The sequence below is a fragment of the Humulus lupulus genome, chromosome 1 (assembly GCF_963169125.1).
Source record: "Humulus lupulus chromosome 1, drHumLupu1.1, whole genome shotgun sequence".
In the NCBI taxonomy this organism is placed as follows: Eukaryota; Viridiplantae; Streptophyta; class Magnoliopsida; order Rosales; family Cannabaceae; genus Humulus; species Humulus lupulus.
Window position 1 is genome coordinate 6292731 of NC_084793.1, and position 62608 is coordinate 6355338.

At 34.5% G+C, this 62608-nt stretch overlaps 4 protein-coding genes and 1 pseudogene across 4 annotated transcripts; 2 read left to right on the plus strand and 3 right to left on the minus strand.

The window, feature by feature from the left end:
- The first annotated feature begins 3199 nt into the window (after positions 1-3199).
- Positions 3200-9152, plus strand: LOC133784033 (phenylacetaldehyde synthase-like; annotated as a pseudogene).
- Positions 9153-15320: 6168 nt separating this feature from the next.
- Positions 15321-16721, minus strand: LOC133830172 (uncharacterized). Its single transcript, XM_062260424.1, has 2 exons — positions 15912-16721; positions 15321-15764 (listed from the first exon to the last, which is right to left on the minus strand). The coding sequence occupies exons 1-2, from the start codon at positions 16719-16721 to the stop codon at positions 15321-15323; spliced, it is 1254 nt and encodes a 417-aa protein (XP_062116408.1).
- A 24610-nt stretch (positions 16722-41331) lies between these two features.
- Positions 41332-42665, minus strand: LOC133832358 (uncharacterized). The gene is made up of 3 exons (XM_062262888.1): positions 42294-42665; positions 41861-42092; positions 41332-41783 (listed from the first exon to the last, which is right to left on the minus strand). The coding sequence occupies exons 1-3, from the start codon at positions 42663-42665 to the stop codon at positions 41332-41334; spliced, it is 1056 nt and encodes a 351-aa protein (XP_062118872.1).
- Positions 42666-42926: 261 nt separating this feature from the next.
- LOC133832961 (uncharacterized) lies at positions 42927-43749 on the minus strand. Its single transcript, XM_062263417.1, has 2 exons — positions 43603-43749; positions 42927-43511 (listed from the first exon to the last, which is right to left on the minus strand). Exons 1-2 carry the CDS (start codon positions 43747-43749, stop codon positions 42927-42929), a joined length of 732 nt encoding a protein of 243 aa, XP_062119401.1.
- A 6383-nt stretch (positions 43750-50132) lies between these two features.
- On the plus strand, positions 50133-51716 carry LOC133834084 (tyrosine decarboxylase-like). The gene has a single exon (XM_062263941.1). The coding sequence runs from the start codon at positions 50154-50156 to the stop codon at positions 51714-51716; it is 1563 nt and encodes a 520-aa protein (XP_062119925.1). The 5' UTR covers positions 50133-50153.
- The last annotated feature ends 10892 nt before the right edge of the window (positions 51717-62608 follow it).

Below are 62608 nucleotides of genomic sequence, written 5' to 3' on the forward strand. Positions count from 1 at the left end.
GAAATTAGCCATTGCTCAAATCCAAATTTTCTTGTAGATTTAGAATGTGTATAAATGATAAATGGACTATATTTATGTCAAAAGTAAATTCAAATAAGAAGAAGATAATATATTTGGAAAAAAGATAATTATAATAAAAATTTATTATTAATTAACTCAATTACATATATTTATTATTTTAAAATTTTAATTAATGAAATATTATAATTCTATTTGTTTCCAAAAATAAAAATGGTAATTGATATATTTAATAGCATGTAATTACATACAAAATAATTTATTCCTTAGCATCGTATATAAATATCATATTTATTAAACAAATTTTTCGTTATTATTAAAAAAATCAATATATTTTTAATAATAGATTTTTTCTATAATAAAATACACATAAATGTTCATTTGAAATAAACTATCACTTAATTTTTTTTAACAAAAACAATATAAATTATATAAAAAAACTGTCACATATTTATATTTATAAAACCTATTCCGACAGTCAAAAATAAATATTATTGGGATCCAAATCCTCTGTCCTGATCTCAGTCCGATGAGTTGAAACATGAAAACTTATTTATGAAATAGTTACATGGCTCCAAGAATAAAACAATAGCTAAATATAGAATATACTAAAAATCACCCCAAAAATAAAATAATAATTAAACATATACTATTTTGATTTATGTGTTTTTTTAATAGATAAATAATAGTGTATTTTGTTAAATAATAATTGGCATTTCACCCCTAACCACAACTCATCCGCTGATTCTTCAACTCAATTTTAGTGAAAATATTTTCAACTAAAAAATTAATTTTTTTGTCGTTGGCGATACAATAAATTCAGAGAAGTGAATAAGGTAGTCGAGAAGCTGAGAAATAAATATGTACTATTTTGATATATTTTATAAAAAATATAAGATCTAAGTTATCATTTAACAAAATATAAAGACTCACTGCGTATTCAAGAAAAACACAATAGTCAAATTGGTATTTTCCTCTAAAGAAAGCATACCCAAATTTTGCATTATAAAAGTGCAAAAAGAAAAAAAAAATCAAAACCATTTATGAAATAATTAAGGAAATCCATACCCTTAAATAAATTAAAACAAACTATCCTATAAATAATATAAAAAGTGAAAAAGAAAAAAATTACAATAAAAAGCTGAAGCAGATTTTTATAAAAATATGCTTAACCATATTCTTAACTTTTCTAAACTTAGAAAAAAGCCATACTTTTTTATTTCACATATTCTTGTAAAACCATATATAAAACTTTCAAAAATTGAAAAAAAAAAAGAAGCCAAAAGATAATAACAAATGCAAATTTCCATAAAAAAGATTAAATGGCAAAAAAGCTATATGTAGTGTAATTTAAAAAAAACATGTAATTTTTGTAATAATTTTCATTTAGCCCCCTTAAATTTTGTCTTTTTATTTTATTTTTCATTTGCTCCTTCCCCCAATCATCGGGTATGGATTCATCCCTAAGTAATCATTAAAGACGGGATTGGTCGACACCCTGAGCAACAACCTTTGCAAGCCTGCCGATCATTCCCACAGTTCTACGTGGATCGTGAGACTACTCCGACCAGAATATACAACATTTTTCTTATGTTAAAATATCACAAGAGATTCTCGAGATGTGTATTATTTTCTGAGATGTGTATTATTTTCCAAAATTAATCAAGTATTTAAGTGCTAGTAATATAAAAATATAAAAACTTGGTACTTAGTAGCAATTTTCTTTTCGGGTTACCGAAATTAAATCAGGTATTCAAGTGAACAAAATTGTTTACCCATAACAAACAAACAAAAATGTAACTCCCACATATTTTTTAAAAAAAGATTAAAACAATCTACAACCCAAAATATACCAACTCTAAAAATAACAAAACTTTTACATAACTAAAAAAACATAAAAATCTAACCTTTTTAAAAAAAAAAAAAGAACATAAAAATCTAACCTTGAGCTTTGGAAAATCAATATAGTCAACCTTTTCTTCTAAATCAGAGGGCACCATTGAAGTCACTTTAATTTTAGTAGGTCATTTTTTATCGAAGAGTAATGATATGTGCACTCAAAATATGCACTTAAATATTACACACAGTGACGTGTCAGTTTAGCCTCGTCAATCACATGAATTAAAATTGAGACCAATTATTTTAAAAAGAAGTGTCACGTCACTGTGTGCATATTTTGAGTGTATATATTATTACTCTTTATCGAATGTACGCACACAAGTCTTCTTCATCATCACGAAGTGTTCATCTTTACAAATGGGGATAACTCTTTGCTCTTCTATTTTCTCGATTGATTTGCAATCGAGAAAATGGAGAGATACAAATTTCATATGGAATAATGAGAGTCAATATAAGTGAATTTACTTCATAATATATATTTAATATATCATAATTGAAGGAAGAATACATGCAGATCTGTATAACCTTGTATAGATTTTAATTGATTTAAAACTTAAAAAAGAAATTTAAATTTTAAATTAATAATGTTTAAAAAAACTATAAAAAGTATATTTAATATATATATAGGTATATTTTAAATTAGGGTTATAATATTTATCATTTATCGTAAATAAATAACATGGTATAAAAACTGCATATAAAAAATAGAAATTTCTTTGGTAGGGGCTTCAAAAAGAGTCCGGTGGGTCTTTTTTGTGTTTACAACTCGTGAACAGTTTTCAGCGCGATTTTTTTTATGACCGTGTCTATTGTAGTTATTTAGAGCATCCTATAAATTTTCAGAAAATTCCGAATAATTCACAGTGTCGAAAACTAGTTTAAAAACAGGTTGTTGCATGTATGACTAATTTTTTATGCGTGTGAAAAATACCACGTTTGAACTTAGTTTTCAGTACTATAAATTATTCCAAATTTTCTGAAAATTTAGATCGAAAATAACACATATTATAATCCTCCTAAAAAAATATTACGTAATAAGTTATGTAAATTTTGTTTTCTTTAAATGTCCAATGAAGCATCATATCATTCTGTGGTGTGTGGTCAAAACTACTCAAGAGGTGTCCACTCTTCCCTTTATTATATCTGTTCTCCTCTCCTCACTAGTCACTTAATTACGACACCAAAGAACATGTAAGTTGTGATCATAACTATTTGTGAAATCTCTTTATAGATTTTTTTTTTGATATTTTCTTTCTTATATTCATGTTTGGACGAGTAGGGAAAATGGATTGAAGCCAATGGACTCTGAGCAACTCAGAGAGTGTGGACATAAGATGGTAGATTTCATTGCTGACTACTACAAATCCATTGAGGATTTCCCAGTTCTTAGCCAAGTTCAGGTTTTTATTCTATCTCAATCTCTTGCTGTATTATTGAATAGCAAACTGTTCTTATTACTATCTTTATGGCAGCCTCGGTATTTACATGAACTGTTACCGGATTCTGCTCCTACTCACCCTGATTCTTTGCAACAAGTTTTTGATGGTGAAGATCTCCATCTGGGTTCTCAAATTTCAGCATCTTTTTTTTTTTTATCTAAAACATGGCAGAAGCATATGGTCAAGAACAATTTTATTCTGACATTGCAGACATACTGTAATGCCTCAAATTTCCTAATAAGGTTTAGGACCTTGATTAGGAGGCCGGGAGGGCCATAATTGCTTTATTATGCTATCTAATGATAATATGCATGTTTAGGTGTATTAAATATGCATGTGAACCCATTTGTGATTAATTGGGTGATTTTCTTATTTTGGCCATTTCGGGCATTTTTGGCATATATGTGAAATGGGCGTGGTGCTTTATTATTATCTGGTTATGCCAGGGTTACCTAGCACAAGACGATCCTAGGAGGTAAGCTAGTGGGAAAGTCACAACGGGATTTAAGCTTGACTTGGAGTAAGTCAATGGGTATTTAGAGCATTACCGGGTTATTGGGTAATGGGAATTAATATTTGGTGATAAATTGGGAGTTAGTAAGACCAGGGGGAAATTCTGGAAGTTTTGACTATATTGTCCCCGGGGGTATTTTCGGGACCCCGAGCATTAGGTTTTATTGGAAACTACTTAAGCTTGAAGTAACCTTTTAAAAAAATAAAAAGAACGTTCTGTACGTTATCTCTCTCCCTAAAGTTCCCTTTTCGTTCCCGATCGCATTTTCGAAGATAACTTGAGTTCTAGGACTCGGAATCAAGCGAGGATCGAGGCATAGCAATCCTAAGGAAGATTAGAAGCTTATTAGCCGGAGGATTTAGTTGGAAACAACTCAATCAGAGGTAATTCAAGTTTAAGTTTTAAGTTTTTAAAAGTTTTTAAGCTTGAATTGGACTTTGTGAATCGTTGGGTTTTTAGTTTGTTTGAACCTCGGGTTTTGGTGGTTTTGGACTATTGGGGAGTTTGGGAACTTTGATTTAATGATTTGGGAATGTTGAGACATGTTTTTGGGAGGTTTTAAAAGGTTAAAACGAAGGAAAAATGGCTGCCCCGAAGTTGGGCCGCGGCCCTTGTTCGAAGAAGCAGGTGTCAGGAATTGGCCTTGCTGGGCGCCGCGGCCCTAGCCTCAGAGAACCCTGGGGGCCGCGGCCCAAGGTGCTAGGGCCGCAGCCCTTGCCCTGTTTTCACCCCGTTTGCTCGTTTTGACCTCGGAAACATGGTTTTAGGCCTCGGGATCATTCCTACTACCTGGATTAGTGAGGATTGATGCATGGTTATGATTGATGCATGTTGAATGTTTAAATGTAAACATTGATAGCATAATGAATGCTTGGAAATCTTGCCCATTTGCATATGATTATTGTTTAGGCATGCTGGATGATTAAGTGTCATGCATGTGATGCACGAGAAACATGTGATTAGGGCATGCCATGAATGATGAATATGAGATTGGTCAGAGCTTGAGTTTCTGCGTTTGTGCGTGATTATAAATATGCTAGCAACTGTTTAGTAAGCATGCTGAATGCCCTACGCTTGGATAATTAGCATATGATACACACTGGTAGCATTGCTTACTCATGCATGGCTCTGACTAATTAGTCAGAATTGGCAAAGGTGCTAGTATCAACTGTGAAGCCATGACTCACTAGTCAGGTTTGGCAGTGGTACTAGGCACTGGTCACGTTGCACTGACTCGTTAGTCAGATTTGGCAAAGGTGTTAGTATCAACTGTGAAGCCGTGACTCACTAGTCAGGTTCGGCAGTGGTACTGGGCACTGGTCACGTTGCACTGACTCGTTAGTCAGAATTGGCAAAGGTGCTAGCATCAGCTATGAAGCTGTGACTTATTAGTCAAGTTCGGCAATGGTACTGGGCACTGGTCACGTTGCACTGACTCGTTAGTCAGAGTTCGCAAAGGTGTTAGTATCAGCTGTGAAGCTGTGACTTATTAGTCAAGTTCGGCAGTGGTACTAGGCACTAGTCACATAGCGCTGACTTATTAGTCAGAACGGTCTTAGCGTGGATCACGCAAGCCAACAGAGATTAGATCTAATCGACCATCAGCATTGAATGACTCAAAGAGCATTAATGCCAGACCGACCTCGAGGGTCGATGAATGAAATAAGCACTTGGAGGCTAGTGGCTTACCTAGCAGCCACTCTCCCTCTTGAATCATGTGATGTTCACTCATTGGTTTGAAAGTTTTACGCTCGGTGTGATTATAATGATAATCATTTGATAATGTTTATGTAAAGTGTTATGTTTTCTTGCTGGGCTTCGGCTCACGGGTGCTTTGTGGTGCAGGTAAAGGCAAAAGGAAGCTGGACCATCCTTGAGTTGGAGAGCTTAGGTGATGACGTGTACGTATGCAGCTGCTCGACCAATACTTGGGCGAGGTTTGAAAGTGGAACTAGGGTTGAACCCTATTTTGCCGCTTAGAACGGCCTGTTGTAAACACTTTCTTGTAATAGACTCTAAAGTTATATTTTTGGGATCCCAATGTATACATTAAACGTTCTAGTGAAACGTTACATCTTAACCGAGATTTTTAATCCCTAAACCGCTAATCACATTTAGTTACACGTTTATGGCCAAACGACTCGATTAGCGAGTTTAGCACTGTTTGCAATGTGCACTGTAGCGGTCCCTGGAGATGGGGCGTTACACATATAGACTAAAATATTACCTGGGGTAACTCATTGGCAGAGCCCTAATTTTTTTGCATACTACCCTTCCAATAGCAGCATTGCTGGATTTATTGGGGAGATACTCAGTGGTGGTCTCAACATTGTGGGTTTTAGTTGGATTACTTCTCCTGCAGCCACAGAACTCGAATCAATTGTTCTTGACTGGCTTGCAAAAATGTTGAAACTTCCTCAGGAGTTTCTTTCAGCAGGTAAGACTGAAAGAATTAGTATGTTTGGATTGACCAATATTTGGAGCTTGTTTATGGTTTATCTTCTAAGGAAGTGTGATTAATACTTGAAATTTTGATTGGAAATTTTTTTATACAGGACAAGGTGGTGGAGTCATTCAGGGCACAGCAAGTGAAGCTGTTCTAGTTGTACTATTGGCTGCTCGCGATAAGTTTTTGGGGAAATTTGGTAAAAATGCTCTTGGGAAACTTGTTGTTTATGTTTCTGATCAGACTCATTCATCTTTGCAAAAGGCCTGCCAGGTATCTTCATATTGCACTTTCTATCTGATTCTCACATGTTTTAAGAATTCCAATGTTCTAGTTAAGCATATTGCTACATGTTTTTCGCATGTGGAAATTCATCGAGCAGGGCAGAATGATCATGTTTATTCGGAATTTCTTAAAAATCTGTGTCTATTTTCCTTGAACATGTTTGGTGGGGGTGTTTGTTTAATCTATGTAGCACTCTTTCAAGGTTGAACTTTTTAAGTCTTAGAAGTTTTGAGAGGTGTTACTGTTGATAGTGCCTGTTTAAATCAAATATGCTTATGGTTTAAATACAGATTGGGGGTATTCATCCAGAGAATTGCAGGATGCTAAGAACAGACTCTTCAACTAATTACGCCATATCTCCCAATGTGCTAAGCGAAGCGATTTCAAGCGATGTTGCCAATGGTTTAATTCCCTTTTTCTTATGTGCAACGGTAGCAAATGAGAACTCTTTTATACTAGCTGTACTGTATTCATCTGTAATTTTTCTCTGCTTAAGTTACTAGGTAGCCTCTATATGAGAACTTTCTCAATTTTAAACTTATTATTGCTCATATCAATCTTCCAAGAAAAAATATATTACTTCTATCTTAAACCTTCTGATCCAAGTGGGTGAAATGTTTCAAATAGACTTTATTGCACTACTAGTTTACTTCATAACACACACCAATCCAGTTTAACTCTTGTTGATGAAAGAAGCTTTTTCATTTGTCCCTACAGGTTGGTACCACTTCATCCACTGCAGTTGATCCTTTGACAGATTTGGGAAGAATAACTAAGGTAAATGAAGCCTTGTAAAATACCAAATATTTATGTCTACAAAATCTTATAGTGGCATGTGACCTTTTTCAAGGTTATGGAATTTGGCTCCATCTGGATGCTGCATACGCTAGAAGTGCTTGCATATGTCCAGAATACCGCCACTACATCGACGGTGTTGAAGAAGCAGACTCGTTTAACATGAATGCACACAAATGGCTTCTAACAAACTTTGATTGTTCAGCACTCTGGATTAAGGTATGCAAAAAGATAATCATGAATGCCACATAATTATGGCCACTAATGAACTTGGAAAATTTTCACTTCTCCATGTTTTTTAAACCTCTCTTTTTACTAATAGCTTTAGTTAGTTTGATTTGATCAAACATTGATTCAAACTGACTTGGTTTAATCTCTTCATAACAGGATAGAAATGCATTGATTCAGGCCTTGTCTACAAATCCTGAATTTCTGAAAAACAAGGTAGCCCTTTTGTAAAGCACATTATGACAATAGTGCTGAGAGATTCAATATGAGAATGATGAACCAACTTTCTCTTTTCATAATGAAACTGACATTTAGGCTTCTCAAGCAAACTTGGTTGTGGATTACAAGGATTGGCAAATACCGCTTGGACGTCAGTTTAGGTGTGGCTTTCAAAGTTCTGAATCACTCATATAGATTTAGTAGTGTATTTTTCCAAACTTGGTGTTCTAATGAACAATTATATATTTCTAATAGGTCACTTAAACTATGGATGGTGCTATGCCTTTATGGTTTAGAGAACTTACAGTGCTACATAAGAAACCACATCAACTTGGCTAAACACTTTGAAGACCTTGTTGGTCAAGACCCAAGATTTGAGGTAATTCATCAAGTAATAGCTATTATCTTCATGTCAGAGATGTGCATGGAGTCAACTAGTACTAGAAATTTACACATATAACCTACATACATGTTCTATTTTTCTCATAGTCACTTCTACAATAGTTTCTTTTTATCATTTCTGAGACACTAGACACCTTGTCTAAACACCATTTTGCAAAAAAAAATGATCAAATAAAGGCTATTCTGCATTTTTATGTGTTATGTTGGCATGGCAGATGGTCACTCCTAGAATATTTTCTTTGGTTTGTTTTCGTCTTCTGCCGAGCTCCAAGGATGAAGATTTGGCCAACAAAGTGAACCAGGAGCTGTTGAATGTTGTGAACTCATCTGGGAAAGCTTTCATTTCTCACACAGTAATGAGCTCACTTAGTCACTATAGTACTGATCAGTTCATATATTCTGATAGTGAAATTAGTAATGATATCATTATATATGTATGTGTAAATGCAGGTGTTATCAGGCAAATATGTGCTACGCTTTGCAATAGGAGCTCCATTGACTGAAGAGAGACATGTCAATTCAGCTTGGAATGTTGTGCAAGAGAAAGCTTCTAAACTATTAACAGCTTAAAAACTTTGTAAGATGAGTCTTTCAAGTCCAACTTTTATAAATGAAATGTCTTTTGATCTTATTAGAGATTGGGGCAATTTTTGGATTTAACTTTTGGGGTGGGTGCTTGTTGTTGGGTTTTGCTTTATTGTTTTTGTAACCACGGTATTCCTCCGCCATAAGTAAGAGCTCTCAATCTTATTGGGTGGGGGTCAGCCTAACTTTGACCTCTATCTCTTTTTCAAAAAAATAAATGTCTTTTAATTTTTTTTTATGTATATTTTTTAAGAGTAATGATAAGTACACTCAAAATATGCATCCAAACATTATACTTGGTGATGTGGTACTATTTTTTAAACAGCAGGTCCCAATTTTAGTAAATGCGATTGGTTAGGCTAAACTGTCATGTCACTGAGTGTAATGTTTATGTAAATAATTTGGGTGCTTATATCATTGCTCATTTTTTTAAATAGCATTTTTCAACACTCGCAATACTTTAATGTACAAATATTGAATGACAGAGTATTAGTGAAGCTAAATTATGTTCAAAGGCAATTATCCATTCATTTCTATAAATTTATTTTTAAGTTAAATATATTTGAAATAATATTATTTTTTACTCAAATTATAAGTTTATAAATGTGACTCCTAAAATTTCAATTTGGATACATTTAGATATTTACTCTAATTTAGGCTAAAGTTTAAATATGTATATTGTCTTTCTTTATTTTATGTGGATTTTACGAATTTTTTATTTGTATATTTATTTATTTTTGGGTCCCACCTCAAAAATCTATATTTAAAATTGGTAACAACTTTTATTGGACGGTCTAAAAACAAAAGATGTTTTGCAAAAAAAAAGTACTAACCTATCAACAAGTAAAAACACTCAGCACGTTTTTACAAATTAATATTTTAAAATGCATGTTTATACTAATTATTCTAAAAATAAAAATTATTTGCACCGATTTCATGAAAAAATAAAAGGTACCTAAACATTTTTAATGATACAACTAAACATGTTCTCTTTTGTTGAATAGACATGTTTTTTTTTTTGAAAAAGGAATTCAATTTATAGATTAATTATCCTCATCAGCCAGATGAGAAATACAACGTTCAGCAATATCATAAGACAAATGATCATAATCATCCTATAAACGAAGTTTTGACAAAGAATGAACCACTTTATTCGCCTCGGGAGGAACAAAGTGACATGTTTTGATTTGGTATTTTATTTTATTAAATCTTATATACTTAAGTATTTGTTTAATCTAATATTTTTAAATGATTTTTATGCCTCCCTCAACTAAATTTAAAGCCTCTTCAACGAATGATGTTTAACGTCCAAAATGTGACAACCACTAAGCGGTGGTTGTAGTATAATCGGGCGGTCGATCCACAAGGAGGTAACCTAAAATCAAAAGATTAATAGAAAATAACACAAAAAGTTAGTAACAAGAAATAAATAAAATTGTAAATGGAAAGAGGTTTGAGATTTTGGTATTGTATTTTTTGATGAAATGATAAACTGAGATAGGTGAGATAAATGTAAGATGTAACCAAGAGTTTGAGAAATGGAAAGGTTTCAAGAATCATCCATATGCTTGCTTAGTTACTTGGTTACTTGATTTACAAAAATACACAAGTAAATAGTTCACATCCCAACATTTACTTGGACAATCTAACATTAGAGTCCATATTCTTTTCTAACAAAAGTCCATTACTTTAAAAGCACAAAGTTAATCCTATGAAAAATCTAAAAATGACAAAATACCCAAGGGCAATAATGCAATAGAAGATTAGACATAAAATTATGTATCAATATTACTTTTACTAATTAGAAGGATATAGAAAGAACATGACTAATCTTATATACTATTAGCATAAGTAAATAAAGATAACAAAATAAAGATAGAGATGAAAGAACATAAATAACTCAAATATATTACATTAAGAACATAGTAAATCAAAGTAGCAAAATAACATCACTTGCATATGAAATCATCCCTAACCTTCCTAGGAAGATTAGGCCATTATGCTCATGATTCTCACAAAATTCTAAGAAGAAAATATGAGAAGAAAGTGAGTGGAAATTTTGCTGTAGTTTCTCTACTCTAAAAATTACATACCAAATGTGAAGAAAGTGTCCCTATTTATAAATGGAGAGAATGACTAAAAAGAAATTAAACAACAAAATGGAGTTTACAAAATAAATCTGAAATATTAATTATAAAATATGATTTTGAAAAATCAAATTTTATTATTAATATTAACCTAGCTATTTTGGTGTATGGTCATTTTTTTCCTTTTCTAAAATACCACAAAAACATGAGCTTAAAAGCTCAAAATAGCAATTTCCAAATCCCAATACCCACAAAACATGGTTGGTGACACAAGAGGGTTTTGACCCATTTTCAGCCAATGAGGGAGTGCCACGTAGGCAGGCTGGAATGAAAGCTGAAGGGTGCCTTGGGCTGAACTGGGCCTGCGTGGGAATTGGAAGAGGCTAACTTTGGTGCTTTGGGCTGCTACTGTTGAAGCAAATTTGGAAGACAGGTGTCCTCAAGCTGGGGTCACGTTAGAAGCTTGGGAGAGTTGTTGGGCCATGCATTGATGGAGGAAGCTGCTATGGACCTTCGGCTGAAGGAGAATTGCTGAAGGAAAAGGAGGATGACGTTGGGCTTGGAGGTGAGCAGGTTGGCTGGCTGGAACCATGGGCCTGCGTTGGGCCTGGAATGAAAAAGAGAAGTTAACTACAATAATATCATTTTCAGCTCTCATTTTTCAAGTTTAATTCTTTTCTTTTCTTTTCTATATATTTTTTTCTTTTAATTATGCTCAAATGCATTATAATTCATATAAAATATTTTTAAATTAAATTAAAACTAATATTTTCTATTTAAAGAATATATCATAATAAATTCAAGAAAATATTATTCAAAACTTAATTTAATTTGAACTTAAACTTGATAAAATGACATCTTTTGAGCACTAATCAAATGATCACACATCGATCGGAGTATATTCAAGAGACCTTTGATCATTTCCAATGCAAGATGTAAAAATAGTGCTAAATTTAGCACAAAAAGTTAATAATTGATATATTTGGCACAACTTTTATAATTATGCTCTAATGCATATAGATATAAAAGTGATATAAAATAATATACATTTAATACCAATAATAAATAAGATACCATAAATATAAAATAATAATAAATAATGACAAAAAATTAAATAAAAAAAAGATCATTTAATGTCGATAATATATAGGATAACCAAAAATAATAATTAATGACAAAAATAGTAAATAAAAAAGTGAACATCTGATTTGGATCATGCTATATTTTTATCCAAATTTGGATAAACTTAAATGTGTTAAATTTGGTATAGCTTTTAGCACATCATTAGAGAAGTTTTTCTTTGAAGTGTGTTATATTTTAGCAATGCATTATAGATTTGCATATCCATTGGAGATGCTCTTATGTTTAGGTACATCGGAGACTCTTATCCTTGTGGGTCTTGATGGTAAAGTTTTCCATGCTCTAGATGTTGTGTTCTCCGGTGTCGCCGTCGGTTGAACTTCTTTGTCTATCTAAATTTTTGTTGATGTCTTTACTAGGCTGGCAGTGGTTGTTGTTGTTGGTGGCTTTGGGTTTTGTTTGTTATGTTGGAAAAATAATTATTTTTAACAATATTTTATGAGATAAATAAGCTATAAAAAAATATATGAAATGTAAACTCTTCTTTCTTCTCCTTTAATACTATAAAGAATATGGGAGTTCCACATTGTCTACAAATCACTCATTTATTTCCCTTTAATAATATAAAAAGAGAATTTCACCTCTTTTTCTCACACCATTTGAAGAATTAACTCAATCTTATTTTCCAATTTCTAGCAAATTATGTACTTATATGCAAATTTATTGAATCATATAAAAGTGTTTTATCAAATTTTTGAAAATAGTCCAAATCCTTTCTGGTGCAATACAATCCTCCTTCTGTTATGAATGTTGTGTGGATCCGATCTTCTGATTTCATTGGGATCTGATTGTATCCGGAGTAGGCATCTAGGAAGCTCATTCTTTCAAACCCTGCCGTGGCGTCTGTCATCTGATCGATTTTTGGTAGAGGGTAGCTATCCTTTGGACATGCTTTATATAGGTTGGTGTAGTCTATGCATACTCTCTTTTTCACGTTCTTTTTGGGACCACGACAGGGTTGGCTAGCCAACTGGGATATAGGCACTCTTCGATTGCCCCTATGCTCAGAAGCCGTTGTACCTCCTCCTGGATGACTTGGTTTACTTCGGGAGCGAATCTCCTCTGCTTCTGCTTGACGGGTGGGAAGCTGTTTGATATATTAAGGTTGTGACTCATGATGGAAGGGTCTTGATGGACCCAAAACGGGTATGTTTAAATATTTATACTCGCAAGCGCACGAATCGTATTTATAGAATAGTTTTCGTGTCAGCACGAGGTCGAACCCAAAGGAGTTGTCTAAAATCAAAAAGAAAACTATTTTAAATCAAAAGTAATAAATTCTAACCTAGTTCCAAAGATTGATGAGTTTTAATATTATGAACATAAAATAAAAGATTGAAAAATAAAGCTATTTAAGAGAATGAAAATAAACCAATAATGATTTGACAATAAGTGTTAAAAGAAAAGATTATTAAGATACTAGAATCCACAAAATGTAAGTTTAATAATATTTATTAGTATATTGATTCCCAAGTTTTAGTGATAGTTAAAATAATTTAAACTATCATTTTCCAAAAAGATTTATAATTTTAAACACAAATTTCTTATAAAAAGATAGGATTTTTCTTCAATTTTCAAAATTATAATTTCAAAGCATTTAGTGTAAATCAATCTAATGAAATAACAAATAAATCAATGAACATTATTTATAAGGCAAAACATAATATTTTTGTTCTAAGCATGGATGTGTACAATTTAATGACACATCTTACACAAAGAATATTATGTTTATGCACTAATGAAGAACAAAGTGCAAATATGTTCTAACAATCTAAAATACAAGATATTTAAGATGAAAGAAATATATGTAGAAGAAAAATCCATAAACTTTGTTGTATTACAAGGGAAATCAACATACAACATAAATATTACCTAGTTACAAGTTGCTTCATCATGATCTTAATAATCTTATGAAAAATATTAGAAGCACATAACTAGAGTAGAAATTACAAAATAAATGACATACATACTTGCAAAATGCTCTTGAAAAACCCAAATGGAAGAGAGAATGGTAGAGAGAAAGATGGTAACCAAAACATTAAGCACCCTAAAATGGTCTTTAAAACACTTATTTATAGCCAAAATGAGATTATTAAAATAATCAATTTAAATTAAGTAAATTGATTAAATTAATAATAATATGGTAAATAGGGGTAAATTATAGGAGTGATGATGATTTTGGGTGAAAAATGTGTAGAAAAGTGGGTAAAAAGGTGGCATTTTTGTCATAGGGGACAAAATGAAAAATGGTGGGCTCAAGAGGTGGCTGAAGGTGTTGGTGGCAGGTGAATTCGGCTGGCTTTGGGGCTGGGCCGAATGGGCTGAAGTGGTGCAAGGCAGCTTGGTGAAGGAAATGGGCCTTGAAGGAAATGGGCCTCATGCATGCATGGGGAGGAAGGCCCACGTTTGGGCTTGGAAGAGCTTGTCACGTGGAGATGCTGAAGAAGTTGGAATGATGCTAAGTGATGGGCATATATGTGATTGGCATATGTGAATTGGCATATGTGAGGGAAATGCTTCAGCCACGTTGGGGAGAAGGAAGCTCATGTGAGATGCTTGGTGAAGCTTGGCATTGGGCCTTGTGCTTATGGGCCCAAATTGCTTGGGAAAATACCAATTTCCTTTGCTATTCTTCACAAAAATGCCATCTTTTTTCATCATTTTCATTGTTTTTCAAGAGCCTAAATTCCCTACAAAATAAATATAAAATAAATCATAATACAATATTTTCAATTATAAAATAAATCAATTTAATTTTTTGAAAATATTAATTATAACTTAATTATATTTAACACTTAAGCTCAATAATATAACATTTTTTTACCACAAATTAAACTACAATAATTTAAATAATTAAACTACAATATATTACAACAAAATAACTATAAAAAAATATAAAAAATCAAAATAAACCTAATAAATTCAAAATTACTTAAAAACTTAATAAATCAATTAAAAACTCAATAATTAAGTAACAATTAGCACATAAAAAGTGGTAAAATAACTCTATTTTGTAGAGTTATCAGGTCTATTCTGGGTATATCGTATGAAGACCAGGCGAAAGTCCCAATTCTAGTTTTGAGAAATTGGACTAGGGACTGTTTTTCGTTTTCAGAAAGTTTGGTACTTACCAGCACTATTTTAGATGGGTCAGCGTCGTCTAGACAAATTTTTTCTAGGTCGTCAAGAGTGACTTGGGGTTTTTCTTGTTCTTCTTCTAGATCGATTCCTTTGAGGCATGCTGGTAGGTTGTGCTGTGATTGCTATTTGTCAGGATTGTCATCATGGGAGGAAGTGCCAGAATTGTTTATTTCTTTCAAGGTAAGGAAGCACTTCTTGGCCTGCTTCTGACATCCTTTGATGTCGATGGTGTAGTGCCCGTTGGACGAGAGGCATCGCATCACCTGATGCAAAGTTGAGACTACCCCTTGCATCCTGTGGATCCAATTTCTCCCCATGATGGCGTTGTAGCTTGTGATAGAATCTATAATCAGGAAGTCTACTGGTAGGGTACGCTCCGCGGCCACCACGGTTAATCGCACGATGCCCTTCGGGTATACTCTCTGGCTGTTAAATCCCAAGACGGGCGTAGTGGAGGTCTGGATCTGATTTTCCTCTAGCCCCATCTTCTGGAAGGCTTCCCAGAAGAGGATGTCAACCCCACTGCCCCCGTCGACTAGAACTCTGCCCAACTGGCAATGGTCGACCTGTAGCGATATGACGAGAGGATCGTCATGGGGTAGGTGCACTCCTTGTAAGTCGTCATCGTTGAAGGTGATTGCAGAGGCTGGGTAACCTCTATTCTCTGAAGTGACAAGATTGACCGTGTGGCCTAATCATCTATATCGCTTCACCCGTTCCTCCATCCTTTTACGGATTTTGGTGGCGTGCTCTTGGTTTTCAGTGAGCTCCACGATCCCATGTATCATGGGGACTTGCTTAAGAGGTTCTTGTGGGCTTGCAGAGGCTGTGCGCAAGGGGTCTGCTGCTGCTTGTGGTGTTGGGGCAGAAGCAGGAATATGCTGCGAGGTGCTAGGTCTACCTGCCTCCTTAATGTATTGGGTTAGCCTCCCATTTCTTATGAGGGCCTGGATCTGATTGTTCAGGTTGTGACACTCAGCGATGGTATGACCGTGATCTTTGTGGAAGAGGCAATATCTATTTTTATCCCTCCTGTTTGGTGGAGTGGTAATCTTATACGGCTCTTGCCAGATTGGTCTGTCTTTATTCTCTTCGTAAATGACTTCCTGTGGGACGGTGTATTCGAAGGAAAGGTACCGTGGTGAGTCTCGATTCTGTCTTGGCCTCTTTCCTTCTTTTGGGTGGTCTGTATGTTGCCTCTTCCTCTTGTCATCCCTAGCAGGTGGTGGAGGGTTATTTGCTGGTGGAGCGGAGATAAATGCAGACTTCTTCTGTGCACGCTCTCGAAATTCTAGGACTTTGAAGACGCCCTCAGCTCGGATCTGAATCTCTGCCATGTCATAAGGTGGTGTCATGGTGAGATTTTCGTGCAAGAGAGATCCCACCTGCAAGCTTTTGACGAAGAGATTGGCCGCGGTGACCGGGTCGACACCGTGGATTTGATGCACGAGGTCAATGAAACGCTGCAGACATGCCTTCGAATGTTCATTTTCCCCTTTCTCGTTCCGATAGAGGTCTGCCATTGTTCTTGGTGCCTCACGGTTCGCACTATATTGTTGGAGAAAAGTTCGTCGGAGGTCACTAAAACTATTGACAGATCAGGGTTTTAATTGTCTGAACCATAGCAGAGCTGGCCCAGAGAAAGTCGTGGAAAAGACTTTGCATTGAATGGCTTTGTTGTTGGCTTCTAGTGCCATCTTCTGCTGAAATTGAAACAGGTGGTTTAACGGATCTCCCTTTTCCATTAAATGCGGGCAAAGAAGGGATGACGAAGTCTTGGGATTTAGGCTCGTTCTGAATCCACTCCGAGAAGGGAGACTTCTTAGTGGTCCTTGATACCAGATCCATATGCTCCGTCGCGTGAGCTGACCTCTCGTCTGAGAACTTCTGCATCACCTCTCTCATCATCTCTTCTTTCCAATTGTCTAAGAATCGGATCAAGGGAGCGCGGTCCTCAGCGGGTGAGTCATGCGTAGCTCGTTGTGCGATTTGCTGGGGCCTGGCTGAGTTGACCGGGTGGGCTCTGCTCCGGTCCGTACATGTGTGTCACAGAGAGGGGCTCGTCATTCTTCAGTCCCAAGACAGAGATGGGTTGGGGAGGGTGGTGGGAGACCCTGGGATCCTTCGTTACTGAGGTGCGTGGTTTACTGAGGGGAATTGATGCGGTCGATTGGAACTTCGGGTCTGCCAGAGTCAAGACTGTTGTTGCCTTGGGTGCTGCGTGTGGCATCGGCGGATTTGCGCAGTTCAGCGATCTCTGCCTCGAGTCTAGCCTGAGCTTCGGTCAACGTCTTAATTGCTTCGCGGGACCTCTGCTGGCTAGCTTCCGGTAGGCGACACATCTTGTCGATCTGGTCGCTTACGTCTGCTGGGTGACTGGCCCCGACACTCCGTTGCCCTTTGGTGGCATGGTTCCAAGGTTTGAGAAGATCTTGGCTGCAGAAAAGAAAGTTCTTGGTTTCTTGATTCAACAGTGTGGCCAAAGCCAAACACGTTCAGACGTTTCCCACAGACGGCGCCAATTGTTGGAGCAACAATTTTGTCTTTCTATATTTAGAGGTTTAGATCAATGGTAAATGATGCTCCGACTCTGCTCCGGTGATGAAGATCGCCTTTGACTCGTCGGGGGTACCAGCAAGAAAGACACTCCGATGCTTAAGTCAGTTCAAAGTTCGATCCCCTTGTTTAAATAAGAATCTCATATTTATAGAGCAAAAAATGTAAAGTGGTTAGTCGGTTCAACCGAACCCTTGATTGGTGGAGGAAATATAACCGAATTTCCCTTCAAAAAGTGTTGATTCTAAATTATGAATTCTGAAGTCAGAGGCGTAGACTGCTTCTGTCACGTAGCTTCTGACTTCGAAGCTTCTGTCGATCAAAACGATTCGTTTTGAATACTCAGCAAATTCGTTTTGAATACTCGACAAATGAGGAAATAATTATGGGCCAAATATCTTGGGCCCAACACATAGTAACATGACTTATGAGAAAGAGCAAAACTAGAGAAAATAATGATATTGAAAATCCAAAAGCAAAGAAAAAGTAGACATAAGAATTGTTTGTCAGTGGTGGGCTAGGTAGATGAGGTGGAGGAGATTGTTTTAAAAGGAAATTGGCAACGTTGCCCAGCAGTGTCAACGTTGCTTTCATTTTTTTTTTTTATTAGTTAAGTTTATTAAAAAAATTATGATGGGACAACTTAAGTCACCTTTAGTGTTGCTTCCATTTTAGATGCTCTAAAGAAAGGGGAAAAAGTCAGGTGTCCCCAATTCTTGTCTCATTCCCGTCCCCACAAATTACATTTTTCCACCTAATTTATAATGGCGATTGATAATCCATGGTCAACTCAAATGTAAATCTCTTCTCACCCCTCAATTATAACTAGATTTGCTAAATATTATAACTAGATCTGATAATCCATTCTTCAATCCTCTTTTTTTTTTTTCCTTCAGATTTGAAACTTTACAACTCAAACCATTGTTTCTCTCTCCAGAATGTGAGAGCTTGAGAGTGAGAGAGCACACTTAATGGAGGGGATATTAATAATAAATCGTTTTTTATTTCATTATATATAAAAGTTTTGTTCAAGCAACCTTTATATATTCATATCTAAATATATATATACAGGGCAATTCAGACTTTACCTTAAGCCTTATTGGTGGGACTCTCAATGTTTCTCGTCTGTGAACAGTTTTCAGCACAATTTTTTTTATGACTGTGTATATTGTAGTTATTTAGAGCATCCTGTAAATTTTTAGAAAATTCCGAATAGTTTACAATACTGAAAACTAGGTTCAAACATGTTGATTTTCACGCTCATAAAAAAATTAGTCACGCGTGCAACAACATATTTGAACTTAATTCTCGGTACTGTAAACTATTCAGAATTTTATGAAAATTTGCAGGATACTCTAAATAGTTACAATATATACGGTCATAAAAAAAAATCGCACCGAAAACTATTCACGGGTCAAAAATACTGAAAGTCCTACCAGTAAGGCATAAAGTGAAACCCCTATAAAAAAAAACTTCTCCTGTATATTTGTTGGTTGGTTTGGTTTCATAAATAGCTTATGATGCTAACAACATTACATATAATGAAATCACAATAGAATAATAGTCCTCTACCAAAGCTTTCAACTATTTACTATGAACTTGTCTAATCCAACTCATCGTCAGTTCCAAGATGAGAGAGAGGAGTAATTATTATTTTTAATAAAAATATATAACGATATAAATATAAGGAAAGACAACTGGTTTTCCAAACGTACACTGACATTTTAAATTAGGTGGCAAAATGTAATTGGTAGGGCAGGAATGAGACAAAAATCAGGCAACACCTCCTTTTTTTTCGTAAAAAAAGTATACAAAAAGAAAGCTAAGAACATACATTTCAAACACTGGAATAATTTATGAATTATTGTAGTGAAAATTGTTGTAGAGAAAACAAGATCAATGGAGAACATTAAAAAAAAAAACAGATCAAAATGAGAATATAGAGAGTCATTGATGTTATTACAATACTTATTATTTTGGTTAAACTTTATTAACTTTAGATAGAAAACAGCTTATCAGAAATAAATGTAGTTAAAGAAGAAGAAGAAAACAGTCTAGATTAAATTTATAGAAAAATGAAAAAACAAAAGATTTTTTTTCTTTTTCAAATCATGGGGAAAAAATAAAATCTTAATCCAAATATGCAAAAGTAAAATTATGAAAACCATTCATACTAATGAAGCAACTTAAGACCATAACATGAGTTGGCCAGAAAATAAATGGGAGAGATCGATGAAAAATGGGTTGATTTTTTTTTTTAATTTATAAAATTGTATAAATTAACAATGTTATATTTGAAATTATTTTTAATGTGTTAGGAAATTTCTTTGCTAGGGCCTTCAAAAAGAGCCCTACTGGTAGGGCTCTTTTGTGTTCTCAATTTTTGAACAGTTTTTGGAGCGATTTTTTTTTATGACCGTGTATATTGTAGTTATTTAGAGCATCCTGTAAATTTTCAGAAAATTCCGAATAATTTACAGTGCCGAAAACTAAGTTCAAACATGCTATTTTCCATGCGCATAAAAAATTAGTCACGCGTGCAACAACTTGTTTTTATACTAGTTTTCGGCACTGTAAATTATTCGGAATTTTCTGAAAATTTGCAGGATGCTCTAAATAACTACAATATACATAATCATAAAAAAAATCACGCCGAAAACTATTCACGGGTTGAGAACACAAAAAAGCCCTACCGTATAGCTCTTTTTGGAGTCCCTATCGTATAATTATCCAATGTGTTATATGTGTAATTATTTTTTAGTTGGTCATGTCAGTGTACTAAATGTATATATTGTCATTTTTTTTAAAAAAAATTCTAAAGATTCACGTTTTTTTATTTTGGTTGTGTTGTCCTCAGCAGCGCCAGACAAGCTTGCTCGGCCCAAGACCACCTCAGCAGGCCTATTATGTGCATCAAGTAGCATCGCCTAATCCTCTTGGGCAGTCCGGTTCGTATGCTCCGACGGATATCGAGGCGGCAATGCACACCATGTCTCTTAACCAACCCGACCCATCATGGTACATGGATACTGGTGCTACATCTCACATGACTTCCTCTACCGGTAATCTCTTGTCTTATTTTAATTTGAGCAATCATCCTCATAATAATATTATTGTTGGTAATCGTCACACTATTCCAATTCTTGGCTATGGTCGCACGGATTTATCTTCCCCATGTCAATCCCTCTCCCTTAAAAATGTTCTTCATGCTCCTAAACTGATTAAAAATCTCATTTCTATTAGAAAGTTTACTAAGGATAATTCAGTGTCTGTTGAGTTTGATCCATTTGGGTTTTCTGTGAAGGATTATCGGACGGGGATGCCAATAATGAGATGTGATAGACGAGGCGACCTTTATCCAATTTCCTGTTCTCCCAACAATCAAGCTTCCTCTTCTACCTTTGCCGCCATCTCTCCTAAGCTTTGGCATGATCGTTTGGGTCATCCGGGGTCTCCTATCTTAGATGTGCTTAGGAAGAATAAAAGCATTGATTGTAATAAACTTTCTAGTTCTAGTATTTGTGGTTCATGTGTTCTTGGTAAACATATTAAATTGCCATTTGTTTCTTCATCTTCGAGTACTACTATGCCATTTGATATTTTACATAGTGATCTTTGGACCTCTCCCGTTTTGAGTTCTTCGGGACATAGATATTACATTTTATTTCTTGATGATTTTTCGAAGTATTTATGGACTTTTCCTATGGGTCGGAAATCTGATGTGTATGACATTTTCTTGGCCTTTAAAGCCCATATTTCTACTCAATTTGAGTGTAATATCAAAAATGTGCAATGTGATAATGGTAGGGAGTTTGATAATAATTCTTTTTGGGATTTTTGTAAAACTCATGGCATGTCATTCCGCCTTTCTTGTCCTCACACTTCTCCTCAAAATGGGAAAGTCGAACGCAAAATTCGGACTATAAACAATATCTCTCGTACTCTACTTGCTCATGCATCTCTTCCTCCATCATTTTGGCATCATGCTCTCCAAATGGCAACCTATCTTCTTAATGTGCTTCCAAGAAAATTGTTGGGAAACAAGTCTCCGCTTGAGATTCTTTACAAAAGGGTCCCTTCTTATAATCATCTCCGGGTTTTTGGGTGTTTGTGTTACCCTCTCATTCCGTCTACAACTATTAATAAGTTGCAACCAAGGTCTACTCCGTGTGTCTTCCTAGGGTATCCAACCAACCATCGTGGCTACAAGTGTTATGATTTGTCATCTCGTAAAATTATTATTTGTCGCCATGTCTTGTTTGATGAACATAATTTTCCTTTTGCTAATATGCATTCCCCAAAATCCCACACATATGATTTTCTTGCCGAAGGTTTATCCCCTTATGTCATTCACCATCTTCAACACCCTACTCCAACTCCTTCTGCTCAGCCCAACGTGCCAAGTGAGCCCATCTCTCCTAACGGGTCCAACTCATCATCCCCTGACCCAGTTCGTCCATCTCTGGCCCAACCTAGGAGAGACTAGCCCTCTCCCTTAGTGGACCGGTCTGATCAGCAGACCTCTACGTCTGGTGGGCCGTCCTCCCCTATTGGCCCAGTTTCTTCACAAATCCTTCCTGCCCAAACACAACTCAGCCCCTCTCCTACTATTCCTCTCCAACAGCCTAGAGTCGTGACCCGTAGCCAGCATGAGATATATAAACCCAATAAAAAATATTCCATGCATACCGCGGTTGAGAGGTCTCCGTTGCCTCGAAATCCGATCGCGGCTCTTCGTGATCCAAATTGGAAAATGGCCATGGATGATGAATATGATGCTCTTATTAAAAATAAGACGTGGGAGTTGGTGCCTCGTCCTCAGAATGTTAATGTGATTCGGTCTATGTGGATTTTTACTCATAAAGTCAAATCTAATGGTGTTTTTGAGAGGCATAAAGCCCGTCTTGTAGGTGATGGAAAAACACAACAGGTTGGCATCGATTGTGGTGAGACTTTTAGTCCGGTGGTGAAGCCGGCTACGATCCGCACTGTTCTTAGTCTTTCTCTTTCGAAAGCATGGCCAATTCATCAATTGGATGTCAAAAATGCTTTCCTTCATGGTGAGCTTCAGGAAACAGTTTATATGCATCAACCATTGGGTTACAGGGACCGTGACCATCCAGATTACGTTTGTCTCTTACATAAGTCATTGTATGGTCTTAAGCAGGCACCCCGGGCTTGGTATAAGCGTTTTTCTGCTTATGTTTTGTCTTATTGGGTTCGTTAATAGCAAATATGATAATTCTTTATTCATTTTCAGCAAAGGGTCGGATATGGCTTACATTTTATTATATGTTGATGATATTATTCTCACTGCTTCTTCTGATGCTCTGCGGTGTTCTATAATGGATCTTCTTAGCTCTGAATTTGCTATGAAGGATCTTGGCCCTCTGAATTATTTTCTTGGTATTGCGGTGACTCGACATAAGGGTGGTATGTTTCTTTCACAGCGCAAGTATGCCGAAGACATAATAGAGCGTGTCGGGATGTCTTCGTGTAAGCCGTCTACTACCCCAGTTGACACAAAATCAAAGGTTAATGCTACATCTAGTGCTACATTTGATGATCCTACCCTATATCGGAGTCTTGCAGGGACTCTACAATATCTCACTTTTACACGACCAGATATCTCTTATGCCGTACAACAAGTTTGTCTCCATATGCATGATCCGAGGGTTGATCATATGTCAGCTCTCAAACGGATTATTCGATATGTTCAGGGTACGTTGGATTTCGGTCTTCATTTATATTCATCTTCTACTTCTACTCTGATCTCATACACTGATGCAGATTGGGGTGGGTGCCCTGACACGAGACGATCTACTTCTGGATACTGTGTATTTTTGGGTGACAACTTGATATCTTGGTCGTCAAAACGACAACCTACGTTGTCTCGTTCTAGTGCCGCGGCCGAGTATCGTGGTGTGGCAAATGTGGTCTCCGAATCATGTTGGATTCGGAACTTACTCTTAGAGTTACATTGTCCGATTCAAAAGGCTACACTTGTGTATTGCGACAAAGTGAGTGCTATTTATTTATCAGGGAATCCAGTACAACATCAACATACAAAACATATTGAAATGAATATCCATTTTGTCCGTGAGAAGGTTGCACGCGGACAAGTACGGGTTCTTCATGTGCCATCACGATATCAGATAGCAGATATTTTTACCAAAGGTCTTCCGCTAATTTTATTTGAAGATTTTCGGGATAGTCTCAGCGTCCGAAAGCCTCCCGCTTCGATTGCGGGGGTGTGTTAAATATATTGTAAATATATTAGTCAAAATAGATAAATAGTTGTTAAATATATTGTAAATATATTAGTCATAATAGATAAATAGCTTCCTATTTTATAGCCTTCCGTTAAGCATATGTTTGATATATTGCTTCATAGTTTGTAGCCGAGGGTCAAGCCTTTTGTTAGGCATATACATTGTATATATTCTAAGGAAATCAATGATAATGACTGAGGAAAATATTCCATAACCTTTCAATTTTGGTTGTCTTTAATTGTTTTCTATATTGATGAGAATGACCAAAAAATATCATAAACGAAATCGAATACAAGGTTTTGGTTAGATATAGAAAAAATGAAGTAAAATATTTTTATAAATGAGTATATTTATAATTATTTAAATATACATTTATTTTTATTTTTATTTTTTAGAAAACCTAATTTTTTGTTTCGAGTCCAAATATAAAATTAAAAAAAAATCTTTATAAAATTGAAGATCCAAACAAAGAGCAAATGAAAAGAATGCTAACCAAAAAAAAAAAAAATCTAACCAAATTGATCCAAATATTCAATAGCATATATAACCACAAAATAGATTATCTTCGAAACTAAATATTATATCAACATGAGGCAAAAATGCCACCACAATTTCTTAAGTCCAACTCTCATCCAATCGTGAAATGATTGCTACGTTTAACTATTAGTTAGGACTTTACTGAATTGTTTGGTGCACGTGACTAAATAAAATATATATTTTTAATAAATTTATAATTTTATTAATAAAAATAATTATAAATAATATATAGTATAAGATATTTAAATAAAAACAAATATTATAAATTATATAATTTATAATAAAATAATAATTATGAAAATTAAATAATATTTAATACTTTTTTATGATATATAATATATTATTTTTAGGGTTTATACATTTTTAGACTCTGTGTTTTGCCTCATTATTTGTTTGGACCCTGTATTTTGACAAATTATTTTTTGGACCACGTGTTTTGTAAAATGGTTCAAATAGACTCATAAACCTGATTTTAATGAACAAAAAATTGAGTATAACAACACAGTTCTTAGGCAGAATGACTGTATTTTTATTCTGAGTGGTTAGTTTGATAAATTATTTGTGATTTTAGTTCAAAAAACTTTTATCAAAATTGGGTTTAGGGGTCTATTTGAACTATTTTAGAAAACACAGAGTCCAAAAAGTAATTTATCAAAACACAAGATCCAAATAAGTAATAAGACAAATCACAGAGTCTAAAAATGTATAAACAATTATTTTTAAAACTTAAATTCATATATATTATAAAAAATAACTATTAATTTTTGTCCATTGGATATAATTATTCAATATCCATTACCTTAAAATTTGTGCCAAACATGGATTTGGCCAAATTTATCCAGTCTCTCACTTAGCCTTTCTATTTAGTTAATTTTTTTTTACTAATATACATTTGTTGACGCGGTTCTTCGGCAACAAATAATTATATGAATAAAGAGACGGATTAGTGCTAAATGATGAACCGTAATATGTAAATATTTATGTGTCAAACTGGCGAGAGTAGCTTAGAGGGAAGGTTACAACTCGTTTCTTTTTAGGTGGTTCGAATGTTAAAATCTCTCTAGTCCACCAGTCAATATTATTGATATATCTCTAGTAATCCTCACAATGTGTTTCTTTACAAAATAAAAGCCAACCCTTCGCAACACGTAGGGTCTCCATATTTATAGGGAGAGGACACCTGGGTGTTGGCAAAGGGGGTCATCCCGTGACCTTCTTACCCATCGTGTCACTTCTGTGACAATTATGATTAATTCCTAAAACCTAACAATGAAGTGTTGTCTAATCAATAGGTAAGGGAGATAATGGGCCGCATGGCCCAAACTAGTCGTGGGGTACCTGAGCATGCACGTTTATGCTGCGTGTCCGAGATTTCAGGAACGGAGTAGACACGTGATGTCTGATATGCGCACGTTTACATTGCGTGGTTGACTTTATAAATGGTCGGAGGTGTCAGCTCCAGGTCGTACCCCGGGCTTGATGTAGTCCTAGCTCGCGATATCCTCACTGCTGACCTGATGCCTTCATGTATTCTCACTGAACCTTCAGCTACCTCGAGCTAAAGAGATAGAGACTCGTAACAGCAACTCCAGGTAGGTGGGTTCCACGTGTCAGATGGGATTATCCCCTTTTTCAGCTCACTAATAGCCCGTGGATGTTTAGGGTGTACAACATTTAAGTTACTTCTTGAATATAAATTTGTACGCCCTGGATTTCCCACGGGCTGTTTAGCAGGACGATCCTCAGACTAAACATGATTTAGCCCGAGGCTCCCACAGGCCAGAGGCTTTATCTTCAGGACGGGCCCTTTCTAGCTCGAGGGGATGGAGTTTCCTGCTCCTTGTTGTTCCAGGAGCTGGGAACAACATCCGACGACCACTGAAGGATCAGCTCGGGTTATGGATTGCTCCGGTAGCGAGCTTCTCAGGAAGCTCTGACCCTATGGGAGGTCAACACGCAAGATAAACGTGCATAATCCTGCCATCACGTGTCCGATATCCCCCTGACTTCTCGGACACGCCGCAGGAACGTGCGTATTCAGACACCCACGGATGGGTTGGGCCGTGCGGCCCATTATCTCCTTCCATACTGATTAGACCACACTTGTGTGTCAGGTTTAGGAAGTAATCATGAATATCACAAACTTGATATGACAAATGGTAAGGTCACGGGATGACCTCCCTACCAATTTCCAGGTGCCTTCTCCTATAAATATGGAGACCCTGGGAATTGATAGGGGTTGGAAAAAATAGTCTTGTAAGAACTATATATTTTGTAAACCAATTACCCAGAAAAGATCAATAATATTGACTAGTGGAGTAGAAGGATTTTAACCTTCGAACCACTTAAAAAACGTGTTTAGGGTCACCTAGTTCTTCTCACAAAGATTTCATATCTGCGGCGGTTCTACTTTTAAGTACTAATCTCTTTCTCTTCTTCTCTTAATTACCTGTTGCCGAAGAACCGCGTCAACAAAATTAAACATGATGGTAACTTACTATTTTGGTTATCTTTTAAAATGTGTTTTATTATTTTGTTTACATTATAAGTTTTTTGTTATTTTGGTTACTTTTCATAACCTTATTGATTTAGTTACTTGTTGGTAACTTATTATTTTAATTGCTTCATAAAATATGCCTTATAGTTTTTAAAAATTGCAAAATAACTTATCAAAAACATAAAAGTACTTGTTATTTTGGTTAATCGTTAGAATAATTTGCGACGAAAATACCTAAGTTGATTACTTTGTAACACTTAAATATCTAATTCTTTTTTTACGACAAAAATATTTTCCGTCAGCATTTATTTGCAGCAGTTTACGACCAGGTAATCGCCTACGTAGCAGTATGAGTTGGTCCAAATCATTTATATTTTCATTTTTTAAAATTTATCTATATATTAAAATAATGAAAATGATTTAAAATCTAATAAAAAATCCAAAATTATTTTTAAAACTGGGACCAGCAGTGATAGAATAGGTCCTGTAAGGACTGCTCCGACACGACCCGCTCGTCTTTCAGGGCGGTCTGGGAGGTCTGGACTTCGGCCTTCGCCACCTCAAGGTCTGCCCGCGATGCGGCCAGGGAGTTTTTAAGCTCTAGGTTCTCGGAGCGAAGCTTCTCTAGCTCGGATGCGGCCAGGGAGCGTTTAAGCTCTTGGTTCTCCGAGCGGACCTTCTCTAGCTCGGCTTTTGAGGCCGCCAAGGCGTCTCTCGCCTCCTGAGACTCCTGAAGGGCAGTCTGGTGATCTGCTTCCAAACCCTCGAGCTGGGCCTTGGTCCTAACGATGCCTCTATAGGCGGCAGCCATGCCCTGCAAGAAAAGAGTGATAAATTAGCAAACTGGAAGGAGAAAGGCGGCGTGTGAGTGTCAAAGCCTTAAAAGAATGGGGCACTTTACCGTTAAAGTCATGTCCATAGCGGACTCTATAACTCGGACCGGGCTCGTTGTTTCGATGGCCCGGAGCTCCTTCTCCCTGATATTGTAATAGTGGCTGACGGCGTAGCTGGCCGACTCGTACATCGTACCCCGGAATGCTTCGGGCATCTTCTCCAGAGCCCGGGGGTCGACCGGGATACGCACGTCCGGGGCTACCGCGGCCAGATTCCCGACCTCTATTACCCCGTCCTGGGCGGCCAGTGGAGATCGTTGGGGTGGCGGATGCATGAGTCCTGTCCTGGAGACAGGGAGGTTCGCCCCCGCGACCTGGGATGACGGGTCTCTCCCCTTCTCCGTAGCTGGGGATTTGGTGGAGACCCCGGTCGAGCTCTTGGACTCGCGAAGCCTCTTTAACCTCGGCCCCGCTGGGGGATTCCCACCAAACACAACGCCCCGCAGACTATTCCCGGGCTGAGACATCTCTTCTGCCAAAGAGCAAAAAACACGGTTATCAGCAATCATACAGAAATAAAGGCAATAAGAAAGCAAATACTAAGGGAGCCCTACCCCCCGAGCTGGAAGAGCCTAGGACGATTATCTCACGAACTGGCGAAGGTTCTAGGTCCGGTTCTGAATCGGGGCTGGACTCTTCTACGTACTGCCTAATCCCCGGAGCGTAGACGCCCCTCTGGAGCGCAGGCCACGTGCGTAAATTGGTCCCGTACTCCTCAAAAATGACCGACCTAAAGGCTAGGGTATTATCTACTACTACGGTACCCTTGGGCCGACTCTCTTGGTTGTCCAGCACGAGCTGGTCAACGCAGTGGAGCAGAAGCGTGTCCAGGTCCGGATTCCTTGGGTGACGATGGACGAGCTGCCTAGGGTTGAACCTAACCAGCCGGGGGTCTGCAGTGGCCCTATCTACGTTCTTAAATAAGTAAAAGTTACCTTGACCGGAAGGACCCGCGGCTGCTCCGGATTGGGCCCTCTCCTCGATCATCCCCTGGGCGACCTCCAAGCTCCGCTTCCTGTTCCTCACCAGAGGAACTTCCTCACCTTCTTCCTCGCCTTCGTCATCTGCGACCTCCTCCGCGACGATCGGCCTGTTGTCGCGGGCTGGGGGAGGCCCCCGGGGCCTTTTCAAATTCAAAGTCTGATTTGGGAAAATCAGCTTGCAGAATACCATCGTCTCGTCCGTCACGAGCACGCGGTAGTCTTTCTCACTGGGAGGCAGGTTCGCCAGTGTGTCGTATTGACCCCCGAGGGTCACGGACTTTTCGGTCCTCGAGTAGATGGCTGCAAGGTTGGTCGAAATCAGAATTGGAATAAGGGACGGGCTAAAATAAGATAACCGTTAAAAGGCGAGCTAAATGGAGGATTACTTACGAGGGCGGTTGAAATAATGATGATCGCAGTTTCGGAACCCAGTAGACATAAAAAACTGGTCTTTGAAGTCGTTTGGATGGCTCGGCAGCTCGATCACTGCTGCTGTGTTAGGGAAGCAGGTTAAGTAATAGAACCCGTCGCCTCGCCCCCGCTGGTCCGGGCTGGCTTTGAGGCAGAAGAAATACAAGATATCAGCAGGAGTGGGGACCTCCCACTCATGCTTTTGGAACAAATACCTCAGTCCCGCCAGCAGACGGTAGGAATTGGGGGGGAGCTGAAATGGGGCCAACCCCACGTAGTTCAGAAAATCAGCAAAATACTGATCCAGGGGGAGGAAAGCCCCTGCCTTGAAGTGTTCCCCGCTCCAGGCCGCGAACGACTCGTCGAGCGGCGTGCAGCTCCTCTCCCCATCCGCAGCAGATCGGGCGATCACGGAGGTCTTCCCCAGAGGAATGTTGTGGTTAAGGAAGATTTTGGTGATCTTTGCCTGGCTGGTTATCTTCGAGACGATTCTCTCCGCCTCGAAAAACGCGTCAGGAGCCACCTCGGCCTGCTTCTCCACCGCCGGTCCAAAGTGAGGAATTGGCGAGCTGGTCACCAAACTTCCCACATTCTTCTGTGGCAGATTTCTCTTTGGAGCCATCTGGTCGCCTATCGAACAAAAGAAAACACTTTAGAAAAGGCGACCCAAGCAGGAGAGTGAGGCAAGCATTAAGTACACGAGCTGGGGTAAGCCCAGCCCGTGGAGAGTGGTGCCACGCGTTCCAAGGAACACGCGCCTATGCCCTCAACAGATCCCAGATTACTCGGAATTCGTGTGTCAGATGGCTCAGAGTAAGAAATTTTTTTTTTTTTGCCTTGGGGGGAAAGTTTCAACAGGCAAGGCGTGGCAAAACCGCTTTTAAGGCGTATTCCCTAAGCTACCCGGTTTTTGCACCCAAAGTTCCTACGGATCCTACCAGAAATTGTTCCTAAGAAAGAATCATGGAACCCATGTTCTAAGGCGATGTCCCATGGCAAATGTGCCCTAATCAAAGAAGGGCCATCACCCTCCATATCCGCGCGACCCAGAAAACCTCTGCATGTGGCTACAGTAAAAATTTTTTAGGCTACAGTGGCATGCTTTCAAAAATAAATGGGGACAGAAGACTTACAGTATAGGGTTGGATGGTGAGCGAGGTTGCTGCGCGGGTAGGGGCTTCGTTGGCACAGTAGTCTCCAAGGCCTTGAAGGAACTCGCACGCTTAAGCTTCGTGAACAGAGAAGATGAGAGCAATGGAAATGAGGGTTTTTCTCTTCGGAAGGTCAGAGAGAAAAGAAGGAAATTTGAGAGGTCTGAATGGTAAGGTGGTCCGTGCGTGGGATGACCACCCCCTTTTTATACAAGGGGGGATCACGTGTAAAAGGCTCCTGGGAGACCCTCCACTCGAAATGTGAAACGACGGCTGGACAGTAGGCTAGGCCATTTAATGCGGCTCTCGTAGAATGTACCGTCGCCACCCGCGGCGTTCCACGTATCAGACGCATGCGAAAAGCATGGAATGCGAAGGGTTGTGGGAGAAGTCTAAAAGCTCCAACTGTGGTCTCCCATGTCTGACGTCATGGACCACGAGCAGGAGCTTGGGGGGCAGATGTACGCCCTGGATTTCCCACGGGCTGTTTAGCAGGACGATCCTCGGACTAAACATGATTTAGCCCGAGGCTCCCACAGGCCAGAGGCTTTATCTTCAGGACGGGCCCTTTCTAGCTCGAGGGGATGGAGTTTCCTGCTCCTTGTTGTTCCAGGAGCTGGGAACAACATCCGACGACCACTGAAGGATCAGCTCGGGTTATGGATTGCTCCGGTAGCGAGCTTCTCAGGAAGCTCTGACCCTATGGGAGGTCAACACGCAAGATAAACGTGCATAATCCTGCCATCACGTGTCCGATATCCCCCTGACTTCTCGGACACGCCGCAGGAACGTGCGTATTCAGACACCCACGGATGGGTTGGGCCGTGCGGCCCATTATCTCCTTCCATACTGATTAGACCACACTTGTGTGTCAGGTTTAGGAAGTAATCATGAATATCACAGACTTGATATGACAAATGGTAAGGTCACGGGATGACCTCCCTACCAATTTCCAGGTGCCTTCTCCTATAAATATGGAGACCCTGGGAATTGATAGGGGTTGGAAAAAATAGTCTTGTAAGAACTATATATTTTGTAAACCAATTACCCAGAAAAGATCAATAATATTGACTAGTGGAGTAGAAGGATTTTAACCTTCGAACCACTTAAAAAACGTGTTTAGGGTCACCTAGTTCTTCTCACAAAGATTTCATATCTGCGGCGGTTCTACTTTTAAGTACTAATCTCTTTCTCTTCTTCTCTTAATTACCTGTTGCCGAAGAACCGCGTCAACAAAATTAAACATGATGGTAACTTACTATTTTGGTTATCTTTTAAAATGTGTTTTATTATTTTGTTTACATTATAAGTTTTTTGTTATTTTGGTTACTTTTCATAACCTTATTGATTTAGTTACTTGTTGGTAACTTATTATTTTAATTGCTTCATAAAATATGCCTTATAGTTTTTAAAAATTGCAAAATAACTTATCAAAAACATAAAAGTACTTGTTATTTTGGTTAATCGTTAGAATAATTTGCGACGAAAATACCTAAGTTGATTACTTTGTAACACTTAAATATCTAATTCTTTTTTTACGACAAAAATATTTTCCGTCAGCATTTATTTGTAGCAGTTTACGACCAGGTAATCGCCTACGTAGCAGTATGAGTTGGTCCAAATCATTTATATTTTCATTTTTTAAAATTTATCTATATATTAAAATAATGAAAATGATTTAAAATCTAATAAAAAATCCAAAATTATTTTAAAAAAATCATATTTCAATTAAAAAATTATTATAAATCAAAATTCAAACTAAATTAAATGAAAATAAAATAAATAACATTAACATAAAATTTAAACTTAATTTAAGTTAAATAATTTTAAAACTCAAAACTTAATTATGTTCTTTAGTTTTTCAAACCCATAATTATCATTAAAAAATTATCAAATTTTCCCTCTTGTAAATACAAATTTACCAACATGTTCTTCCAAACACACCCAACATTATTCCTCATGACTATTCCATAAGCTTGAGGATGTCCTCGCACATCATACAACTCAAACGACACAACAAGGCTGAACCAAGCCACCACACAAACTAAGCAATACCCTATAAATTGATCTTGGGATCCAACAAAGATCGTACCTGAAAGAAAACATAAGAAACAACAACAACAAAATGGAAAAATGGCAAACAAATTCATAGATCTGCTAATGGTACAAAGCGTTTGGAATTTAAGGCTCACAAAACCATATAACAACAATGACTAAAAGAATTAGTTCAGTAATACAAACCCTATAGATTAATTGTAATGCCCCAAAGTTCCTAATGAGGTTTAGGACCTTGATTAGGAGGCGGGGAGGGCCATAATTGATTTATTATAGTATTTAATGATTATATGCATGTCTATGTGAATTATATTATTATATGATGGTGAATGCATGCATATGGGCTCATATTTTAAATGCAAGGGCATTTTGGTAATTTGGCCACTGTGGGCGTAATTGTATATTTTGGGTGCATGGTTGAGATTAATTATAATTTTACCACATTGTATGTGGATTGGTTCGAGTTTTTCGACATGTGACGATCATGAGATGTAAGTGTTCGGTCTAGTCATAACGGGCTTAAGATCGGGGCTCGGGGTGAGTCTCGGGGTGATATTAATGATTAGAGCATTACCGGGAATTAAAGGGTAATGGGATGTGATTTATTGGTATTTGAGAATATGGAGATTAGTGGGAATCGGGAAGCGTTAATTATGATTAACGGGATAGGCGGAAAGTACCAATTTTACCCTTGAAATGGTTTAGAGGCTTTTGTTGGCTTAAGGGTATTTTGGTTATTTTGGGTTTTGGATATATATAACATAGGAGGGCTGTGGAAACATAATAAAAACAGAGTTTATCTTCATCCTTCTCCCTTCCTTCCCGTACAAGTCTTCCTTCACCCTTTTCTTTGAGTTTTGAGAGCCTATCTTGAGGAAGCAAGCTAGGGAGTCAATCTTGGGGAGGTTTAGCTTGAGTACAGCCATTGGGAAGAATTCAAATCGTGTTGAAGGTAAGTTTCTATATTTATTTCTGGTGCATACCCTGTTTTGATACTAGTTTTCAGCTTGTGTTTTTATGGAGGGTTGTTGGAATTGATGGAAGTTTTAGTTGGGGTTTGTCTTGGGTTTTGCTAAGGGTGTGGTATAGAACAAGTTTATGGATTGTATTGGAGGTTTGAGTGGTGTTTAAACTGGGTTTGATGGATTGGTTCCAAGAGAAATCGTAGGGGAAGAAAAATAGGGGTTTTGGCTGAGTTGGGGGTTGCGCTGCGGCATGGCTAGGGAGAGCCGCGGCCCTTGGTGTAAACTGGGTTTGGGCGCCTCTGTCTGAGGGGCGGGCCGCAGCATGGCCAAGGAGGGCCGCGGCCCTTAAGGTCATTTTTGTCAGAATGGGGTTTTTAGCTTGGGGATTCAAGCCTTAGGCCTCGGGGTTGAACCTACTACCCGGTTGAGTAGTGTTTGAGGTCACGGAGGTTAGGTTTTGGTTTGGGAACATTTTATTATTCATTTTATTAATGGTACTCTATATGATTGGTTATGACTAGGTGACCGCTAAAGGACTAAAAGCTGATCGTTCTCAAAGGTCGTTTCTTTTATTAATTCTCGCTCGAACCCAAGGTAAGAAAACTGCACCCCGTGTGTGACATGCATGGCTATGATTGATGCATGTTAGATGTTTAAATGTAAACATTGATAGCATAATGAATACTGGGCGATCCTGCCCATTTGCATATGATTATTGTTGAGGCATGCTGGATGATTAAGTGTGATGCATGTAATGCACGAGAAACATGTGATTAGGGCATGCCATGAATGATGAATATGAGATTGGTCAGAGCTTGAGTCTCTGAGTTTGTGCATGACCATGATTATGCTAGAAACTGTTTAGTAAGCATGCTGAATGCCCTATTCTTGGATAACTGGCATATGATACATATTGATAGCATTGCTTACTTGTGTATGGTACTGACTAATTAGTCAGATCGACAAAAGTGTTAGTATCAGCTGTGAAGCTGTGACTCATTAGTCAGGTTCGGCAGTGATACTGGACACAGGTCAGGAAGCACTGACTCATTTTTCAGAACGGCCTTAGCGTGAATCACGTAAGCCAACAGAGATTAGATCTAATCGACTACTAGCATTGAATGACTCAAGGAGCATTAATGCCTGACCGACCCTGAGGGTCGATGAACAAAACAGAGCCTGGAGGCTAGTGGCTTACCTATCAGCCACTCTCTCGCTAGAAAAGAGAGCCTGGAGGCTAGTGGCTTACCTATCAGCCAATCTCCCGCTAGAAAAGAGAGCCTGGAGGCTAGTGGCTTACTTAACAGCCACTCTCCCGCTAGAATCATGTGATGTGCACCCATTGATTTGAAAGCTTTATGTTCAGTGTGATTATAATGATAATCATTTGATAATGTTTATGAAAAGTGTTATGTTTTCTTGCTGGGCTTCGGCTCATGGGTGCTATGTGGTGCAGGTAAAGGCAAGAGGAAGCTGGACCATCCTTGAGTTGGAGAGCTTAGGTGATGACGTGTACATATGCAGCTGCTCAACCGCCACGGCCGAGGTTTAAAGTGGAACTAGGGTTGAACCCTGTTTTGCCGCTTAGAACGGCCTGTTGTAAATATTTTCTGTAATAAACTCTGAAATTTATATATTCGGGATCCCAATGTATATATTAAACGTTCTAGTGAAACGTTACATCTTAACCAAAATGTTTAATCCCTAAACCGCTAATCATACTTAGTTCACGATTTTGGCCAAATGACTCGATTAGCGAGTTTAGCACTGTTTACAAGGCACACCGTAGTGGTCCCAGGAGTTGGGGCGTTACATTAATCAAGAATCATATTCATATATAGCATAAAATCAGATCTTGATAATTAAAGAACTATATTCAAAGTTTGATGATAGATCTCGATAATCAAAGATTAATTGAGAAAATTAAGACAAAAAGATAAAATGATCATAACATAGTTTTATTACATGGAATCATCAATATTATGATAAATAAACACAAAATGAGAGATGAAAACACAATTAATTAATCAAAACACAAAGTTAGGGCTAGAAATATAAAACCCTTATAAGTAGAACCCTAAAGATTGCACATGAAGGATCTTCATTGTCCAAAATCTCTATTACAAGCTTTCCCAAAGTTTGTTTGAAACTTCTACTATGGTGGAATGAGAAGTAGGATTTAACAAGCCTTGAAACTCATGAAGCAGAAACTCATGCAAGTCAAGCAATGCTTCATGAGTTTCTTGGAGAAAATGAATGTTCTTAGAAAGTTAGAGAGAGTTGAAGAGTGTGATAAAGTCTTTACAACTCTAAAGGACCCCTTTTACAGTGTAGACATCGTAATTAGGCTAAGCTAATTGATTAAACCACTTAAACACTTCATTTGGAGCTAAAAGGCCCAATTCCATAATGGATAGGCAACATGTTGCCACATAGGTTGCGACATGTCACATCTCCATTGCCTAGGGTGCCCAAAATTACCCTTAGACACCTACAAATGATTTCAAACTTTTAGGGGAAGCTTAGATACATCATTTTAAGCCCATAAAAGTCTATTATAGACGCCTACAATAATAACTCATATCTTCACTTCAAATTAAATGAAAACCGTTAAGTAATTTACTCCACATTGTGTTAAACTACTTAACCATTATATTTAACCAATCTCAACACAAAAAGCAAACACATTTAAAAAAATTCATAGATCTCGGCGCCAACATGTCCTTGCCTAGACACCTCACCTGAAGCTGAATCTTTGCCCAAATATTTTCGTTCCGCCCGATACCTCAACGTTCACCCACGTTGTCTGAGAGGATGAAGACTTGCTGCACGTTGTCAGAGAGGAAACAAACTCTCACGAAGCTTGAAGGAGATCTAAACAAAAACAATAATTCAATACCCAAACAAGAACGATAGTTTGAATCCAACATAACAATCTCTCACTAAGTGAGATGGGCAGTCAGATCTATTGCAAAGAGGCCCAAATTCAACCTTAGCATGTGTCGACACCCTCTATCTTTGACAAGCACCATTTTTGTCTCCTTCGTGTGCTCCATTAATCGCCGCCCTCACAAATAGCCTTTCATTTCTCCCTGACCTAGATCTACTGCCTGAAAAACCAAAGGTCTCGTGTTAATGAGTTCACCCAAGTCTCCATTCATCCTTTTTTTTAATGAATCTTTTCCCAGATCTTCATATATGATAATTAGGTTTTGTTTATTTGTTTAGTTTTAATTTTGTTATGTTAATCTGAATCAATTGTATGCTGCCACGTAGGCGATTACTTGGCACTTAACGACGAGATACTTATGGCTGCAAATAAATGTTGACGGGAGGTATTTTTGTTATTAAAAAAATAATTAGGTATTTAAGTGCTACAAAGTGATAAACTTGGGTATTTCTGCTACAGATTACTCTAATCGTTATTAACTTTTAGATAGAAAACAACTTATCATAAATATATGTAGATAGGGAAGAAAAAGAAAATAGTTTAGATCTATATAAAAGTGAAAGATTAAAAGAAGAGTATGTAACCATTTGGTACCTTGTGTTTTTGCAAAGTATCATCTTGGTACCTCGTGTTTACAAATAATGCTCATTTGGTACCCTGCATTTTAAAATCGTACATATTTGGTACCCTGCATTTTAAAATCATACATATTTATACCATGTATTTTAAAATTGTACATATTTGGTACCCTAAACTCAAATTTAATTAATAAAATTTTACCAATTTAATCAAATCACTCTCAATCATGCGAGTTATATATTATATAACTGCTGACAGTTTGGTCATATTGAAAAAAATTATCAATTAGGATACCAAATATCTATGTTTTTAAAATACAAGGTACCATAATGATACTTTGCAAAAATAAGGGGTACCAAATGAGTAAATTCCCTTAAAATAATTTTATTTCATTTTCTCAAATATTTGGAAAAAAAATCCTAATCTCAATCCCAATACGTAAAAGTAAAATCCTAGAAACCATACATACCAATGGAGCAATTTAAGAGTTAAGACCATAGCAGGAGTTGCCTATGGGATCATAGGATGACTTGGGGACGGGTCAGACCCTAGGCTAAGGCGAAACAAGCTCATGCCTAAGGCCTCCACATAAATATGTGTGAGCAACATTAATTAAAAATTCTTAACTCATATTTTTAATTTCTCTCTTTTATTTTTATTTTTTTAAAGCTTTATTGTCTATGGAAAGATGTGTTTTTTGTCACTAGTTGCAAGCAAATTGCATTGCATGTCTACTTAGTTTTATTTTAAAAATTTATTAATTATTTTTATTAAGTTTTTATGATTGTCAATTAAATTTTAAATAAATAAACAATATTATATATAAAAGAATGACATAAACATATTAAAAGAAAAATTAAACAAAAACATTGTTTATGGTTTTAAAAATAATAATATGATAAAATTTTAGATCACAAACTACCCTATTTAAGGTACAAAATATTCATGATTTTATTCAATTCATACCTCAATGATTAGAGAAAAAGTTTGTTTATTCTTGATAGAAGATAAATGTTAATCTAATTTCTTATATAGTTACACAATCATACTAATTTTACACACACAATATCTATATATAATGTATTTATAATATTTGTTGTTATTTAATATGAATACTAGGTGCAAGCAACATGCAATGCACGTTTGCTTAGTTTTATTTGTAAAATATATTAATTATTTTTATTATGTTTTTATGATTGCAACATAAATTTTAAATAAATAAACAATATTATATATAAAATAATGCATAACCATATTAAAAAGAAAAATTAAACCAAAACATTAAATATGTTTTAAAAATAAATTAATATGATAATTTTTAGATCACAAACTACCATATTCAAAGTATAAAACATTCATGATATTATTCAAATCACACTTCAATGATTGGATAATCAGCTTGTTTATTCTTGATGGAAGAGAAAATAATTTTTATTCTAATTTCTTATGTAGTTACACAGTTTTATTATTTATACATACACGATACTTATATATAATGTATTTATAATATTTATTTTTATTTAATATGAATATATATTTATATAAGTTAAATTAAGTAATAAAAAAATATATTTTCATTCTAAATATAAATGATAAATTTTATATTTTATATTTAAATTTAAATTTATATTATTGATATAATTATTAAAGATTTAATTTTGTATTAAATATTATTATAATAATTATATTTTATAATCATTAAATACATATTTTTTTATATAAAATAGATAATTAATTTTGGTCTACAATTTTGTTGTCGTTTACATTTATTTTTTCGTCCTTTTTGTGGTTATGTATTGTTGTCCCTTCTTTTTTGGGGGTTGGGGAATGAATTATTATTTATTGTTGTCGCACATTTATACATAAACAAGATTAGATTATGCTTAAATTATGCTTAAATTAACGTTGTTATAAACTTTTTCTGTGAAGAAAAAAAACTTGTATTCAGGATCTTATGACAGTAATATTTCTCCAATGAATAGTTACTCTATGATTTGACATGTTTTAAAAAAGAAAATCCCAGGCCTCAATTAGGGCTGATCATTGGACGGGTTGGTCGGGTTACAAGGTATTTTTACCCGTCCAATGTCATAATCGGGTTAGCAAAAGTGAACCCGTAACTTGTCCAATTAAGAAAAAAATAAATTTAACATGTCCAATAGTTTGGGCGGGTCAACCCGCCCAAACCGAAGTGGTATTTTCTTTGGGCGGGTTGGTCGGGTCAACCCGCCCAAACCAAAATGATATTTATTTTTTATTACATTTTTGTAGTTTTTTTTTCTTTTAAATACTAGTACTAATAGTGTGAAGTTTATCTTTTTAAGCTTAAAACAATATTTTAAATTTATAGTAAAAAAATAAAACAAAACTTAATTAATTTATATATTTATTTGAAATTTTTTCTTATATATTAATTGGCAATATATTAATAATTGCATCAACATTAAAATTATTAAACAAAATAACAAAAATATATAATTAAAATGAAAAAGAAAATTAATATAGTCCAAAGTCCAATTACAAACCAAAGTCCAATTACAAATATAAATTTAATTAAGTATATATATATAAATTTAATATATTTATTTAAATGTATTAAAAATAATAAATTAATAATAAGTTCTTAATTGGGCGGGTTGATAATTATTTTCAACCCGCCCAATATAACAATTGGGCGGTTTAAATTTTGGTCGGTTTATTCAAGTTGCGTTTTTTGGCGGTTTTTTCGGGTTGGTTTGGGCGGTTTATTCGGGTTGTAAAAATTTCTGCTCAGCCCTAGTCTTAATCTGATTAAATTGTCTTTTCTTACATTCCGAAATTAGTATTATTTTTTTTATTGTTGTAAAGTAATTGAATTTGAACCTCATAAAACGTAGCCGTTGTCCTTTCGCTAAAAATCATGAAATTGATGAACTTGCATTTTATCAAACACTTGGTACTCATACCACCAATTAATCCATATTTCATTTTAAACTATTATTAATAGATAAAACAGTCACAACATAAAACAAATTTCTCTAAAAAGTAACTATTAGTTGCTTGGCATTATCTGGTGTGGGAGAGATTAGTCATTCCAAAACACAGGTTTATATTTTGGCTAATCATGCTGGGAAGACTACCAATTAGAGAAAGGTTACAGAAATTCCAAATATGTCAAGAGGTGGAGTGTGTAGTTTGTCTTGCTGATGTAGAGAGCATGAATCACTTATTTTTTGAGTGTATATTCAGCAGCAGAGTTGTACAGGCAATGAAGATTTGGCTTAATTGGAGGACACCAGCTTTGTTGATCCATGGGCTGATGAGTAACTTACGGCATAGCAGACACAGTAGATTCAAAAAAAGTGTATTCATAGTCACATTGGCTGCAATGAGTTATCATATATGGCTAAATAGGAATGAAGTATTATGGCAACATAGCTGCAAACAGGTGAACAAAATTGTACAAAACATCAAATATGAGGTTAAATACAGGATCAAAGGAACTATATACAAAAGTCTAACATCTAGAAGAGACAAGATTTGGTTTGATCAACTGTAATTAGAATATTATATCAGACCTCTTGGGGTGCTGTAGGATGTAAATATGTTTGGTTTAATACACAATTATCTGATTTACCAAAAAAAAAAAAAAAGTAACTATTATAATTTGAGGGGGGAAATGCCCATAGGACTAGTATTCTGGTTTCATCTTAAAACCAGTTGATGTTAAGTGGAGTAACTATTTCTGTTATAAGGATATTGTTGTTCCTATATATTTTCTATGTGTGACTTTTTTCACATTTAGGGCCAGTTTGGTACAACTGTGCTGTGGGAAAAAGCAGCTGTAGCTGTGCTGTGAGAAAAAGCAGCTGTAGCTGTGCTGTGAGAAAAAGCTGCTGAGTGTTTGGTAAATTATAACTTTAGAAGTACTGTGAATTGGAAAAGTTGTATATAAGTGTTTGGTAAACTAGATTATTAGATAGCTGTTAAATATAGAATGACCAAAATAGGTATCATATGTATTTAACTAATTTTGTTTGAATAAATTTATACATATTAACATATTTATAATTATTTTTTATTTTATTAAAAATAATAATGATTTTTTATAATATTTAATTCTTTTAATATATACGTATAATAAAATGATTAATTAAATTTTAAAAAATAAAAAATCAACATAAATATTGTCTATTTTTAAATTATTATAAATTTTGATCATAACAAATAATTTAAATTTAGTCAATTTGATACGACAAAATACAAAACTTAAATAAAATAAAATAGATAAGAATATAATTTAATTTAATTATATCCCATTAAACTTGCAGCAATCAGATCTCTAGTATTGTCCATTTCATTTAAATTTGAAGCTCTAGCTGTCTCATCTTCATCTTCAATATTAGTTTGATCTTCTACACAATAATATGGATTATCTCTAATTTTCTCAAAATGTCGATCACGTTTTGCATGCCTTCGAATGTAATTATGCAAGGTCATTGATGCAATCACTATTTTCACTTGCTTCTGATATGGATAACTAGGCATATCTCTTAATATTTTCCATCTTTTCTTCCATACTCCAAAAGTTCTTTCAATAACACTTCGAAGAGAAGAATGTGCCTGGTTGAATACCTCTTTATAACCAGTAGGTTTGCTACCTCGTTGAAATTGTGGTAGATGGTATCTTTGGCCTTTATATGGTCCTAAAAAACCTGTAATTTGTGGGTATCCCGCATCCACTAAATAATATTTTCCTGTCAAATAAAATATAAAAATATAATTACAAAATTATAAAGACTTTAATATTTTATAAATGTGTTTAGATGACAACCTTGGGGAGGTTTTGGAAAATTTGAAGTTGAATCACGTAAAGCTGTATAGAAAATTCTTGTATCATGAGCAGAACCTTCCCACCCAGCATATGCATATATAAATTGCATATCAAAATTACATATTGCCATGACATTCTGAGTTGGTATCCCTTTTCTACCAACAAATGGTACTTGATCTTCAGGTGGAATTACAGCATTCACATGTACACCGTCTATTGCACCAATACAGTTCTAGAAAAAAAATACAAGATTATAAAAATATACTCTAGTTAGAAAAAAAATTATTAAAAAATTGTATAATTTTAAAGTATGACTTACCTTAAAATGAGGCATATATCTAGAATCTTTCAATATCTCTTCAGGAACATCTTTAAATTATGGGTCTGGTGGTTTTAATACATCTACACTCATATGACATAAAACATCTAAAACCTTGTTGAAATATCGACTAACTGTCTCGCCTGAGTGTTGGAATCGCTCTTGTGTTAATCGGTTTCCAGCACCGTGACCTAATGTAAATAAAAACATGCCTAATATCTCAAGAACACACATTCTCTTTGAACCCTTAAATCCATAATTAGCTTCCAATTCATCGCATAATTTAATGAAAACATCTTTCTCCATCCTAAACATGATATAACATCTACTTTCATTTCCTTTTAATATTTCCATCAACCACATATGACCAGTTTGAGAAGAATTCATACAAGGTGTCTTTTCAATATATGTTGTATAATAATGTTGAACAAAGTATGTAGCTATAGACGCCGATTGTAACTCAATCTCCTCATCCGTGTCTGCCATTATTTCTAATTTAAAATAAACCTGTGTATATTAAAGAGTATATAAAATACATGCCAAATAGCCATAAAGTCTTCATAACAAATGCAAGTGAAAAACATAATAAAGCATATTTATATTAAATAGTGACAACACCAAGTCTTGAGAGCAATTTAAAAAAAAAGTCTGTAAAGAAATAACATAATAAACATATACTAACGTCATAACACAAAATTTAGAAAATAAATACTACTACTACTACTACTATAAGTCATAGTATTATAATTATCCCAGAGTATGCTCATTCTTGAGCCAAGTAAGCATCAACTCAGGTTCTTCCAATGAAGCAAACATCTCTCTCTTCTCTTTCATGATAAACAAGCGAGTTGCAAATAAATACATGCTGCTCCCTTTCTCAATTCCAGGCAAAGAATTTAAAATTTTCATAACTTCGGTAATACTATTCTCCTTTCTAGCTGTTTCAATATTTCTACTCCTTGTCTCCACAGCATCAGCAAGGCGACCAATTTGTTCAAATATCATTAAAGGCCCTGTCTTCTTCATTTTTCCTTTTCCATGTTTCATTGCTTTATTTTGTTTCTCAAGTGGCTCGGCTAATCTCTTGTTATTTTTCTCTCTAAGAAATCTATCAGTATTAGGCATCTCTAGATCATCGTCACTACTCTCAAGTTGTTCATGTAAGGTTTCAATATTGTTAAAAGGTTTTTCAGACTCAGATGGAATTATTCCAGATGAAGGTGTCCAAGCATACTCTCCTGTAGCAACAGTGTTCATGAAAATCCTATCTAATTTTTCCTCTACCTCTGGTTCAATTCTCCGAATGCGAAACTTTGCAACATCGGGATGACTCTACAAAAAAATTTTGTTAATTAAATGTAACATTTATGAAAAAATAAAGTCTTTTAGTTTCATATAAATATTTGACAAGATTATAATGTACCTGTAATTTACTATTCCACCAATCTTCAGTTGCATCAATTGTATTCTTTTTTATATTCCATCCTAAGCCAGTTTCTTTTCCCTTGAGTAGCTTCCAAAGCTTCCATTCATTTTTTAATCCATCTGTTATACCCAGATTTCGAGCCATGGTAAATATGACCTCGAAAGCTGAGTTCGCAATAAATGGTCTCGTGAGGATTAGAGTATGATCTAGGATTGTAAATCGAGCATGCAAAGTATGATATATGATCTCGAATGCGGTGACCTCGAAATGATCTCGATCTCGAAAGGTAGCTCCGAGAACACCTTCATCTTCAGGGACTTCGGAGCATGGGTCTTGAGCTCGATGTACTATCTCGAAAGCAATGTCAGCTCGGGAGATGTCAGTGGCTCGCACAATGACATGAAACCTGAGATGCTGAAGCCTTGGAGATACGCTATAACCACCTTGAATATCTACAAGTATTGTAAACATGAGATGTAATCCTCATTTATTGATGTAAATCCCCAAGAATCGTGGGATATTATTTAGTCAGTTATGCATTCCCTGGTCTTCAGGGACGTTTCCTTGTTTATCTGATTAAAGGCATTTAAAGCCATTTATTTTTATTCACAAAAGAGTAACTACCCAAAATATGTGGGATAGTATTCTGCATTCTTCTCTATAAATAGAGAAGCCATGCACCATTGTAATGGACGGAAATTCTGATCTTTGAGAGAAAACTCTGGAGAATTCATGCTAAAGAATTTTTCAGAGATAATCTTAAGATTAATAACAGAGACTCGTGGACTAGGCAGATTTAACTGCTGAACCACGTAAAAAATCGTGTGTTTGATTTGTTTGTTTCGTGTGGCCATCGTCATCCATTGTTTTTGTGCTCTTCTTTTATCTGTTGACGAAAAACGGCGTCAACACCATCCCACTTATTTTTCAATTGTGGTCTAGTGTAATCTCTTCCAGTTGCTTTCTTCATATTTGTAATCAAGTTTACATATCCAACTTTATCTAAATAAGTAGTAGGACGATGCCCATCATCAACATCTTTGATACAGAAGTCTAAGAAAAAATTCAAACTCTCTGAATTCCATATTGCTTTACTTCTTGGTACATCACTCTTGGTGCAAATATTATTTTCATTTTCCATCTAATAAAAGTGAAATGATAAGTATAAAAAAAAATACAAAAGTAAAATGATGTATCCATATACGCAACAACTCTTATCAATCACTACCATCTATGTAAAACTAAATAATTCAACTAAAGTTCAACATATCCAACTTCAAGACTATTCTTAAAGAATCCCTTGGGAGAAGATAAAACACACACATATGTACATTCATATACATGTAAAAAGGTTACTATAAATCAACTTTTGAAGTGAGAAAATTAAGTAAAAATAAAAGAACTAAAAAGATATTTTTGTTATGTATATGGCAACCATAAATGATTCATCTTTGAATGTAAAAATTGTATTTTTAATGTCCACTTCTTGGCTGAGAGAGCAGACAACCATAAATGAAATTATTTTAATTATAGATATTGTTAGACAAAATATATCTCCTTTATATTGTTTATTTCACTCAAAACAAAAAGATAGAAATCTAATCTAGTTTTTGTATTAAAAAAGCATATGTATTCTTTCATGGTAATTCTTATTCTTTATTATTAAAGTTTATTTAGAAAAAAGATTAAAAAAAAAAAAGGCTGTGTACTCTCTCTCTGTGTCGTACTCTATTGGCACCCATCACTCTATATTTTTCTTGGTCAATCACAAAGGCTCATTTTTCAGTCAGTGTTGAATATTCAACTCTACATATGACTTTAATTCTCTCAGTGTTGAATATAACTCTATATACGACTTTAATTCTCTCTCTCTCTCTCTCTCTCTCTCTCTCTCTCTCTCTCTCCTCTGCGTCTTACTCTATATATCCATTAGAAACAAAAAAAATCTCTCTCCTTTGCGTCGTACTCTATATATCCATTAGAAACAAAAAAAACCAAATGCACTCTATATATCTATTAGAAACAAAAAAGGAAATGCATCAAAATAAACCATTAAACAAGTCCAACCCATATATATAAATATATACACACAAATATACTGGTATGAAGAGGATCGAATAACCCGGTATCACAGAAACAATAATCAAACCACTGTACAAATATATATATTTATATAATGCCCTTTAATAAATCTGTGTTTAATATAGCATTCAAAAAAAAAGTTAGAGAAATACCTTGACTTGATTGTGCTGGAGTTTTTGACAGAGAAGTGTAGTCCGTGAGGAAGAAGGAAGAAGAAATGGTGAAGCAAGGTGAAGAAGATTTAACGATTGAAAAAGAAGACCTAATAATTCTAATTTAAATGAGGGTATTTTGGTCCAAAAAAAATATCATTAAACCACAATTTCAGCTTCCCGTATAAGCTAAAATCTCAAAGTTGGTGTGGGCCAACTTTGATAAAAAGCTATAATTTTAACCTAAATTCCTAAAAAAGCTATTTTTTTTATTTTACCAAACACTTTTTAGTCAATAGCTTTTTTAAAAAGTGCTTTGGGCTTTTCAAAAAGCCATTCCAAACGGGGCCTTAATATGCCACCTCACGTTTGGACTTGAAAATGTGAACATTATGAACGACTTTAGATACAATAAGACCGAACATAAATATTTGATAGAATGTCACAAGACCGACTCAGGATATTTGTTTTGTGGGAATATAGGACATCACAAGGCTAGTCTGGAAATTTATGGATATACACGCCATCCAAAACAGGTCATAGAATCCAACACGAATCGACATACATTGGAAATATCAGAAGTAGAGTGCAGCGGATGACGAACCTGCTCTTGATACCATATTACAATTCGAGGAAGGAAATGTCACTAACACTAGGAATGTGGTTCCATCTTAAAATCGATTAGTATTAAGTAGAATAATTCTTTCCTTTATAAATATATTGTTGTTCTTATATATTTTCCACGTAAGATTTCTTTCACGTTTAATATTGATTTTTCAATTAAACAAAATAGGAGCAAAGCCAGGGCAACAACTGTCTCAATAAATGATCTCTTTTCCACGTGATGTGTTGTTTTAATTTTTTTTTCCAAACTTTTAGCTATTTGATAAATTTGAAAAATCCCATTCGAGCTCTAATAGCGTATAAAAAATAATAAGAGACTTGAATACAACAAACAATAAGCCAAGATGTATTAGTTATTCCATATACAACCAACATACAATGCAATGCACATTTTGGTTATTTTTATTTATAAAATTTATTAAATTTGTATCATTGTCATATAAATTTCAGATAAATAAATAATATTATATATAAAAGAATAACATAAACACATTAAATCAAAACACTATTTATGATTTTTTAAATATATATAATATGATAATTTTTTTATAAAAATTAAGATTATGTATTATATATTATTATAGTGATATTTTATAATATTTAAATTTATATTGATATAAGTATTAAATATCTAGTCTTAGTCTTGTATTAAATACTTTATAATATTTGAATTAGTATTAATATAATTAGTAAAAATTAGAATTATATATTATTATCATAATAATATTTTATAACATTTAAATTTATATTTTATAATATTTTTTAAGTCATTTTGCACTTTGGCATATTTTTTATAATTTTTTGCAAAATGACTTATGTCTAAAATTTCAACTAGCTGTTTGGAGTGTCAAAGATCATTTTGTAAAAAATTATCAAAATAGGCTAAAGTGTCAAATGACTTCAAAAATAGGTCATTTTGCCCAAGGAGTCTTATTATAAAGGAAAAATGATAAATATATAACATTTTCTTAATTTTGTATTTAAAAGGAATTAAGAGGTGAATCCTTGTCCACCATTAATTAATATATATTTACTAGAGTAAATAATGACTAAAATATCTAATGTTTTCAAAATGTTGTACTTTTATACCTAATTTTTTTAACGATAAATATACCATAATATTTTCAAAGAATTGTACTTTTATACCTAATATATTTTTTTGTGGTAAGTATATCCAATATTTTAAACAATTGTATTTTTATATTCATGGTAAAGATAGATTAACACTATATTAAAATATTGGGTATATTTACTGCAAAAAAAATGAGTATAAAAGTGCAACGTTATCATTTAGTACATTTACTAAAAAATTAGATATAAAGTACAATATTTTGAAAACATTGAGTATATATTTACCACAAAAAAAATTAGGTAAAAAAATACAACACTTTGAAAACATTGACTATTTTAAGATACATTTAGTTTATTTACTTTTCACATATCCACCAAAAAAGATGCAACACCATCTCAAAACCTAGCAAAGACTAAGCATTGTCAAAACGATTGAGTCACTCAATTTTCTCTAAAGGAAACAAAGTAACAATGAGTAACCTCACAAAATAAAAGAGCCACCATACTATTTAAGAAAGTAAATACAAACACTACTGATGGAATGGTCTACAGTACCCACAAAACGGGTATTATTTTCAAAACAAAACACAAATAAAAAGACAGTGAAAACTAAAACAACACAGGAAGGTGGCCAAGAACTCCATAAATAGTGACAATCTTAGCGTAGCACCATTGACCAGAACCAAGAAGTCAGACAATGAACAATGAAATCAAGAGTGAGCCCCGACAAAACAACAAGCCTAGCAATGATCTTCGCACTAGAGAGCACACAACCCCCACATTGTGAAGGAGTCAGTGCCATCAGAGATGAAGAGACCGAATTAGAACCAAAAGCCGAGCTAGCACCCAAAACTGAAGACCACCGAACCCTAAGCTCTAAAGACTCCTCTAACAAAGAAAGCAGAAACCTCTCGACCAACACACCACTAGTGCACTGGCAAGCACCAACAATGCTTTAGCATACATGAGGAAGTCTCTTTCGGGATTTCTCAAGAAAGAGAGTGATAGAGAGCAACTTCTTTAGGGGAAAAAATATAACATTTTTTTTTTACAAAGCTAATGTAGACATGTTAAGAGCAGCTCCAACCGGCCTGCAAAACAATAAATATAGTGCTAAAAATATACCAAATCAAATTCAACCCAACTATAAATTTTACATCAAATATGATGTTGTCTACCGTACCACCTTATATATAGTGTGATACTATAGATAACGATATAATAATATTGTACTTATATATAATATAATAATATTATTAATAAATTATTTCAAATATATACTATATTTATTAAATAAAATAATAAGAATATACTATATATTATTAGAGAGTATATTTTTAGTGTTACGACTGGACTAGGAAAATATTTTAGTGCTAAAATTACACTGTTTTAGTCTTGTTTCAACACAAATGTGTTTGTAGTTGGAGTTGGAGTTGGCCTAAGTACTTTAATAAATTACTATTTTAAAAAAGAAAATACATTAGAGTAAGAACTTTCATATAGTACAGCTTTCTTTAACATATCAGTGTACTGTCATATTCCTACTAGTCTGATAGGAACAACAACCAACTAACCAACTGTCCAGCTACCTAGTTACATGCAAAAAAATAGATATATTTTGTTAATGACTTGAACTATTTTTTTTTTTTTAAATATTTATACCTTATTTTCTCTATTTATATTATATATATGTGTTTTAATTATTGATCATATGGGAACTATTTCATATTCTTAAAATATTACATATCAATTACAGAAATTAGATAAAAGTAAATTAAAAATAGGGTAGGTAACTATTTGGTATTCTGTGTTTTTACAAAGTATCATTTTGGCACCCTCTGTTTTTAATAATGCTCATATGGTATCATGTATTTTAAAATCGTACATATTTGATACCCTAAACTCAAATTTAATTAATAAAATTTTACCAATTTAATCAAACTACTGTCAATTATGTAAGTTCTAAATTTAAATTTAATTACTTAATTACATATAAATGATGACAGTTTGATCATATTGACAAAATTTTATCTATCAAATTTGAGTCTAGACTATCAAATATGTATAATTTTAAAATACAGGTACCATACGAGCCTTATTAAAAATAGAGGGTATCAAAATGATACTTTGCAAGAACAAAGGATACTAAATAAGTAAATTCCCTTAAAAATAAAATAACTTAAATTAACCAAGTTAACTATGTTGATTCATCAAGAGCGAGAAAGATAAACATTAACTCAATTGCTAAGGGGTATTATTGGTGTCCAACACTACAAAAAATTGACATACTGTTATTAGTGCAATTCAACCTGAGATGAGATCTCATTTATATTTAATAAGTTTTATACGTGGTATGACTAATGAATGCCCTTGTGGGGGTGATGAGCACCATTCAGTAACAAATAAATATATAATATATAATTGCTTATATTCATTCCAATATTCTTAATTATTTTTAATTGGTACGTTAAAATAAATCCTAATCACTAAATTTTGGTAGGAGTCGATCTCAACCACTCATTTTAATTGGAAAAAATCTATAAATAGAGAAGAGATACTTGATGTAATAATAGAAAGAAAGCATTATTAGCGAGTAGAGCTTTTCTTCTTGTAATAACCATGAACCCTTTAGAATCGGCGGAGTTCAGAAGACAAGGCCATATGATGATCGACTTCATAGCAGATTACTACAAGAACATCGAAACTTACCCAGTTCTAAGCACCGTCCAACCGGGTTATCTCCGAACCCGTTTACCCGAATCCGCTCCAAACAACCCGGAACCCATCGAAACCATCCTCAACGACGTGAATCAACACATAATTCCGGGCTTAACCCATTGGCAGAGTCCGAACCATTTTGCTCTCTTTCCCAGCAGTGCCAGCACTGCCGGGTTCCTTGGTGAAACACTAGCCGCGGCACTCAACGTCGTCGGCCTCAACTGGGTCTCATCTCCCGCCGCTACCGAGCTGGAGACCATAGTCATGGACTGGCTCGGAGAAATGCTCAAACTCCCTAAGTCCTTCCTCTTCTCCGGCACCGGTGGCGGCGTTATGCAAGGGACCACGTGTGAAGCCATTATTTGCACACTCGTGGCGGCGAGAGATCGGAAACTTAGCGCTATCGGACGAGAAAATATTGGAAAGCTTGTTGTTTACGGGTCGGACCAAACCCATAGTGCATTTCAAAAGGCCTCCAGGATCGCTGGGATTCATCCGGAGAACTGCCGGATCGTCGAGACGAATAAAGCTACGTCTTTTTCCATGTCGCCAGAGATTATTCGGCGAATGATAATCACCGACATGGAAGCTGGGTTGGTACCGCTCTTTGTTTGCGCCACGGTGGTGACGACTTCAACTACAGCCGTCGACCCTCTCGGACCGATATCTGACGTGGCGAAGGATTACGACATGTGGGTTCATGTCGACGCTGCTTACGCCGGAAACGCATGCATTTGCCCGGAGTTCCGCCACTTCATCGACGGCGTTGAGGGAGTGAACTCGTTCAGCTTCAACGCGCACAAGTGGCTCTTCACCACACTCGACTGCTGCTGCTTATGGGTCAAAGACCCGAATGCATTGACCAGATCCCTATCGACAAGCCCGGAGTATTTGAAGAACAAAGCCACTGAGTCAAAGAAGGTGGTCGACTATAAGGACTGGCAGATATCCCTGAGCCGGAGGTTCCGATCCCTTAAACTCTGGCTCGTGCTTCGTAGCTACGGCGTCGAGGGACTCCAAGGGTTTATCCGAAGCCATGTCAAAATGGCGAAGCAGTTTGAAGCTCTCTTAGCCTCGGACGACAGATTTGAAGTTGTCGTTCCGAGGAACTTTTCATTGGTCTGTTTCAGAGTTTCTCCGTTCGCCATTACTAAAGTCAAACTCATTAGTAAAAATCATCATCATCATTACGAGATCGGAAACGACGTCGTTGGTAAGAAAGAAGAGTGTTATGTTATCAATGGTAATGCAGATTTAAGGGACACGTGCATAAATGAGGTGAACAAAGAGCTGCTGGAGTCGATAAACGGGTCGGGTCGGGTGTACTTGAGCCACTGCGTTGTGGGTGGAGCGTTTGCGCTCCGGTTGGCAGTCGGGTCAACTTTGACGGAGGAGTCTCACGTTGTTAGGGCTTGGAACGTCGTGAAAGAACATGCAGACTCAGTATTAGCTAATTATATATAGAGTGTTTGTATTTTGCACCTTAAAGGGTCTAATACTAAATAAAGCATCGCCTTATGATTGCTAAGCGATACTTCATCATTTTTATTAAATTTAAATAAGTAAGATCCAATATTAGATTGCACTAATAATAGTATGCCATCTATACTTGTGGTGTTGGGCATCAGTGGTGTCCCTTAGCAATTCTCTTATATATAACACCATTCGGTGCACCCAAACCACCATTTCACTATTTCATTACTTAAATAATTTATTTTTCTAATTTTTTTATCACGGTGTATATTGTTGTCATTTAAGACATCTTACAAATTTTCAAACAATTCCGAATAATTTACATTATTGAAAATAAAGTTAAAAAAATAGACACCCGTACAACAATCTTTTTTCGATACGGTAAATTATTTGAAATTTCTTAAAAATTTGTAAGATGTCTTAAATGATTACAATATACACCATCATTAAAAAAAATTATTTAGGTGTCGAAATATGAGGAAAAAAAAAGTAGATGTTCTCGATTGAAAATGTCATAATGATATTAATGTATTGTATTGTGTATTTCAGTGAGAGTATTATAATTCATATATGTTCATCCAATAATATTGGAATTTCATTCCAAAAAAACAATGAACATATTTGTCTTAAATTGTTATTTAATGAATCTAATGAGATTTAATCATCCTACATCATTTTCGAACCAAATAAAATAAATATGAGTGCACTCTTAATGTTTATTATGATGATTATTTTAATATTAATCATTGGATTACAATCATCAATTGTCTATATTTATAGTTTTTAATTAATATTTCTAAAAATATATTTTGATTTTTTCAAACTTTTGGAAGAGTTACTTGTAAGTCACATCATTATTAAATTAAATAATTTTAAAAAAATCTTATCAAAGCATTATATAGAAAATTTGCATTATACATGTAACTTATCACTTTTGCTTTTGCTTGTGACTGAGTTAAAAAGTAAATATCACAAAAAGAAAATGGGAAGGATCTTGTTCAAAATCACAAAAAAGCAACCATATTAAACCATCATTTAATAATTAGAAAACTAACTATTATTGCAATATTAATCATGTTGGTACGTTAATATAAAATATATATATTATAATTGAGTTGTTAGAACAATTAAGAGACAGAACACATGTATGCTAGCTCATTATTTGTTGTCAAACCAAACTTTTATCGTTTTGAATTAAAAAAGAAAATGCGTAAGGATTTTGTATTATTATTTTTTTCGCAACTTGGAGTTCATATATAAAATAAATATTTTGATTATATCAAAAAGTTTGTTAGAACTAGTTCGTCAGTTGTCTTGATAAGTTGCTTTTCCTGTTTTAACAAGTTGAGATCCTCAAAAATTCAAGGGAGATTCTCCATTGTGCAACTTCAAGTTGGGTCCATCCTTCATGTACATGAACATCATCATCCCGAGTACCTTCTATATGCAAACCGTCCACATCGACTTCCACTTCATGTTCAGACGATGCATTTTCAGTATCTTTTTCTTCATTTTGCAGATAATGTTCGTAACTAGTCATTGCTCAAAGCCAAATTTTCTTGTAGATTTAGAATGTGTATGAAGGATAGATGGACTATATTTATGTCAAAAGTCAATCCAAATAAAAAGAAGATAATATATTTGGAAAAAAGATAATTATAATAAAAATTTATTAATAATTAACTCAATTGCAGTTGTGCAACATGTTTTATTTTCCATATATAATTAATAATTTTAATATTAGTGTGTACGTATATTTATTATTTTAAAATTTTAATTAATGAAAAATTATAATTTTATTGGTTTATTCAATACACTTAAGTAGTTAATGAAATATTATAATGCTATTTGTTTCCAAAAATAAAAATAGTAATTGATATATTTAATAGTATGTAATATACATAAAAATAATTTATTCCTTAGCATCCGTATATAAATATAATATTTATTAAAATATCTTTTCGTTATTTTGAGTTTTTATTAAAAAAATCAATATATTTTTAATAATAAGTTTTTTCTATAATAAAGTACACATGAATGCTCATTTGAAATAAACTATCACTTAATTTTTTTAACAAAAACAATATAAATTATATAAAAAAAATGTCACATATTTATATTTATAGAAACTATTCCGACAGTCAAAAATAAATATTCTTGGAATCCAAATCCTGTCCCCATCTCAGTCCGATGAGTTGAAACATGACAACTTATTTATGAAATAGTTACACTAAAGTGGCTCCAAGAATAAAACAATAGCTAAATAGAATATACTAAAAATCACCCCAAAATAAAATAATAATTAAACAAATGGAAAATACTATTTTAGTTTATGTGTTATTTTTAATACACAACTAATCGTGTATTTTATTAAATAATAATTCAAATAAGGTATTTTACAAAATAGATTCAAATAGTATTATATACTCAGTTTTAGTAAAAATATTTTTAACTAAAAAATCAATTTTTTGATCGTTGGCGATACGATGGGTTCACAGAAGTGGATAAGGTAGTCAAGAAGCTGAGAAATAAATATTATATTTAAAAATATTTTGACCAAAATTGGGTCTATGGTATTATTTTGATATATTTTGTAAAAAATACAAGATCTAAGTTATCATTTAACAAAATATCAAGACTCATTGAGTATTCAGAAAAAACACAAGGGTCAAACTGATATTTTCCTCTAAACAAAACATACCCAAATTTTGCATTATAAAAATGCAAAATGAAAAAAAATCAAAACCATTTATGAAACAATTAAGGAAATCCATACGCTTAAATAAATTAAAACAAACTATCCTAGTAATAATATAAAAAGTGAAAGCTATATGCAGTGTAATTTAAAAAAAAAAACATGTAAATTTTTGTAATAATTTTCATTTAACCCCCTTAAATTTTGTCTTTTTATTTTATTTTTCATTTGCTCCTTCCCCCAATCATCGGGTCTGGATTTGTCCCTGAGTAATCATTAAAGACGGGATTTGTCGACACCCTGAGCAACAAGCTTTGCAAGTCCGCCGATCATTTCTGCAGTTCTACGTGGATTGTGAGACTACTCCGACCAGGATACACAACATTTTTCTTATGTTAAAATATCACAAGAGATTCTTGAGATGTATATTATATTCCGAGATGTGTATTATTTTCCAAAATTAAATCAGGTATTTAAGTGCTAGTAATATAAAAATATAAAAATTTGGTACTTAGTAGCAATTTTCTTTTCGGGTTACTAAAATTAAATCAGGTATTCAAGTGAACAAAATTGTTTACCTATAACAAACAAACAAAAAATGTAACTCCCACATATTTTAAAAAAAAAATATTAAAACAATCTTTTACCCAAAATATACCAACTCTAAAAATAACAAAAACTTTTACATAACTAAAAAAACCATAAAAATCTAACTTTTTTTTAAAAAAAAAAACATAAAAATCTAACATTGGGCTTTGGAAAATCAACATAGTCAACCTTTTCTAAATCAGAGGGCACCATTGAAGTCACTTTAATTTTAGTAGGTCATTTTTTTTATCGAAGAGTAATGGTATGTGCACCTAAAATATGCACATAAATATTACACATAGTGATGTGTCATTTTAGCCTGATCAATCACATTTATTAAAATTGAGACCAACTATTTTAAAAATAAGTGTCACGTCACTGTGTGCATATTTTGAGTGTATATATCATTACTCTTTATCAAATGTACACACGTCTTCTTCATCATCACCGAAGTGTTCATCTTTACGAATGGGGATAACTTTTTGCTCTTCTATTTTCTCTTTGATTTGCAATTGAGAAGATGCAGAGTTCAAATTTCATATGGAATAATGAGAATCAATATAAGTGAATTTACTTCCTAATATATATTTAATATATCATAATTGAAGGAAGAATACGTGCAGACTTGTATAAACCTTGTATAGATGTGAGAATACGTGAAGGAAGAATGATGTTTAACGCCCAAAATGTGACAACCACTAAGCGGTGGTTGTAGTATAATCGGGCGGTCGATCCACAAGGAGGTAACCTAAAATCAAAAGATTAGTAGAAAATAACACAAAAAGTTAGTAACAAGAAATAAATAAAATTGTAAATGGAAAGAGGTTTGAGATTTTGGTATTGTATTTTTTGATGAAATGATAAACTGAGATAGGTGAGATAAATGTAAGATGTAACCAAGAGTTTGAGAAATGGAAAGGTTTCAAGAATCATCCATATGCTTGCTTAGTTACTTGGTTACTTGATTTACAAAAATACACAAGTAAATAGTTCGCATCCCAACATTTACTTGGAAAATCTAACATTAAAGTCCATATTCTTTTCTAACAAAAGTCCATTACTTTAAAAGCACAAAGTTAATCCTATGAAAAATCTAAAAATGACAAAATACCCAAGGGCAATAATGTAATAGAAGATTAGACATAAAATTATGTATCAATATTACTTTTACTAATTAGAAGCACATAGAAAGAGCATGACTAATCTTATATACTATTAGCATAAGTAAATAAAGATAACAAAATAAAGATAGAGATGAAATAACATAAATAACTCAAATATATTACATTAAGAACATAGTAAATCAAAGTAGCAAAATAACATTACTTGCATATGGAATCATCCCTAACCTTCCTAGGAAGATTAGGCCATTATGCTCATGATTCTCACAAAATTCTAAGAAGAAAATATGAGAAGAAAGTGAGTGGAAATTTTGCTATAGTTTCTCTACTCTAAAAATTACATATCAAATGTGAAGAAAGTGTCCCTATTTATAGATGGAGAGAATGACTAAAAAGAAATTAAACAACAAAATGGAGTTTACAAAATAAATCTGAAATATTAATAATAAAATATGATTTTGAAAAATCAAATTTTATTATTAATATTAACCTAGCTATTTTGGTGTATGGTCATTTTCTCCTTTTCTAAAATACCACAAAAACATGAGCTTAAAAGCTCAAAATAGCAATTTCCAAATCCCAATACCCACAAAACATGACTGGTGACACAAGAGGGTTTTGACCCATTTTCAGCCAATGAGGGAGTGCCACGTAGGCAGGCTGGAATGAAAACTGAAGGGTGCCTTGGGCTGAACTAGGCTTGCGTGGGAATTGGAAGAGGCTAACTTTGGTGCTTTGGGCTGCTACTATTGAAGCAAATTTGGAAGACAGGTGTCCTCAAGCTGGGGTCACGTTAGAAGCTTGGGAGAGTTGTTGGGCCATGCATTGATGGAGGAAGCCGCTATGGACCTTCGGCTGAAGGAGAATTGCTGAAGGAAAAGGAGGATGACGTTGGGCTTGGAGGTGAGCAGGTTGGCTGGCTGGAACCATGGGCCTGCGTTGGGCCTGGAATGAAAAAGAGAAGTTAACTACAATAATATCATTTTCAGCTCTCATTTTTCAAGTTTAATTCTTTTCTTTTCTTTTCTATATATTTTTTTCTTTTAATCAGGCTCAAATGCATTATAATTCATATAAAATATTTTTAAATTAAATTAAAACTAATATTTTCTATTTAAAGAATATATCATAATAAAATCAAGAAAATATTATTCAAAACTTAATTTAATTTGAACTTAAACTTGATAAAATGACATCTTTTGAGCACTAATCAAATGATCACACATCGATCGGAGTATATTCAAGAGACCTTTGATCATTTCCAATGCAAGATGTAAAAATAGTGCTAAATTTAGCACAAAAAGTTAATAATTGATATATTTGGAACAACTTTTATAATTATGCTCTAATGCATATAGATATAAAAGTGATATAAAATAATATACATTTAATATCAATAATAAATAAGATACCATAAATATAAAATAATAATAAATAATGACAAAAAATTAAATAAACAAAAAAGATCATTTAATGTCGATAATATATAGGATAACCAAAAATAATAATTAATGACAAAAATAGTAAATAAAAAAGTGAACGTCTGATTTGGATCATGCTATATTTTTATCCAAATTTGGATAAACTTAAATGTGTTAAATTTGGTATAGCTTTTAGCACATCATTAGAGAAGTTTTTCTTTGAAGTGTGTTATATTTTAGCAATGCATTATAGATTTGCATATCCATTGGAGATGCTCTTATGTTTAGGTACATCGGAGGCTCTTATCCTTGTGGGTCTTGATGGTAAAGTTTTCCATGCTCTAGATGTTGTGTTCTCCTGTGTCGCCGTCGGTTGAACTTCTTTGTCTATCTAAATTTTTGTTGATGTCTTTACTAGGCTGTCAATGGTTGTTGTTGTTGGTGGCTTTGGGTTTTGTTTGTTATGTTGGAAAAATAATTATTTTTAACAATATTTTATGAGATAAATAAGCTATAAAAAAATATATGAAATGTAAACTCTTCTTTCTTCTCCTTTAATACTATAAAGAATATGGGAGTTCCACATTGTCTACAAATCTGTTGATCCCAAAAGAGGGTGTTTTAAAATTTAAACTCGCAAGTGCACGAATCGTTTCGGAATATAATGTTCATGTAAGTACGAGGTCGAACCCATGGGAGTTGACTAACATCAAAAGAAACTATTTCAAACAAAACAATAATATTCTAACCTAGTTCCAAATATTCGATGAGATTTTGTTTTAGAAAAATAAAAGACAAGTAATAAAAAGATTTAAGATTAAATAGACAAATGGTTTTCAAATAAGATAAGTAAAATAAGATTATTAAGATGTTAGAATCCACAAAATGCAAGTTCAATAGTATTTAAAGTATATTGTTTACCGAGATTTTCGGCAACTATCTTAATGAAGGGTATTTACTGATAATAATAATGAAAATGGAAGATCGACGCAAGGGTTTTACGTGGTTGGGGCGTTAACTAGCCTTAGTCCACGAGTCCATGTATCAATCTGTATTAGAGCTAGGATAAGCTCTTACAATGGAGTTTTCTAATTATATTTGAACAGGGGTTCTGCCTTCTCTCTCCTTTCTACGTTGTATTACAACTTGTATTTATAGGACGAGGGGGACATCTGGTTTGGGCCGGATCCGACCCGGACCCATCCGAGGAATGTGCACAAGGGACCTCCCTAGTGGAGGCCCCAGCTAAAAAGATATACAGCACACCAACTCCAAACCAGCTCAGGCCCAATTAGTTGCCCTGAGACGCAAGCATTCCCCCGACAAAACGGGGCTTTGGCTCTGACCACTTCGAGTCACGAGGCCGAATTGGGAGACAAGACCGGTCAGAGTACTTGGCTGCGCAGTCCTGACACGCCAGCACATAATCCCAAGGTGACCCTTTCTGCAGGTGAAAAGTGGGGGGACAAGGCTCACGCGAAATGAGGCTGTTTCAGTGTCCTGGACGCCTGGGGAAGAAGCGGTCCAGGTTCGTTTACCCCTGGCCCGCTATGTTTACTCCGAGCCCGGAGCATTCCAGGGCTGGGACCGGGATGCGATGGCCGCGACAGTCCGGGCACTCCGGACATTGCCGAGACCGTTCAAGCTGGAGACGAACCCGGAGGAACGTCCTGGACCCATATATGCAGGCCCAGTCCGGGGTCCTCGGGAAAGGCCCAAATACCGAGTTGGTCCCCTGACCGTGGGCCGGGGCGAAGGCCCAAAACCCTGACGGAAAATGGGGATAACATATATTGATTTTCAAGTTTAGATATAGTTGAAATAAATCACACTATACTTTTTTTCAAAATATATTTTCTATTCAAGCACAAGTTACTCTTTCAAAAATGTAGGATTTTTCTTCACTTATATAAGATATAATTTCTAAGCATTAGTTGTGTTACAACCTAATGAAACTTCAAGAAATCAAAGAGATTATGTTTAGGCAAAATATGATACTTATGCTCTAAGAATTAGATGTGAACAATTTAATGAAAAACATTTAATCAAAGAATATCATATTTTTGCATAATGAAGAACTAAGTGTAATATGCTTTAACAATCAATAATAGATGAAAAATGCATATCTTTGATAGAAAAATCCATAAACAATGTTGTACAAATGGGAAATCAACATACAACAAAAAATACTATCTAGTTACATTTTGCTTCATCATCATCTTAATAACCTTTGAAAAAGATTAGAAGCTCATAACTAGATAAAAATTACAAAAGAACATACTTGACATGCTCTTCAAAAGATGAAAATGGTAGAGAGAAACTAGTGAAAAGAAGAGAGAAAAATGTCTAGAAGATGTTGAAAAATATGAAGAAGAAGAGCCTCCCAAATGGTCTTACAAGACTCTATTTATAGGCAAAATATGGAGATTAAATTAATCAAATTAAAATAAATAAATTGATTAATTTAATTGTGTTGGGAAGTGGTAGGATAAATAGAGTAAGTGTAAGAGTATTGGAAATATGAAATGTTTGGTGAGGTAAAATATTAGTGAAAAACTAGGGTAAAAAAATGAATTATGAATGTTTATTTAGGTAAGAAAAATAGGGAAGAGTGAATTGATATTTGAGTGAAAAATATTGGGAATGAAAATGTGATTTTTGGGGTCTTTTTGTGGCTGTGTTGGCAGTGGCATATGGGCTTGCTGAACCGAGTGGGTGCTAAAGGAAATGGTGATATATGCTGGAGACTTGCTGAATTTGGCTGCTTTGGAGGCTATTGGTGTTTGGCTGTGGAGTGAAGTGCAAATGGGCCTGGAGCAATTTGCTTGAAGGAAGATGCAAGCGTGGTGATTATATGCTGAAGTTGATGGTGGCTAGGCTGGGCAGTGAATTGAAGAGGAACCGAAGGAGCTGCTGCCACGTTGGTGCAAGGTTGCTGCTTGTTGTGGTGACAGCTGGCGAATTTCAAGGAGCTGGAGAGGGATTGAGCTGGCGTTGGGCTTCGGACAAGGCAGATGCGGTTGGGCCTTGGGGCTGGAGTGGCATGGGCTGAATTAGGTGGTTTTGCAATTGGAGAAATGCCACATTTTCCTATCTTTTTCAGCTTTATATCTTTCTTTTCTTTTCTTTTCAAAGCCCAAAAGTGTTATAAATTTCCATACAAAATAAATATAAGATAAATCATAATAAAATATTTTCAACTATAAAATTAATCAATTTAATTATTTGAAAATATTAATTATAACTTAATTTATATTTAACACTTAAGCTTAATAATACAACATTTTTTACCACAAATTAAACTACAACATTTCACAACAAAATAACTATAAAAACACACAAAAATATATAAAATCAAAATAAACTCCATAAATTAAAAATTACTTTAAAACTTAATAAATCAATTAAAAACTCAAGAACTAAGGAATAATTAATACATAAAAAGTGGTAAAATAACTCTATTTTGTAGAGTTATCACACCCCCAAACTTAAAGTTTTGCTAGTCCTCAAGCAAAAGAAAAATTAAAAACACACACTTTTTTTTTTAATTGGTGATGTCAAATGTTTAACTCAAAAATTACATGATGGAAATAGTTCAAAGAAAATCACAAATCAAAATAAAGCTTATGTAATTAATTAAAATGTTAAAATTTGTTTTCAAAATAGATATTCAACATGCAAACACAAATCTATCATCATCATGTGAACATTAGACAAGCTTATGGACACAAAAATAAATTAAATCTCAAGAGATGATCAAGCAATTCTATGATTTTTCAAATTTTTTTTTTTAGAGATTTAAAGAATTTAATGTTTAAATAAACATTGTCCAAATATCACAATAATTCAAATAGAATAGAAAAGTGTCATAAAAAAAAATCTAACTCAAAAATTAAAAACAAAGCTTAAGATTTAATTATATTTTTCTAAGAACAAAGAACAATTTCAATCATAATTCTTATGACAATCACCAATATTTTTTTTTCAAACAAAATAAGGAAAGTAGATATAAATAAAAAAAAACAAATAAAGAAAATATATTTTTTTTGTTTTTTTTTTAATTTTTTTTTGTTATAATTAATATATAAAATAGATACTCTACCATCCAATTTGTTTTTTTGTTTTTTTTAAAAAGAAATTCTACCATTTTCAAACACATGAAAGAAGTAACCATATAAACCCACTACCCCCAAACTTAATTTATGCATTGTCCTCAATGTATCAAAATACAAATATAAATTGAAGCGTGAAAGAGTTTAGAGTTTAGAATGGTCGTACCTCATCATAGAGCATTGTTAAGAGTGCAACAAAAAGGAAACAAAAATCAAAACAAGAAGTTAACCTAAAACATAAATAAAACACACAACAAAAGTGACATATAAAATGAAACATAAAAATATGGGTTGCCTCCCACAAAGCGCTTTAGTTTACAGTCTTTAGCTCGACTATGATTTATTTTTTTCTTTTAACCTACACCCAATCGATGGTATAAAATTTCATTTGTAGAGTGAGTTATGACTTTGATGCAAATGCCATTAATAAGAATTGATAACATCACACCTACAAGGAAGTTAGAAATATGCAATTTTAATGGAATATCAATAAAATACGAAAATTGCATATCTATATTAGGCTCCTTTTCATTTTGAGTAAATATATAAATTTGTTCAATTATGGGCTCTTGAAATGTAATTATATCTTTTTCATTTTCCTTATGAGCCTCGCAAATTATCTCATCCAACTCTTTGGTTTTATTAGGGGGTTGGATGCATATTACAAGTTCTTCAACAACTCCATTCTCTTTTTCATTTTCAATTTGACTATTTGGATTGGGAATGAGTTGGTTGGGATGAACTTGTTTTTCCGACTCTGTAACAGTTGCAAGTTGTCCTACTATTGTTTCAATTTTTGAGATTGACTGAGATTGGGCTAGTAAGATTTGGTAGGTTGATTGCATAAACTGTTGTAGGGTATCCTCTAAAGATGGGCTCATTTCTTGTTCAATGGGATATGATAGGTCGGATTGGGCATGACTTTGATTATGTATGTTGAATTCAT

Coding starts and splice junctions, on each gene's coding strand:
- LOC133832961 (XM_062263417.1), bottom strand. CDS start 43,749: ATGGCTCGAAATCTGGGTATAACAGATGGATTAAAAAATGAATGGAAG. Junction 43,512..43,602: donor GGTGGAATAGTAAATTACAG/GTACATTATAAT, acceptor ATTTTTTTGTAG/AGTCATCCCGATGTTGCAAA.
- LOC133830172 (XM_062260424.1), bottom strand. CDS start 16,721: ATGGCAGACCTCTATCGGAACGAGAAAGGGGAAAATGAACATTCGAAG. Junction 15,765..15,911: donor GTAAAAGGATGGAGGAACGG/GTGAAGCGATAT, acceptor ATATCGCTACAG/GTCGACCATTGCCAGTTGGG.
- LOC133834084 (XM_062263941.1), top strand. CDS start 50,154: ATGAACCCTTTAGAATCGGCGGAGTTCAGAAGACAAGGCCATATGATG.
- LOC133832358 (XM_062262888.1), bottom strand. CDS start 42,665: ATGGCAGACACGGATGAGGAGATTGAGTTACAATCGGCGTCTATAGCT. Junction 42,093..42,293: donor TTAGTCGATATTTCAACAAG/GTTTTAGATGTT, acceptor TTTTTTTTCTAG/AACTGTATTGGTGCAATAGA. Junction 41,784..41,860: donor TTTTCCAAAACCTCCCCAAG/GTTGTCATCTAA, acceptor TTTATTTGACAG/GAAAATATTATTTAGTGGAT.